Source organism: Dasypus novemcinctus, chromosome 3 (assembly GCF_030445035.2).
Source record: "Dasypus novemcinctus isolate mDasNov1 chromosome 3, mDasNov1.1.hap2, whole genome shotgun sequence".
Taxonomy (NCBI): Eukaryota; Metazoa; Chordata; class Mammalia; order Cingulata; family Dasypodidae; genus Dasypus; species Dasypus novemcinctus.
Window position 1 is genome coordinate 137,222,856 of NC_080675.1, and position 71,712 is coordinate 137,294,567.

At 44.5% G+C, this 71,712-nt stretch overlaps 1 protein-coding gene across 18 annotated transcripts; it reads left to right on the forward strand.

Annotated features, from left to right (window-relative positions):
• Positions 1-599: 599 nt before the first annotated feature.
• Positions 600-27,058, forward strand: TPM1 (tropomyosin 1). 18 transcript variants are annotated; one of them, XM_012529475.4, is made up of 10 exons: positions 633-922; positions 2,031-2,156; positions 13,345-13,478; positions 15,710-15,827; positions 17,007-17,077; positions 17,332-17,407; positions 18,382-18,444; positions 18,733-18,802; positions 20,175-20,253; positions 21,637-27,058. In XM_012529475.4, the coding sequence occupies exons 1-10, from the start codon at positions 809-811 to the stop codon at positions 21,638-21,640; spliced, it is 855 nt and encodes a 284-aa protein (XP_012384929.1). In that variant the 5' UTR covers positions 633-808; the 3' UTR covers positions 21,641-27,058. The 18 variants fall into 18 exon arrangements, with proteins under 18 accessions (XP_004469693.1, XP_004469683.1, XP_012384929.1 ...); XM_004469634.5 differs by lacking the exon at positions 17,332-17,407 and adding an exon at positions 17,855-17,930 and having other exon boundaries at positions 21,637-21,937; XM_012529477.4 differs by lacking the exons at positions 17,332-17,407; positions 20,175-20,253 and adding exons at positions 1,721-1,846; positions 17,855-17,930 and having other exon boundaries at positions 697-922; positions 26,200-27,058.
• The last annotated feature ends 44,654 nt before the right edge of the window (positions 27,059-71,712 follow it).

Below are 71,712 nucleotides of genomic sequence, written 5' to 3' on the forward strand. Positions count from 1 at the left end.
GTGTTATTGTGCCACACCCTGGTTTCAGACCCGCACCATCAAAGACAGTCGCAGGAACGGCTCCCAGACCTTCCTCCCAGGTCTCCCTTGCTCGGCTTCAGTAGAGTTTTGAGGATGCGAGCGCCCAGGATGACACTTGGTGGGTTGAGGGCCTCCTGGCAGGCGGTGGGCCCGGGCTCCTGTGTTCGGCAGCTGCCGAGGGCTCTGGGGGCCTTGGGCTAGGCCAGCGGAGGCGGAGAGAGTCAGGTGGGCGACGCGCGACGCGCACCCACTGCCCTCGCCTTCCCCGGCCAGCCGTGGCTCCGGGCGGGCTGGCCTAGGGACCCTAAAGGCTGGGGCTGGCCCGGGAGCGCCGGCTCGGGGAGGAGGGGGCGGCGAAGCAGAGGCCGCAGGTTCGTGCCTCGCCCCCGGCTCAGCCCCAGCGCCATCTCCCAGGCGCGCAAGTTTGGAAACTGGGCGGCCTCGGCCGGCCGCCGCCTCGGCGGCTCGGGTCCCCATATATAGTCATATCCACCGTCAACTGGGAGGCCGGGAGGCGGCAGCGAATGGGCGAGCGGCCCCCGCGGGAGGCGAGGGGAGGGGGCAGGGGCGGAGGGAGGCGAGGGGGAAAGGGGGCAGGAGAAAAAAGCTTTTCCAAAAAAGTATTGGCTGTCTTGAGGAATGCGGTCGCCCCCTTGGGAAAGTACATATCTGGAAGCAGCCGGCTGCTCGGCGCTTGCACTCCCGCTCGGCTGCCCGACCGCGCGCCCGTCTCGCCGCTCCGCGCCCGGTTCCCGCCGCAGCCTCGGCGCCCCTCAGCACCGCCACCATGGACGCCATCAAGAAGAAGATGCAGATGCTGAAGCTCGACAAGGAGAACGCCTTGGATCGGGCCGAGCAGGCGGAAGCCGACAAGAAGGCGGCGGAAGATCGGAGCAAGCAGGTTTGCGCCTCCCCGGCCCTGCGCGCGCCGGTCGCCCGCGCCCCGCCGGTCCGGGCCCCCGAGACCCTGGACCCGGCACCCCTTTCTGCCCCGCGGAGGAGACGGGGAGCCTCCACCCGCACCCAGAGCGGTCAGGGGCGCGCGTCTGGGAAGGGGGAGGGGAGGAACGAGACTCAGCCTTATTCTAACTTTTTAATTTCTTCTAAGGAAGCTCATGTCCCTTTCTCTAGTTGCCATAGCCCGCGAAGTAAATTCAAGTCCTCCGAGGCAGTAGATTCTCAGGATTGGGAACCAGCTTTGGATGGGGGTGGGAGGGTGGCCGGAGGAGTGACGGGTGCCGGGGTAGTTTGAAAGAAGGGCGGGGTGGGGGTGGGATAGGGGAGTCGAGTCCTGAAAGTGTTCGCTCTTCTGGGGAGGAGAGGACCTTAAACTGGGACGCAGACTTTGGGGGCGCGGGGGGAGTCACGGAGTCGTTTCCAAAGAACAAAGATGGGAGGATAGAGTGGAGGATAGAGTCTTAACGGCCAGCAAGGCTGGGGCGTTTTTCTGCTCCCCGCAAGTTGTGGACTGGAGCCCGCTGAGCCCTCGGCAGGAGTCCCACCCCGGGGAGGGGAAGGTATGGGGTGGGCCATGGTGCTGTTCCAGCTCCGGCGAGAGGAGGGTTCCTAGGGTCCCTTGAACCCCAACTCGGCGGCCCCCCCAGCCCGAGGGGCCTCAGCCAACCCTGCGCCCGTCTGTTGTGTGTCTAACACCCGGTCCGTGCCGGCCGCCCCGCGCCCGCCCGCCGCTGCCGCCCAGCTCGAGGAGGACATCGCGGCGAAGGAGAAGCTGCTGCGGGTGTCGGAGGACGAGCGGGACCGGGTGCTGGAGGAGCTGCACAAGGCGGAGGACAGCCTCCTGGCCGCCGACGAGGCCGCCGCCAAGGTACCCGGGGCGCGCGGCGCGGCGCACGAATGGCTAACTCTGTCTCTCTCTCTCCCCCTCCCTGTCTCTCCCTCTCTCTTTCCCGCTGTCCCTGTCCTTCTGGTTCTGTGCACCCACACCCCTCCCCTGCGGGATCACGCTGCCTGCTGCACCCCCCTCCCCGTCCCCCACGGCCAACTCCCAGCTGGAAGATGAACTGGTGTCGCTGCAAAAGAAACTCAAGGGCACCGAAGATGAACTGGACAAATACTCTGAGGCTCTCAAAGATGCCCAGGAGAAGCTGGAGCTGGCGGAGAAAAAAGCCACCGACGTAAGTGCACGCACACACTGCCTCCCTCACCTCCTGCCTGGCCACCCTGAGATCACCACAGGGGCCAGAGCGCCCTGGAGGAGGGTCACCTCCTCCTGCTGGACACCTGCCCACAGCCCTGCCATGGCCCAGAGCACTGGATGCCGCTTCCAACTGCTACTGCACACGTTCATTTATATTTCATCCATTCTATTCCTCTCTGTTTTTTTCTCCCTCTTCTTTTCCACCTTGGGGTTGGAGGCGGGTGGGAAGAGAAGCCAGAGTAGAGCAGCTGAAGTTGGACTCTGGAGGTGAACCTTGCCTCCTTGGTAGCAGAATAGTCCCTGACTCTTCATCACCAAGGTTCGTGCAAACAGAATGGCTTCCCTCTCTTTTTGCCATGGTGGGAGGGTGGGAAGTCCTAGGGTTGGTAGTGGGTTTAATCAGGGTATAGAGGCCCTGGCATCCAAATTGAAGGAAAGACATGGTGGTACTTTTACTTACAAGGCTGAGCTTGACGGTGAAGCCTCCTTTCTTACCAGGGAAACTTTAATCCAGCCCTTAAGATCTGCCCCGGGAAGATGATACTTGCTTGGGTCTGCAGTCTGAGGGCACTAGATCCAGAAAGCTGGAAGTTATATATAGCTCAGTGCTTTATATGGTATAGTGAGCTAACTGCCCCTACCCCTCCTGCTGGCCCCACCCCCACCTGTCAGGCCTCTGACAACCACCGCATAGTTTCAGGGGTGATGCACATACTACTAAAGCTCAGATAAGCTCGTTGTCCGCTGCCCTGGGAAATCTTTTTAACTGAAGAGCTATTCTCTTCTGCCACATAAACTCAAGCCAAGCATTTCCAAAGGGCAGACTTCTTTTCACAGCCCTGATTTCCATTTTGAGGAGCAAATTAAGCCTGGAGGAGCAAGTAGGAAAGAATTCCTTGGGAAGCTGGTAACAATCCCAAGAATTTATGAGCATCAGGATCAGGGAAAGCTATACCCCCCACCTGCACCGGCAGAATTTTTTTGTATGAGAGTAAAATGCAAATTAGCAGAAAGTCTTAAGTCTTGGAATCAGGAAAGGCTGTTTGTGGCATGCAAGCCTTGAAACTATCTCCAGGTGTGCTTTGTAAATGAGAAATCTAGACATAGGACATATCCAATCTAACAAAAAGAACTTTTCAGTGAAAATCAACATTCTTGGAAAGGGTTTTCAGGGAAGCACTGAATTAGCTAAAACATTTCCGTTCTCAACTACCTGACTTTAGAAGAACCAAAAGCCAGCTCTAACTCTGAGTCTATTTTGTATAATGTAGATCAGATGTCTGCTCTGTATATGGCTAAATGAAGGATGCTTGTCTCCCCCAAATTCTCCAGCAGGACGTTTATTTAGCTTTTTCAAAAGAGCCGCTGATAGATCAAGGAGAGATATTCCTTATAAGGAAAAGAATGCAGAGAATTTGAAAATAGCCCAGTGAGACTGAAGGCATGAGAAAGAGAAAAAAATGTTACTACAATTCTTAAGGAAAAAAAAAAGATAATTATTCTAACTATATAGTGTTACCATATCTTTATTGAGAAGTCTTGTTTAAGGGAGTGTTGGAAGGGGGTGGGGCAGAAGTGGAAAAAGAGGATAGTTACACCAGCTTGCGGGGGTGGGGGGAGGGAACAGAGCTAGTAGAGGAGGTAGTTTTTTGAAACTTGTTTTGGTTCTTTTTTCCATTGGAAAAATCCCTAAATATGATGCACTTTTTGTGTGTGTATAGTGTACAGATGCTCTTCCCCTTTAAGACACTTTAGGTTGTTTGGAACCTGTAGGGATGTTGAAGAAGTTTGTGGAGAAATACTATATTTAGAGTTATTCCTGAACTAGTAAAATTACTTAAGTCAGGAGGAAGGGTCACATGTCACTAAATAAAGGGGGAGGTAGTCAGCTTCCTGAGGTAGAATCCTAGTACATTTGCGATTAGGACATTTTGCTGTCTTTACCCACCAGTGTAAAAAAAACCATTTTTCTATAAATCTTGTTTTCTACTAATTTTAGTGTATTTTACAAACCCTGTACCAGAAGTGAGTTCTTCCTATCCAAAAAGGTTGTACTCATGGGGTAGCATACCTGATGGTTTTGTTTTGAATTTTTTGTTGTTGTTCCACCCAGATGAGGCTGAGGGGGGTCAAGAGCTCTCGTTTTCTTTTTGGCCCCAACCCCTCCTCCAATAACTGTGATATATTTGCTATGGCAGTATATGAGTCTTTACTCCATATAGGTCTTTACTTCAAAATCAGTGAGTCAACCTTATCGCTTATCAGAATCACCTGGATTCTGATAACCTTATCACCTTATCAGAATCACCTGGAGTCTTTAAACCCCAAAGCCCAGGCTCCTCCCAGACCAATCAAGTGAGAATCTCTGGGGGTGAAACCCAGGCATCAGTATTTTTTTTAAACACCCAACATGCAGCCAAGGCTGAGAACGACTGTCCTAACTCTTGTATAATGACATCAGCATGAAAATGAACTCACCTGAAACTGACCCAGGTGTTTGAAAAGCAGGACGTTAAGTCACTAGTTGGCTGACTTAGAGCATTTTCAAGTGTCCCTGGCTCCTCCTGGAGGCCCTAGACAACCCCTGCCCCCACCCTCAGTTTGGAGGCCCGCTGTCTCCTGCAGCCTCCAGGCCTACCCAGAGGAACTATGTGGAAACAAAGGAGGCTCCACCTACGGGGTGTAAGGGCCCACGCCGGGTTTATGAGTGTCCACAGAGACTGAGAAACTCCATAGAAAATGAGTTAGGAAGGCAAAGGAGGTTCCTTATCAGAGTTTTGTAGACGGAGGGAAATGTCTTTTTCTTCATTATTCCTCCATTTGAACCCCTCAGTAACTGACTTTAAGAGTTTCCTGTGAGAAAGGTAAGGAAAGAAAGCCCTGAGATTAAGGAAGCATTTAAAATCGCAGCCCAGGGGGAGAATCTGCCGAAGTCAGTTTCCTGAGATCCTGGTGCTTTTCCTCCAGCTGCAGCCAGAGGCTCTTACATTCTGTGGTCTTCCGTGCTGCGCCTTTTACAGGCATCCCCGGCCAGCCCAGAATCAGTGACCAGAGAAGGTGGTAACTAGAAGCGATCCTTGAGATGATTGTTTAACCTCCCCTTTTACAGAAAGGAAAGTGAGCCCCCGAGGGAGCTTGGCTTGCCCGAGATGGCACAGCCGGTTGTGGGTACCAGCCTGCTTCTTGAAACAGTCCCTGCACATTCATTAACTATAGCTATCAATAGAGTGCTAAGCACTTTATATTATTTCAAAATCCTTACAGAAACCCATGGGAAAGGTACTGTTATCCCCATTTGTACAGATGAAGCCCAAAGAAGGTAAGTCGTTTGCCCAACGTCACACAGCCAGCAAGGAACTAGGTGCCAAATTCAAACCAAGGAAGACTGCATTTAGAACAGGAGGTTTAACCATTATGCTGCATATGATAGTGGTTTTCACTTGAGCTTTGGACGGGATGTTGCTGTGCTCAGAATCTGTGTTCTGGGGCTCTTTACAACAGAGAACAGTCCTGAGGGCACAATCAATTCCGCAACCCCTTGTTCTGCTTTCCAAACCCCGGGACATGGGGAATCAGGAGCGGAGCGCTTCCGCGGCCAGCAGGCGGCGCTGTGGCCCTTAGCAGGGTCCGTCAGCCCGGAGAGGAGCGCCGGGTCCAGCTGAAAGCCAGGTTCCAGCCCACCTGGGGTCGGGGCAGCGCGCGCCGCGGGCCTCCGTCCCCGCGGCCGTGAGCATGCGCAGTGCCTGCTGCGCGCGGCAAATTCCCGGAGACCGCGGCGCGCGCCCCTCCCCGCCGCGCCGCGCCCGCCCCTGCGCTCGCACATTCGCCCGCGGCTCCTCCGCGCGGCCGCGGGGGCCGCGACTTCCGGGCTCCTTTTAGGCGGCGGGGGGAGCCGCCGGCGCGCGGAGCGGCTTGGGCGGGGCGGACCGGCGCCCGGGAGCTGCAGCCGCCGGCCTCGGGCACCGCAGGCCGCCGCCCGCCGCCGCCCCGCGCGATGGCCGGGAGCAGCTCGCTGGAGGCGGTGCGGAGGAAGATCCGCAGCTTGCAGGAGCAGGCGGACGCCGCGGAGGAGCGTGCGGGCAGCCTGCAGCGCGAGCTGGACTACGAGCGGAAGCTGCGGGAGAGCGTAAGGCAGCCCCTGCGCCCACCCGGGGACGCCCCCTCCCAGGCGGCCCGCGCCCGCGGGACGCCCCCTCCCAGGCGGCCCGCGCCCGCGGGACGCCCCGGGCCAGCTGGCGTCGGGCTTCGCATCTCCCTGATTCGCAAGTAAAAGCGCCGAGGAGAAGCAGGAATGGTGTTGAGAAGGTTCTGGAAGCCGTCCCTTCCCAGGAAGGGGCTCTGTTCCCAGGGTGGTGGCCTTCTGCCCCAGTAGGCTTAGCCTCTGGGCTCTCCGCGCCCCCGGGAGGAGCACTGTGCGCTCTTGGCATTCTTTACTCGGAGGTGGGAAGGGGCGCGCACGGCTCACGTCCGTGAGGCACTGCCGAAGTGTGGGGCCTGGAGATGTTAAACTCTGCCTACCCTCTCCGTTAACCTTCTGGTTTCCTGGAATCCTGTTTCTCTGGTGTCTGAGGCACTGACAGCGCCAGGCTCTGATGGAAGAACTTTAGTATGCAGCCCTTTTAGCCTTCTGTCTTGTCCATCCCCCTCCCAGGTTCTCTTACACAGGTGGATACTCCTTCCTTACCGAGTCTTAAAAAGTTGGCCGAGTGTCAACAATTATTGAGTATTCTCTTGCCGGCTTCCCCCTCCCCCTTGTTGAATGTAATACCTGGCTTCCTTTCTCCTAAGGCAAGGGTATCCAGCATCCAGGAACAGGATTTCAGGGGTAGTTTAGGTATTTGTTGATTTTGAGTGTGTTGTGTATGCGTATTTTAAGTCAGGATACTCAAGCTCCTTGGGGATTTTATGATAAGTGATGATGTGGTGACCAGCTGTGTTTAATACAATACTCTGAATTGAGTAAATCACTCTGGTTCAGTAATGTTTTTGGTGGCAGTATAGCTGGCCGCAGAAACTGTAAGACCTGTTTTGCATGAAATACATAGAAGCAAATGTGTCTTTTTAAGAGGACAATCTAACTAGAGCAAGTTTAAGATAATATAGAGACAGGGATAAGGAAATGGAGTAGCAAAAGATAATTCTCAGCATTTGCTTTAAAGGACAAGTCAGCAAAGATCCTGTGGCCATCTCTGAACTTGGCTGAATGAGAAGTTAACTCTGAGTACCTCTCTGGCCAGCAATCGTCTTTGAACATCATGGAACATGATGGATAAGAATAAGAACTCTGGACCCAGAGTGCCAGGATTTGAGTTCTGGCTCCACTGCTTACCTGCTGTGAGACCTTGGGCAAATAACCTAACCTCTCTGTGCCTGTTCCCTAATACAAAATGTATAAGTGTCAGCTGCACAACACTTGGCATAGTCACCCAGTGCTCCTTCACCTTCAGTTCATTACCACCTAATGAAAGGCATTGAAAATGATCTGCTCATCTCATTAATTCATTCACCCTAAAATGCTCCATTTAGATGCTTTTAATCAGCTCTTTTCCTTTTTTGAACTTGGAGAAAGTGGGCAGTCGGCAACAAATGTTTAGTGGGTTGCAGTGGTATTAGCGGTAGAACTCGGTGAGACGCCCCTCACCCAGCTGAGAAGGGAATGGGTGACCCTAACCAGGAGCACCTTTTTACTGACTCGTGGCGTAGTGATTGATGTTAGGCACAGGAGATACATTTTTTGAAATGCACCTTGTTAGTTTTATACTCCCCTTCTATTTTGTGCATTGTTTTTATAGCAGTATTCTTCCTGTGCCAGTGGGCTAAAGTCAATGGGTTCCTTCTTGTCAAAGCTGTATAGTTAACAATGGTTTAAATTGTTTCAAAACTATTAAAAGTTATTATGAAAATAGTCTATTTGGATGCTTGAACACAGAACCTTACAAGATAGCACCTGGAGGACTGAGTGGGACCACCGAAGAGAGGATTTCAGAGTTGTTCCTAACTTCTGAACCTGAACTTAGAGGTAGCTAACGTAAGGTTGTTTCTTGGTAGTTGTCAGATGTAGTTTGGGCTGTGAGTTAAGCTAGCAGTAACAGTTTCTTTTGGTAGCAAAAATAAAGGTTTAATGACAGTCATGAGCCACTGCAAAATAATATTTGGAGAATTGTCCTTAAATTCAGGTTCTCAAAGGTTCCAATCTTCTGTCGTTAATAGGCCCTGATAAACCAGTGCTTACCTTCAAAAAAGCAGTCATCCCTGTTTTCCTTGTGGTTTGTTTTTCCAAAGTGTGTGGGCTCTTCAAAATGTTGAAATGAGGCTACTTTGCTTGGTGTAATGGTTGACCCTAGGTCTTGTGACCCACTAGGATTTTGTTTGTTTTCTGTCATGATTAAAAAAAAAAAACTAGTAAGAAAGAGCCAATCCTCCTTCGTCCTTTCTGAATAGTACCCTGCAAACAAAGAGACATAAGTTTGCAGGCTTATTTATTAACTTTATTAAGGATCTTATTTGATAACGTTAGTGAAACAAGGGAAATAACCAATTAACAAACATTCCCAGCCGTTTCTCTCTTTAGAATTGGAAAGTATTTCTGGGCCTGGGAACCAGAGAGAGTGTTTTGTGCTTGCACTGGCACTCCCAGGCTGCCTGTAACTGGAATGTGTACTCTTGATTTCCGCTTCATATGTAGGCAAGGCACAGGCACTACAATGCCCTGTTCATGTGCATTCTCCCTCGTTATACAAGTGTGCCTCATAAATTATAGGCTTTGGCACAGGATGAGAAGGTTGTGTTTATCTGTTATCCATGGGAGTGCTCCTTAGCACTCATCAGTGTGGGGTTTGTTTTTTTTTTGCCATTCTTACCATATAAGGACAGAAGTTGAGCTCGGCTATAATCACTTGATCTAACATAGCAAGTTGGGTGAAACCTTCTTTAGACAACTGCAGTTTGCCTGAAATAAAAAGGCTTGACTTTTGCTCTTGCCATGCTCCAGTCTGGTTCAGGCAGGACTTTGAAAACATATTCCAGGGGATTCATTTTTAGGGTATAATATTCTCTTACCAGTCTTCCTTCTTAATAGTCCTAACTGGAATACTTTTAAGTGAAGGTCATTGCTATTTTAAATTTTGTATAGTTATATTGGCCCAAATATGTGGGCTTCATGACAATCTAGGCCTTGTGAAGAATTTTTTCAAATCTGCTTTGGAATAAGAGTTTGCTGGGGTGGGGCAGGCACACCCCTTGTTTACTGTCTAGGTGACCCAAGACCTTGGCGGGGCGGGGCATGGGCAGCTCTCTAAGGCATCTCACAGGTGTAGAGTCCTAGGTGGTAGCTTAAGAGAGCTGCAGGAAGACATTGGTAGCCTTTACTCATACAGCAGTCTCTTTTCTGAGTAGCTCATTACATGTTGGGACACAATAGCACTTTTGAAATAAAAAAAGCTAGCATCCCAAACTGAAAGACTTAACTGGCAGTGGCAACACATGGGCCGTTGTTACAAGAACACTGCCCTGCTACACTAAGGGTGATTTACGTGCCTGGAAGTAATTTGCATCTGGGGCCTCAACCCTTTCCGAATGCCTGTTTTGTATATACCTGCTCCTAAAGAACAGATGCTCATATGAACGTGGACTTTTCTCTGACAGTCAACAGCAGTACTGAAGACTGCCCGGGTGCTGTGATAGGATTCAAAAATACCTATATAGACCTCAGAGCTTAGAGAGGACCTATCAGAAATGAAAGCCAGGGAAGATGAGCGATATGGGCCTTTTGGACACTCAGCAAAATAAATGAGGGAGAAAAAAAAAGTGAAAAGAAGCACCCTTGATTAAATTATGGAATTAAACATATCGTTAGCAAAATTGAGATCCAGCCTGTATAATAGGGCCTGAGAAGCCAGAGCCCAGGGTTTTCCCAGGGGACGCTAACGTGGAGATAAGTGTACCTCAGCCCCTCCTCTCCATGCCAGTTTTTACCTGCAAAGCCCTGTGCCTGTCCTTCCCTGACACCTCTGGGGCAGCAGGCTTTGTCTTGTGGAGTAGAGCAAAGACTCCATGTCCTTGTATGAGCAGCCTATTGGTATAATTGTGTGCAGTTTTAAATTTTACACCCTGCATTGTTTCAAAAAAACCTTGAGGTGATTTGTTGAATACCATAGCCCTTCCTGCTTGTCATGGTTCGGGCTCTGTCCCTAGGGGCCTTGCTTTCTTTCTGAGGGGGGAAGGAGGAGCACAATAGAAAACCTCCCACTCTGACACCAGAAGAGAGGGGGACTCCAGGGCTTCTGTGAGGTTCCAGAAGTAAGTGACAAGAGCCAGCACACAGGGAGCCTGGAGACTTGGATTTTAGTCCTGCCTCCCACTGACCGGCCATGTGACCTGAGCATACTCCCTTCCTCTTCTGTTTTCTTTTTAATGAATAGATGATGTTAGATGAGTGGTTCCGACAGAATGTGCCAGCTTCTAGGGAGGAGGGGAGGTTATTTATTTATAGTCAGAGTCCTGCCCTCCCCTCAGACCTCCTGACTCAGAATCTCTGGGGATGGGGCCTGGAAGTTTATATTGTAAATAAGCATCTCTTAGTTAATTCTGATGCCTGGTAGTTGTGGGAACTACTGAGCTGGCCAATGCCTAGGGACACTTCCAGCTCTAAAACTGAGACCTGGCATGAAGAACCGGAGCAGCTCTTCCAGAAGAGCCAGCTGCCCACTGGTCTGCTCTCTCTTGTGTGCAGCAGGCCAGCCTGTGTTGCAAATTGGCCACTTCTAGAAACAGCTCTCCACTTGGAGTCATTGCCTGGGTGCTCGATGAGGCCCTGTTGGTTGGTGTTCCTGTAGGTCAGGACCCCCAACATCCAGCAGTCTCAGGGTCGACACAATGCTCCTATGGGGAAAAGCTTAGTGACTTTTATAAAATGGCATTCTGCCGAACTCAGTATCAAGAGCTAAGGGAAGGACAGAGTTAGAGCAAGTACAGTAAGAAAGAAGACCCAGATCATTGGGGTGGGAGGGGACTTTTCAGGTGAAAGATCTCAAGTGCTATTGTGTCCTTACTGTCTAGAAACTTGGGCTGCTGTGTCCCTTCTCTCTGGTGCCCTTGGCCCAGCAGTGAGGGGAGCTGGCCTGTCACCCGCAGGATTCTCTCCGCAAAGCATAAGCAGTCTTTCTGTGAGTACATAGTTCTCAAGGTTTGGGCCCAGATCTAAAGCAGGGCAGGGAGCTTAGAACTTGGTGGCTATAAAAATGTTTTGAGAAAGTTGTTGACCTTTTTCTGAATGACCACAGCACCTGTAACAAGAATATTTATCTTCCTGTTTAAAAGTAATAATAGTAAGGGGGGGAAAAATCAGTTTACTTTTTGGGTGCCTGACCCAGACACTCTAGGGGTTTTTTCCAGTCCATCTTTGTTTTAAGTTTTAGTGTTGCTTGTTTTCCCTCTTCTTGTAAAAGGAATAGAATTTTACTGGAAACAGAAAATACAGAAAAGTGAGGCAGTCTGACCCAAAATTAACCTTAATGTATGTCCTCCCAGTCATTTTGTTTTGCTTTTTTAACTGGGCAATGATTTCAAAAATAAGGTTTTCTGCCCTTAAGAAATGTGGTCTCCCTATGTCCCTCCCCCTCCTTGAAAAATTGTGCCAGTCAGACCTAGCTGGGCCCTGTTTCTGGCTATGCACTGTGGGCCAGTACAGTTATAAACTCTCGTCTTGGGATTCATTTTTCTTTTCCCCCTGTACCCTGCCCCCATCAACCAATTACATTTATCAAGATAAAAATATGCGTAAATGTTTTTATAAAGAGGCCCTTACCATGGTTGGAGATGCCCTAATCCCTAGTCCCCAATCTTTCCCAGATAAAACTTTATTCAAAATCTTGTAATCTAGACGAGCAAAGAGCTGGCTGCTTTCAACTTCTTTTGATTCAAGGATGTAACCACAGCCTCTCCCTAATTACATGTTCATTTCCACCCATGTGTCATGGATCCATGAGCCAGGAAAGTTGCTTTTGTTTAAATTACATTGGTTTCACTTGCTTTATTCAGTAGACATTTACTGAGCCCATGCTCTGCAGAGAACTGTGATTCCTACACTTAAGAGCTTACAGTTTAGCAAACAAGACTGGAGTGTGTGTAAACTAACATAGATCCCTAAGTATGCATTATAATTTTTAGAAAACTCCCAAATGCCTTGAAAAGTCCCATGGCACCTTAATAAGGATATGTGCAAAATGATAGGGATGAGGAGACAGTAACTGATTAGTAATTTCCATCTTTCCAATTCCATGCATAACATTTCAGCTGCCTCCAATCCACATTTGTATAATGGACCATCACACTCGTACAAGTGTTCTGAGGCTCATAGAAACAGGTGCTCATAGCCTTAGTTATTTAATCTTTGCATCCCCTACAAAGAAATATCTTATTTCAGAGACAGATACTAAGTAAAACAGTAAATGTATTCATTTTCTCCTTAAGAATTTGATACATTTCTCATAGCAACCTTGACTTGTAAGATATCAACAGCAGACTTATGTCAAAAACACTTGGGAAATTTATCTTGGCCTTGTTTCAGTGTGACCAGTTATTCTAAAGGAAAGGGGGGGGATGGGATGAAAACCTATTATTTTTTATGTCTTTCTATATACTGTGGATTTTAGAACTACCAAACTTTTAAATGTTTTAGTTCCTTTGTAAGGCCCCTTTGAGAAGGCAGCAAAGAGAAAGGAGAATTGAGATTCCCAAGTCCAGTTACTGGCTATACTGCTCTAGTCTTATGTGACCAAGCCCAGGTAAGTCTTGAGGTCACTGTGCACACCTCACATGCCAGTGAATGAGGTAGCTGTGGTGTGGCTCTCCTTTAACAGGCAGGTAACATCAGTGCATTGAAATCATGAAAGAAAGGAACCAAGTGAGAGCATTTGGTAACTAGCGAGGTCTGTTTGCCCAGTGAGCATTGTCTCTGTGGGTTTGTAGATACCAAGTATGGTCCTGCGCTGTAGAAACGGGCCTGCCAGCATGTGTGAGCATGCCACAGTTGATAGGGCCTGAAGGCCCAGGTAAAGGGAGGTCACCAGAAGGCCCAGCCTTCTTGTCTGATACCAGGATTTCGGTCTCAGCCACTTGCTGATGGCACCACCCAATCTGAAATGGCTTTCACTCTGTCCGCTTAGGCTGAAGCAGATGTAGCTTCTCTGAACAGGCGCATCCAGCTGGTTGAGGAAGAGTTGGATCGTGCCCAGGAGCGGCTAGCAACGGCCCTGCAGAAGCTGGAGGAGGCCGAGAAGGCAGCAGATGAGAGTGAGAGGTGAGACTGAGCCGTCCCACCCATCTCTTAGAGCAGGCTTTCTGCCCTGGTAGAAATGGGAGGGCTTCTCACATCTTGGGTTTGTTCTTTCATTCCTGCTGACCATAGAACAATTACACTTGTTTTGGTTTTGTTTTGTTTTGTTTTTGCTTTATTGTAAAATATACCAAGGAATCCGAGACCTAGATAAATGAAATATATAGAGACTGTCAATTGTTGAACTGCCTAACAAATAGGTGGGAGAAAAGGCACCATAAAAATGTGACCTGCAGAAGTAATTTTTAAACATTTACTTTTAATTTAATGCAGATAAGACACACCTGCGCACACGTACACACACAAATACAGTCAGACACTGATGTCTTCTGAGCCCACCTCCGCTCTAACCTGGCTCTACCTGACTTATTACTCTGAGATTGAGCTTTGTGGTAGTGAAGGGAGACTGTGATGCCTACAGACCAGCACAAGTGCAGAAGGCATTTTCTCTTTTGTTCAGCTGTCCAAGTTAATATATTTTTTCTGTTGCATAGAAACATTCCAAAAAAGATTTCATGAGTCTAGAGAATGTTTTGGTGCTTCGGGATGACACATCAGTGTGGTGGCTCAGAACACTGAAAAGGCATCACCGCCTGTGCTGTGACCTGGGCAGGTGAACAAAGTCAAGCCATTTTGTCCATTTCTCCATCTTTGAAGTGAACATCTGTTCCCTGCTACTATGTATAAAGAATGTTTCACACTTTAGGATTAAAGAACCTTTTTAGCTAAAGCTTTCATCTTATTCACTGCTGCTTAAACCAAGAGTTTGGGGATTCTTTAAAACGCCTAAAATAGGCGGTGGACTTGGCCCGTGGTTAGGGCATCCATCTACCACATGGGAGGTCCGGGGTTCAAACCCCGGGCCTCCTTGACCCGTGTGGAGCTGGCCCATGCACAGTGCTGATGCGCACAAGGAGTGCCGTGCCACGCAGGGGTGTCCCCGCGTAGGGGAGCCCCATGTGCAAGGAGTGCACCCCGTAAGGAGAGCCGCCCTGTGCGAAAGAAAGTGCAGCCTGCCCAGGAATGGTGCCGCACACACGGAGAGCTGACACAACAAGGTGATGCAACAAAAAGAAACACAAATTCCCGTGCTGCTGACAACAATAGAGGCGGACCAAGAAGACGCAGCAAATAGACACACATAGAACAGACAACCTGCGTGGGATGGGGCAGGGAAGGGGAGAGAAATAAATAAATAAATCTTTAATAAAATAAAATTAAAATGCCTAAAATAGGGGAACGATTGTGGCTCAAGTGGTTGAGCACCTGCTTCCCACATGGGAGGTCCCAGATTCTGTCCCTGGTGTCTCCTAAAAACACAACAACAAACAAACAAAAAAAAAAAACAAGCAAAAACAAAGACAAACCAACTCAGGGGAACCGTTATGACTCAGTGGTTGAGTACCTGCTTCCCTCTTATGAGGTGTGGGGTTCAATCCCTGGCCCCAGTACCTAAAAAAAAAAATCCTAATCATCTCAAACTGTGTGTACATAACAGAGGTTTGGTGGCAGGCTTCTTCCTGAAATATACTTGTTAAAGAACCTAAAAGGCAACCTGGAAATGCTAGACCTTTGGAGGAGGTCATTTAGTCCATTAAAGACAAAACTCATAATAGGCTCTTATCTAAAGCATAAGTTTGAAGTATATGAAATTGCCATTTTTGCATGTCTGAAATGGTCAAATATCAGCAGTTTTAAATGGGTCAACCTAATATTTTAGTTTATGTTTGATAGGATAAAAACAGCTACCTTCTTTTTTAAGAAGAGTTACATGCAGATAAATTTGCTTTTGTTTTAGCTTTAGTCCATTTTCAAGCTAAAGCTTCCCACCAGGAAAAGGAAGAACTCCCAGTGTTTATTTAGCAGGTAAAGCATGGCTTTTCCTATTTCCATGCCTCCCCAGATTCAGACAGGATCCTGACAGGTTGTTAACCTTTCATTTAACATTGTATGCCTGGACAGTTTCACCAGTACCCAAAACGTGAGCTTTAATTCACAGCGAACAAAGAGAAATGTATGTCTCTTTTCTGCCATTAGCACTGGAAATTCTTGCTTCACGGTTTGGAAATAAAAGTAACTTTGTGCTCTATTTTGGTCTTCCTGTTCAATGAAGCCTCACAAACCGCAGCAGTGCAGAGGGAGTTTGTGGAGGTCAACTCTGAGCCTCAGGTTTTCCTGCTTGTCTTTCTTTTCAGAGGCATGAAAGTCATCGAGAGTCGAGCCCAAAAGGATGAGGAAAAAATGGAAATTCAGGAGATCCAACTGAAAGAGGCCAAGCACATTGCTGAAGATGCTGACCGCAAGTATGAAGAGGTCAGTTCCTGGGGCCCAAAGCCTTATGGCCTTCCCAGCAGTGGCCTTGGGATGGCCAGGGAGCAGTGTACAGCCTTGCATTCCTGAATGGCATGATCTGCTTCTTGGCAGAAATGGGTGGTTTTGAGAAGCAGAATTTTTCTCCAGAAAATAGTTCTTATTCTGATCATGCTAGGGGATCTCAGGCTTTATCATGAAGCCCATCAAGAGGCAGATCAAAAGATTTTTGGCCAAGAGAAGGGAGAGTTGGGACTCTGGTGTCTTGTGGCAGGACTCTGTTGCAGTCACTCTTCCCAGTCTGATTCACTTAGTGGCAGTCCAGTTCAGGCTTAGAGACATGCAGTCGCTGGGTGGTCTTCTGAATGCCATTTTCAGTCTGTCCCCTCTCTCCTTCAAGGGTGGTAGAATCCCATTATCAGCTCAGGTTCACAGGTCAGTCTGTTCCCAATCACGTGCCCGTCAAAACAGCCTCTGGTAGCAAAACCAATGTGACTATTAGGATTTGACTTTTTCTTTTATTCTCTCAAGTCATGGCTAGGCTGAAACAGCACCGACACGCCTTTATTTAGTAGTAGTAGTAGTACCTCCAGGTTACAGAGTGCCTGCTAATTTTGACCTGCTTCAGAGCATTTCTTTTCTTTGATACTTCCTTCCACCGCATATATACTTGACTTCATTAGTCATACCAACTTATGTCAACTCCTCTCGCTGTTCTGTCCGCATTCTTAACCTCCTTCACAGAAAGGGGATTGACGTACAGAGCTCTGAATCAATGGTGTTCTTAGGAATATTTTCACCAGTTTCTTGGCAGCCCCCACATTTTCAGGGTAAAATGCATCGTGTCTCATCCTGATGCTGTTTTTGAGATGAATTTTTTCTCTCTCCAACCATGCTTTGTTCTGACTGCAGGGTAATTATACAGATTCACGTGAGTTGAACTTAATGTGGAGACTTCCCAGTCATAACCATTCTGGGTTGTGGTGAGCAGAGGCTTCTAGTCTCCTTTGTTTTGGCAGCTCCTGGGGGAGAGTTGCCTCTCTCCAGACTGTGGGAGAAGAGCATCGTCTAGTTTGTAGACAAAAACCACAAGGAGCTGATGAATCCAGTCCCCAGTCCCAACCCCCACTCCAGGCAAAGCTTGCAGGCCCCATGGCATGTGTGTTGTTTGTCCTGCTGCAGGTGGCCCGTAAGCTGGTCATCATTGAGAGTGACCTGGAACGTGCAGAGGAGCGGGCTGAGCTCTCAGAAAGGTACGCGGGCCCAGTGCAAGAGGCCGTGTGTGGGGTGCTGCAGAGCAGTGACTAAACAGCATGACCTTCTGGCAGCTGCACATTTACCTGTTTCAGCTCCGGCTCCTTACGTGCTCATTTGACTCGGTTGAGCCACGAGTATGGAGCACGAGGACTGTGTGGGGCGTCTGTGTATGAGTGCGTGTGCCACTGCATGCCTTACCTGCACACTGATTTTGTGAATGGCCTTGTGCATTTCCTGTGTCCACTAACAGCCAAGTTCGACAGCTGGAAGAACAATTAAGAATAATGGATCAGACCTTGAAAACATTAATGGCCGCAGAGGATAAGGTACTGATGGCTCATGTGTGGTTTCTAGGTTTAACTGCAATCCAGAAGTCTTTCAGCTTCCAATGCCTACTGGTTCATTTGGTAGAACGCCTGCACCTTCACTACGCCCTCTGTATCTTACATCTTGCTTTACGTGCTCTCTTTTGGTCCTGTATGCTCCTTTGGTTTTTCCTTCAAAAATGCTCTTTGGTGCCGCCAAAAAAGAAGCCAAATTATCGCACTTCAAAATTGTTGGATTTGTCACCCTGCCTTTCTGCTGCTGCAAGGTTGGGGGGCAGGGTCCGTGGTGAAAACGAGCATTTTAATACCTGATGGTTTGGCTACTTTCAGGCAGCCCTTCGTCTCTAGGACTCAGTTTTCATTTTTTCCCATCCCTCTCCTTTTTCTCTCCTCCTCCTTTCGGCTTGTCTCCCCCCTCCCCTTTCTGCCTCTGATCGAAAACGTTAGCAAATGTGCCGAGCTTGAAGAAGAGTTGAAAACTGTGACGAACAACCTGAAGTCGCTGGAGGCTCAGGCTGAGAAGGTAGGCCAGCAGCATGGTGCGGGCCAGGCATCATCTAGCCGCTCAGCAGGCGCCCACGTGCTCTCTTCTGAGACTCTGCCAACAAAAGTGACAGTCTGGTGGGCATTTTAGTAAAGGGCAACATTTTGAGGTGACTTCCTGATGGTTATTAGATAACCGATACTTTTTTTTTTTAATAAGGTATTTTATGCCGAGTATGTCTCCGTATGCTGAGACAATTTAATTTAAACCCAGTGCCAAACAGATAAGTTTATCTGGGTCTTATCCTATGTAAAACAATCGGCAGGAAAACAGAGAATGTATTATAGTATGCCATTTAATATCACAGATTCCGTTACCTCTTAAGAGAGCCTTAACATCTGCTGGCTGGGCTGGTACTTTCTTTGTATTAGAAGACATGACTACAGCGTGAGCTGCAGCCTGACATCTGGAATGCGCTTTCTAATTACAGTACTCGCAGAAGGAAGACAAGTATGAGGAAGAGATCAAGGTCCTTTCTGACAAGCTGAAGGAGGTAATGTCATGAGAGTTTTGGATGACGTCAACAAATTTGTTTTCATGGACATGGGCAGGGCTTTTTTCATTAAAAGTATGATGATCGGAGTCAGGAATATGCAAAGTAGTCTTGGAGTTAATGTGCTCTGCTATCTGCCTTCCCTCACTGTAGTGCCTGATACTCACAAGTAGTGTCAGACCCATTTCATGGGAGCTGTGCTTGATTTCCCTTCTCTGGTTTTCCGTATTTTTGTATCTACTGTACATTTAAAAGTTCCCAATTTTGACTCAAACTGAATCCTTACAGGCTGAGACTCGGGCTGAGTTTGCGGAGAGGTCAGTAACTAAATTGGAGAAAAGCATTGATGACTTAGAAGGTAAGAGCTTAAGTTTTGTTTTTAACTAATCCTTATGGTTAAATATCGACCTGGCTTAAAAAAAAAATTTTTTTTCCCAATCCAAGTGCATCTACCTTGATGTATTTCTTTGCTCTTGCGGATTCTCCCTGTTTCTCCGTGCTCTTAAATTCTTGGACCTGAGTCCTGCTCACGAGGCAACTGGTTAGCACCAGATGGGGCATGTCTCTTTGTAACAACAGATACCATCCAGCTTTACTGCTCTGCAGAGTAGCAGGTTTATTTTTCATTATGATCTGGTGGTTGTAGGTGAGAGTGACCCGAGTATGATTTGTATCTTTAATGATACCGCCTGGTCATCAGAATGGTATTGATTTGCTTTTAGACACAGCCCATCCTGTTTCCAGGTATCAATTCAATGTAAAGTTTGGGGGTTCTTTAAAGTCATTAATTGTCTTAGCAAAATGTTCTGTATACTGAAAGGGAAAGAAATCAGTAGGGTATTGGATTTTGAGGTTATGCATTTCATCCCTAAAATATTTTAGTAACACCCTATGTCACAGAGATCCTTAATGTTGAGCCCTGAGATTATGAAGGGTCAACTGTGAAAAAGAAAGAATACATATAGTATACCTATCATAGATCGAAGAGTCTAGAGAAGGAACTGGAAGTTGCGCAGATAGATAATAACCAAGATAGTGGAGAAGAGAGAATGACAAATGTTTATAGCAAAGTATGAAACCTTCATTGATGCAAAAACAAAATTGCAAGCTTACCACAACATCAACATAAAAAAATGGGACTCTCCTTGCATGTCGAGCCTCCTGGACCAGTAATAAGGCAGCTTGAGTGGGAAGGCCACAAGATAATTTAAGTGACACTCAGAAATCAATAGCCCAATAATCTAGTTTCAGGAAGTCAGTGGTTTGAAGGTGGAGCCAGCTAAGGATTAGAGTGTTCCTCCAAAACACTGCCCTCGGATACTTTTTCCACTGTTTATAGTAGCAGGTGGCTGGCTACTACGGTGCAATTAAAATATAGCCCTGTAAAAAAAAAAGATGTTCCATTACCCACCCAGGAACAGCCAGCTGTGGTCTTTGTTTAGGGTTTTAACGGGCTTACTGATATACTTTCCATGTTTATTATGATTTTCAGATTGAGTCTTTCTCATTTTATTTTCTAATGGGTTTTGTTCTTTTGTTTTTGTTTCAATTTATTTAAAAACAAAACGCACGCCTCCTGCATTGGCCACCTGCTGCGGCACCAATTCCTTCATGCATTGCCCTTTTCTTGCTGCTGTGTCGGGGTGGTGTCCGTGCCACCCTCACTCACCCTCCATCTCTTGATCACTCTCCATGTCCTTGCACCTCTGCCTTCCACTTCCTGGTCATAGACGAGCTGTATGCTCAGAAACTGAAGTACAAAGCCATCAGCGAGGAGCTGGACCACGCTCTCAACGATATGACTTCCATGTAATTGTTCATCCACCCTGCCTGCTCCCACCTGAGCCCTCGTGCTAATATGATAAACTCACCGCTGCTCCCTGCTTCACCTTCATAATCTCCATCTTTACACCCTGCCGTTAACTCTATCACATCATCTAGGATAGTCATTGATTTTTCAGTCTACTAATATAAGGGCCAAGTAGGTTAAGTCTGTCTGTACAAGTTATTTTCCATTCAGAATTAATTCATTTTGCAATCTCTGAGCTAGATGGTTAAGGAAATTCAACTAGGCTCAGATAAAAGTGGGAGGCCATGAGTTCTGCAGAAACTTCCCAAGAAACATCAAAATTGTTTCCTGAGAGTCAGTCAATTACATATCCTTTTTGTTAAAAAAAAATGTAAATATAAGGAAACCCTAAAGTGTCAGGTTACCAAGGATTTTAAGGGTAAGGAAATTGGCGTGCTCCAATAAAGCCTAAAAAATGGTGCTGACTTTTAAGAATTCTAGAGAGAACTGAGCCCTCTGCAGAGTAACAAGCCTTTGGTTTTCTGTGTTTGTATAAAAGGAATTAAAATGCTCACATAAACATTGACAACCTGTGTCAAAGAAATGTGAGATAAAACACAGATTGAACAGTGTAAGCTTTGGAGTTGCTGGCCCAGGTTTTACTATTGTGGGGCAGTAAGAGTAGGAGTAGATAGTCTTGTTCTCATGAGAAGCAGCTTGTGCACACACACCTAATTTATATATTACTAACCAAATTTAAGCATTAAAGTTATTTCGCTTCTTTAATTCTAACCTGGAAAGTTTCACAGGGGGGTTTTCATTCTAATTATATTGCCTTGAATTCCATTCAAGCTAAAAATTCATTTTCAGGCCTACTTGTCATTCCTTTACCCATGTGGAAAGAGGCAGCTTGAAGAGTGTGGCATGTGCCTGCTGGTTTAGAGGTTATAGAATCTCCATACTCCAACAGAAAAAAATTACCCTCAGAGACATGTCTGTCACATTAGAAACCATAGAGAAAATTCCATCTTCTCTTACTTCATTTGTAAAAAGGGATTGGATCAGATCATGTCATGAAGATCTTTTCCAGTGCTAAAAAGTGGTGATTCTGTGGGGGGCAGGGAACTAATAGCATTAAGTATAGTTAAATATTCTGAAAGGTGGGTTTGGCTGAAAATGGTTTTAAATTCTGTTCAAGGGTTTTCTTGCCATGGCCCTTTACCCAAAAGGGGCCTGTGGTAGCCTCTGGAGGGATAGACACCTCTCCCCAGGGGCTGCTGGCAGTGGTTTCTGCATGTCCGCTTCTTGCCTATTCCAAGTGCTGCTCTCATCTGTTAGTTTGGTTTTCATTTTTTCCATTGTGCCACTTTTTTCTTTTTCTCCCACCTTTTATCTTCACGCAGATAAGTTTCTTTGCTTCACTTCTCCCAAGACTCCTTCATCAAGCTGGATGTTCCACCTTTCTGAGCTCTGCAGTTTGTCTGTTCTCCAGCTGACCCTGGTTCTTTTCTTTTAGCATCCTGCCTTAGGGCCAGGCACTCACTGTGCTCTCTATTGTACAGAAGCTCTTCGTTTCAGTGTAAAATAAACACTGTATGTAAGCTATTTCTGTTTGCTATTCTTTATACTCCTTAGTATTTATTGACATTTTAGTTTCAACACTGAATAAAACTGCATATCTGCTTCATGCATATAAAAGGTTCATTTTTGGCTGCTGCTTTTTTTCTTCTTCGTTCTAAACACTGTGTTAATATCAAGAGTACAAAATCAAGAATTTCTAAATGTAGAACTTTCAAAAAATACTCGTGCTCTGATCCTCTCAAGAGTTCTGAGTTCCAAAGGTTAGCGTCAGCCTGGGCATCTGTATTTTTTTAAGATGACGGTGGTCTGGTACACAGCCCCGGTGGAGAACCACTGTACACGGGCATCGCTTGTTGGAGACTGAAGAGCCAAGTCGAGCTTTATTGTTGTACTCTTAAGTACATAATGTATTCTTTAGGAGGGATTTGTACGTATATAACCTTTGTATTTAATAGCTGTTTTCTTCAATTGTGGAAATTTTTTAAGTCTGGCCATTAAAGTTGATTTTTTTTTCCTGTAGTGTAATTGGTTGAAATTGTTCAGAATACAGTCATATTTTATTTGGGCTTCACAATTACTTCACAAAAATCATTTAATGATTCTTTTAAAAGTACACATTACAATATCAGGACCTTGAAATGATGTGGACTTCCGTTCCTTAATTTCCACCATTTCTCCAACCTCAACAATCTGGCTATATTTCTCCTGTATTATAAACGTGGGTGATTTTCATCTGTTTTGTTCTAGTTTGTGTTAATCCAAGAGAGTTGAACTACCACGATACTGAAATTTAGATCCTTTTTTTTTTTTTAAGATTTATTTTATTTTTATTTCTCCCCTGCCTCATTGTTTACACTCGCTGTCTACGCTCTGTGTCTGCTTGTCGTCTTTCAGGAGGCACCCGGAACCAAACCCACAGCCTGCCCTGTGGGAGGGAGGTGCCTAAGCACTTGAGCCACCTCCGCTCCCTAGACAGACTCTTAAAATAGTGTCAGTCAACCTACAGAGACTTCAGAACAGGGAGAAGATATTTTTTAAAGAGGCTGTGAATTAAAGTATTTCAGGAGTGGCAGAGTAGTTTTTTGTTTTTTTATTTATCCCCTAGACACTGTCTCCCTTGAGCATATAAGGACTTCTTTCGTTTCTTGTTTTTCCTTTTCTAAGGCTGTTGGGCCTGCTTTTGTCCATATTCTTTTTTAAATATGGAAGTGTGCTCTTTTCTGAATAATCCTGCTTCCTGCCATAGAAAAAATGACATGTCTGAAAGTCTGCTGAGCAGATGTTCAGTTAATTCTAGAGGCATTTGTTTTTGGAAAATCCTTCCTGAGACTTCCACAATTTCTACATATACATTCTGCCAGAGGGACTGGAAAGCAAATGGCTTGAGGAGGCATGCCTGGAGTAGCCCAAGAATGTGTGAGCACACAAGAGGATAAAAAAGCAAGCTGAGTTTACTGAGAAATTATCAGACCCCAGGCTTCTAGTGCAGAGGATCAAACTGTAGCTATAGCTGCTGCAAAAGCATCAGTTGGACCAAACCAGAAACTTTGCCGAGTGGCAGTAGAATTTGCAGAGATCTGGGAAGTAAAACACTCTTCCAAGTAGAAAATACTTCCAAATGGATCACTGTGCCTGGTCCTTGACCTCACGCCCAAGGCAACTGAAGCGGAACAGGTTCAATGAAGGCTGTGGTAGGGATAGCTGTCATTTAAGCTGAAGTCACATAGGCTCTCTAGAGTCTCTGGAATTTCTCCAAAGTTCTCCCATTCCAGCTTGTCCAAACATTGGCTCAGCAAACAAAGCCATCCTGCCTGCCCATGGCAATGGTTCCCAGAAGTATGTGAATATAGCGATGGAATTTTCATTTTGCAATCCCTAAGCATGTGCCATATGCAAGAGAAGACGCTGTGGGCAAGATGGTGGGGATGTGGTACAGAGATGAGCTGAAAATATTTTTGGCCCTCAGCGAGCTGACCGTCTTGTGGGAAAAATAGATGAGTGTAGTGAGACTGTAGAAGACGGTGTACAAGTAGAGCCAGAAAGGAAGAGGGGGTCATTCTGACTGGGAACTTCTGGAGGAGGTGTCATTTGAGCAGGGTTGTGAGTATTCAGAACATTTGGATGACAAGGCAGAGGATATTCCAAGCTAGAAATGAGCATCGCATCATCTCCATCTCCCACCATGAGGAAAAGTTAAGCTCAGAATTGCCTACCTTCCCAATAGAGCCGAGGGCTAAAGATGGGACGTCTTCCCCAGGCATAGGATTATCAGCCTTATCAAGATCATTAAGTAGAATTTCTGGGCCCAGGTTTTCACCATTGACTCTTCCATAATTCAAAGCAGTCATGCACCCTCCCAGCTCTTTTCCTTGGGGGTGCACGACCCTTGTCGTTGTTTGGGTATCCCCTGGATGGTAAGAAAGAGTCTGGCTTTCATTATGGTTGGTTTACTTGCCTTGTGCACAGCTTACATGTTAATATTTTAAAATTTGTCTCACTGATCTCCATGCATATATTCATAGATTCTCTCATTTTATACACATCCATCTAAAAAGCAAACATATATGCCATCCCCTTTAAGAAATATGTAGAAAAATTATAAATCGGTTTTGAGTGGAGATAAATGTTTATTGTTTTGCTATTTGAGTAATGCACACTATAAATCATTGCTGGGCAAGAGTCCAGAATTTGCACCCTATAGCACAAAGATTGCAGGAAGGCCAAGGAACTTAGTTCTGCATTTCCAAAAATGTTAATGCCGCAGCAATAGCTCTTGGTACTATCTGAACAGAAAGCTTACCCTGTGAGCAGAGATGAATAGGGTTCTGAGAAGAAATGGGGATTGCAGGAAGGGTGGAAAGGTCAAGTCAAGGTTTCATCATAAGATCTCTACCTTGCTCTAGCAAGGAGGGGATGATGGGCTGGGCTTGCTCCCAGCTCTGCCTCAGTTCTGAGGCTGTTGCCGGAAACTACATACGGTTCAATTTCCAAAGTTTAGTGAGATACAAGAGGAACAGCCACTCTTTCTCCTTCTTGTGTCCTCTTGCTCCCCTTTGCTTCTCTCCCAACCAAGAGAGATGCCCTTCCTAAGTCTGCTAGGCCTGTCACCTTTCCTTTCACCCTCCCAGGACCTGTGGCCACGGGGTCAGAGCCTCTGCCTTCTCTCTCTCAACTCCTTTTCACCACACCTGGCTAACCTCTGTTCCTTCTACCTCTTTCTTCCTGCTAACCTGCTTGCTGACCTGTGCAGACCAACTCTACCAGCAACTTGAGCAAAACCGCCGCCTAACTAATGAACTAAAGCTGGCCCTGAATGAGGATTAAACTTAAGTGTGAAAGAACTTGGGCTGAATTCTAGGAATGCAGCCCATGTACAGGAAATCTAAGACCATCATACCTTCAACTAAGAGGGTTGGAAACAGTTGCTTTCTGCAGAAATGCCAATGAAAGGGACTGGCCTTGCCTATATTTTCCTCTTTGTATCTGGACCAATTAAGTTCTCGTTTATCCCAAAACAGCTTTATGCTAAAATACATTTATGATGTGTATTGATACAAACTTATAAGAAGCTGTTCAGCATGCCTCTTTGCAATAGCAGGTCCTCTTGTTTTAACTGATTTTTAATGAGGACCGAAAAAAAACATTTTTCTTACTATCTGGTATACTGTTTGAAATATGATTAAATGTACCTATGCTTGGGCAAAATAGCTTTTGAAAACAGGAGCTCATGTCAGAAGTCCCTGGTTGTCTGAAGGTATGCTTTGTTCAGTCTGATGATGGTGTTGGGATCTATTTGGGAATGTCATGCTAATAATGAGTAGAATACTATAAAAATATTAAGAGAATGTCCTAATGAAGTGTGCATGAAACATTGATAATCTATTTTTTAATGAGCCTAGAATAATCATTTTAAAAGCTGTCAGAAAACCTATTTATGTTGTCTTTATTTTCTGTGAGATTGTGTTACAGCACAACTCCCAGAATCTGTAACTGCCTGTAACTCAGAAATGTCTGCTGTTCTTAACTGCTCCAGTTTGTTAACAGTACTGCAAGCTGTATTTGGTTTTTGCCTCTCGCTGTTCCCACGGCACACGATCAGTGAACCTTCACCAGAGCCCCCCTGCATTCCCTTCTCAGAGTAGACTGCTGGTGAAGGCGCACGTGACCGCCCTCAGCACCTGCTGTGCCTGTGGGTCCTTTGGGTCAGAGATGTCGTTCCCCTTCTTAGGTCCTTGTCTGGAAGTGAGCAATGTCTTATAAGCATGCCTAGTTCTAATCATCTCGTCCTGTGTTTGTGATTGATGTTTGCCTGCCTAAAGATACAAACCACCATTGTGTCCAAAGCACAGCTATATTCATGACTTAATTTTCTAATCCCACCACAGAGAAAGTGGCTCATGCCAAAGAAGAAAACCTTAGTATGCATCAGATGCTGGATCAGACTTTACTGGAGTTAAACAACATGTGAAAACATCCCTAGCTGCGACCATATTCTTTCATTTTGTTTTTGTTTTGTTTTGTTTTGTTTTTATAACACCTGCTTGCCATGAAACCCCTTAAATGCATTTCTTATTTACTTTTACCACTGTCACAGAAACATCCGCAAAATACCAACTAGGTCAGGGGGTGGGGAAAACACACAAAAAAGGCAAGCCCGTGTCGGGGCAATAATGATCTAAATGTGCCATTTCCCAGGTTGACGTTGCCACACTTTGTAGAGAGTTTAGCCGCACAGTATGCTTAGTCGGTCTAGGCGTCCTCACTGAAGCAGAAAGATTTCCACTCAAAGTGCCAACGATACATTCAACAGGAAGATTGATGTCGAAACACAATCAGGTGTGGATTGGTGCTACTTTAAACAAAAGGTCCCACTGTGATCTTTTATTCAATATTGTACAATTTAGAATTCTGTCCAACACTAATTTATTTTGTCTTGAGTTCTACTACGAGATGAGAATATGGATCCTATATGCCTGAATTCACTTAAGCCAAGGATTTGTAAGCCACGCTGCTCTTTCAAGACTTCAGTTTCTTTCGATTGGCACTCTTGCAGCTCATTACAATCTGTAGGATAGCATTCAATGTGGATTTCCACTCTTCAGTTCCCCATGTTAAAGTGAAAAATTTAGGCACTACATATACAATTGGTGAAGAAAGAAAAAACATTTTTTTAAGAGTTATATCTATATGTAAACGTTGTATGATGATATGGAATAAAATGCACATTGTAGGACATTTTCTAAATTCGCTGGTACTGTCATTTGTGTTTTTTGTGAACTTTGATTGCACTACCTTCTGTCACAAATGGTTTCTTAAAATAGAACATCCCAGGAGCAGATGTGGCTCAAGCAGTTGAGCACCCACCTCCCACATGGGAGGTCACAGGTTCGGTTCCTGGTGCCTCCTGAGAGGACAGAGACAGACAACAAGCAAAGCAAACAAACAAAAACAACTCAGGGAAGCCGATGTGGGGCTTGGGTCCTGGGTTCAGTCCCCAGCCCCCAGTACCTCAAGGAGTAGGGGGGAATCCCCAAGTCCAGGTGAAACTGAGTTTCAGGTGTTGTCATCCTAGAAGCCCTAAGGGCAGCGTTACTTTAGTCTGTTAGTTACAGCCAAGCAGGAAAGATACTTTCCAAAGGTCGTTTTTCGTGTTAACTGGTATATATATCTGCATGTATATCTAGGCCTTTTATAGTAGCTTTACTGGATAATATTTGGTATTTTTCCCCAAAATATTAGCTATGTCTTTAGTGGTGCATACACGTCAGTAAACCATGGGTTAATACACCAAATTTGCTCTTCTCCCCAGCAGTGTTAATTCTGCTGAAAAGTATTGCTTTAAAAGGTCAGTGTGACGTTCTGTTTTCTAATTCTCGTGGGTTCTAAATTCCAGTACATCTTCATTTTTTCATACTTGGAAACTGGAAATAGCATAGGTCATTTCTCCAGCTCCTGAAAACTGAGCAAACAAAAATTACAAACAACATTAGTTGGCTTAACTTGTGCTGGAGGTGGGGTGTGGGGGTTCTCCCAACAAGTGTAAGTGCCGTAGAATGGGAACAAGTGAAAACTTACTTGGATGCAGGTATAATATTTTCCTTCAAAAGCATTAAACATCTCTAACTGTTCTTCCATATAATCTATAACCACGTTAGTCTTGGCAGAAAGAGGAACGGGGCAAAGAACCGGAACAAGCCTGGACGCCTAGCTTCCCGATCCCACTTCTCCAAAGCTGTCCCCCTTCTCAAGGCAGATAAAGTTTAGGTTGTCAGCTTCCCACATCCTCACCAGCCCCTCGGTTCCCCCATGTTCATCCTCAGCTCGAGGATCGGCTCGGGTCACCAGCCCAGCCTCCCTGAGCCTGAGGAGACCTCCTAGTTCTACAGCTCCCAAAGGGTGGATTTCAGGTTTCAAACTCTGTCTGTGGGACTCCAGGGCTGTGCTTGAACGATTCTTGTTTCAGATGTTTTACAGCAGAAGTAAAGAATACTAGACATAAGAGGTAGAAACAAATGAGGCAGCAGGCGTAGAGAATGAGGCTGGGAAGATGCAGGCTGAGTCGACCACTTAGCCGCTGGCGTGGCAAGTAGGCGGTATAGCCCCTAACTTCCTCAGGCTCTGTTGGACAGGCATGATCCGTTAATGACAGAGTGTCACCCCAATTCAAAGAACTGTTATAACCTGAACTTTCAGGGAGAACAGCCCTGTCTCCACAAGGCGTGCACCTTGGATCTGACCTCGTGTGATAAGCTCCGTGAACATGCTGCCGGGTGAGGGCAGGGTAAGGAGATTAGGGCTCTTCAGCCTGGCAAGACCAAGGCTGGGAGCCAGTACGGTCACCACTTAGAAAACAGTGAAGTCTAGAGAACAAATTCAAGATTCGTACTCTAAATTCCAGTGCTGAAACTTAGCAGACCCAAATTTCAGAGTGAGCTGCTGGGAGAGTTGCCCTGTTCAGAATAAAACCATGGAATTCTATTCACAGAGGAAAGGATGTGGGGTAAAGATAAAAGCTTCAAAAATTTTAATTTGTGACAAGTTCTACAATCAGTTATTGGTGGGAAGGGGGGAAGTGCGTTGTGCCTAGTTCTGAACGTTTTGAGACTGGCATTGAAGAGAACAATTCTTGCCTTGCTCAGAGATATCGAGAAACAATACAATTTCTGTGTATGCTGGTATGTATCTCAGGAGTTCACGGCTTTTGACCCATTTCTCCCCCTTCTGGAAAAAAGAACATACACTTTTTACTTGAACAAATATTTGAGTCTGTTAACCATTTTTTCAACTCAAGCACTGTTTGTAGATGTAAAAAAAAAAAATTAACTCTGCAGTCAGATGTACATACAGAAAAAAAGTCTGAGTTCTCCAATCAAAGCAAAAAGCAGTGGGCTATTTGGGGAGCCATCATTTCCAGAATTGGAGACAGGGTTTTGGAAAGAACTAGAAATGTCAGGCAGTGCAAGAAGTGTTCCTTCCATTATATATACTTTCTGACATTGAGCGTTTTCAGAGCTACATTCCAGAGTCAGGTGTCATAAATTTTGTGTGTCAGATAATGAATGAAACTATGTTAAGGGCTCACAAATATGAATGCAAATTTTGCCAAGTTTTTGGCAAATGGGCATCAATCCAGAGGATAAGACTGGTTCCTGCTGCTTGTGAGAGCTTTATTTCAATTTATTACCAAGGCCACGGAGAACAAAGAGTAGAGTCAGTGCCTTATCAGGGCCTGCCAGGGCTGATGCCCTAAACCTAGATGCTGCCTCAGCTGGAAGAGGCTGTGATCATCAAGGCCAGAGCAAAGCGAGACCAAGAGAGAGACCCCGCGGCTTACTCAAAGTCATTCAGCTAGTCAAGTTCAACTCCCTCTCCCTGAGGGGCAGGCAGCGGTGCAGGGGAACCAGAGGGGCCAGGATTGAATCCTGCTCCACCACTCACTGTGTGACCCCAGGTTAATTTTGCCGTTTGAGCAGTAGTTGCTTGTCTTTAAGAGGGAGCTGTTTGGGTCTTTAGGGAAACTGAAAGTTAACTTTTTTCTTTTGAAATGAAAATCCTGAGCACCATTCCCGGAAGGACACAGGACTGCAGTGGTACCCCACACATTAGACATTCAAAATGCTTGTCAATTGGACAAATGAAATGGCCCAGAGACCGAAAAAGAAAAAAAAACACTCAATTCTGGAGTCATTAATCATCTGTGCACAGGCGAAAAATGTTTCAAAGTAATGGATTCAGATTTCATTTTTAAGCAAAACACTAGCTTTCCATTGCTCCATTCTCACGCTGCATTTGGATTTGGCGCAGTGTGGAAGCAGTACAGAGTACTCATGAGCTGGAGCAGAGGTAAAAGAAGGCAGCTCAGCTCTCATTCTTTCTTGAGCCTCTCGGCAAGACAGCCGTGGAATCGTCCACCTCCAGAGGAGAGCTGTGGGAGGGGGAAGCTTCTTCCTGTGTCTCCCAAGGGACCCGCTGTGGCTGAGCTGGAGGAACAGGAGAGCTGGCTTGTCTTGGCCCCGGGGGAGGGGGAACGCATTAATGTATAACACGGCAGTCCTCATCTGTTCCCAAAGGAGACATTCAGCCAAGGATTCGGAATACCTGCTTTCTAGTGGAACTCTTGTCACTTAGACTCATAAATCAAACATTCCACTCCTGGGTATCTGCACTGAAATCAGACAGCCTGTGGCCTCCAGTGAGCCGGGTTTTGATGAGCTGACCACATCCTGCATCAGCACCGCCATTCCAAGCCCAATTCCTCTCTGAAAACCACGTCACAATAAAACAACTGTCAAATACCTACTTGAATCGCGTTGTGGTCAAGGTCCCCATGCTCCGAAATGAGCCCTGTTACTATTCCCAAAAGGAATTAAGGGGAAGCAGATTTGGCCAACGGATAGGGCGTCCGCCTACCACATGGGAGGCCCAGGGTTTAAACCCAGGGCCTCCTGACCCATGTGATGAGCCGACCCACGCACAGTGCTGGTGCACGCAAGAAGTGCCGTGCCACACAGGGGTGTCCCCCACGTAGGGAGCCCCATGCGAAAGGAGTGCACCCCGTAAGGAGAGCCGCCCAGCCTGAAAGAATTTCAGTCTGCCCAGGGATGGTGCCGCACACACAGTTGACTCAGCAAGATGATGCAACAAAAAACAAGACGCTGGGTGCTGCTGACAAGAATCCACACGGACGCAGAGGAACACACAGCGAATGGACAGAGAGCAGACAACCGGGGGGGTGGGGGGGGGGGGGGGGGGGGGGGGGGGCGGGGCGGGGAAGGGGAGAGGGAAAAAAAAAAAAAAGGAATTAAGTATTGTTGCAAAAAGCCCAGCAAACTATTAGAAACGTGAACCAGCGTACAGGCAATAGGGTTTTTGTTTTCACTAGGGGTGCTGGCTTCATTGGGATGGCGAGCCTATCTGCAGCTTGTGGACCCAGCCAGGAAGTGATTAATTGCTGGCGATTATTCAGCTCGAAGATTGCCATTCCCATAATTTGTTTTCATGCCATGTTCACACAATGCACTCCCTTCCAGAACACTCTGGGGCTGTCTGCCTATCACCTTTGCAAGAAATTAAAAAGATACAAAAGCATAAAGACCAAAAAAAAAAAGATACAAAAGCAGAATAATTTGCCTAGAAATAGGAATGTAATGAGTGTAAAAAAAAATGTGCCTCCATGTAGTGTTTCTAGTTTCTGCTCCTGGCACAGCTGTTCCTCTCCAGTTGCTAACACTCACTTGAAAACTCCTCTCTGGAATGTTTCCTGTTTCTACCTTGCTTTCTTCTCCCTCCTGCTACAATTTTTTTTTGCTCTTATCTCTGGTTCTCCTGCTTGCTCGCTCTCCCAGACACAGAAAGGCCTTCCATATTGTGTCCTCTAACTAGAGAATATTTAGAAATTAAGATTACACAGGGAACAGAGGTGATTTAAGGGGTTAGGTGCCTCCCTCCTATATCGGAAATCCCAAGTTCGGTTCCCGGTGCTTCCTAAAAGAAACAAAAGACAGGCACAGCAAGTGCAAGCAACGAAGGGGTGGGAAGAGATAAATAAATCTTAAAAAAAAAAACTTAAGGAAGGGGATGTGGCTCAGGGGACTGGGCTCCTACCTACCGCGTGAGAGGTTGCTGGTTCCGATCCTGGTGCCTCCTAAAGAAGACACCGAGCTGATACAACAAGATGATGCAACAAGAGATGTGGGTAGAAAAACAGAATGAAAGAAACAACAAAGCAGAGAGCAAAGGTGGCTCAAGCAATTATGAGGCACCTCCCTCCACATCAGAAGTCCCAGGTTCGGCTCCTGGTGCCTCCTAAGGAAACAGAAGACGAATAGACACAGCAAGTGCAAAGCAACAAGGGAATGCGAAGAAATAAAACCTTTTTTAAAAAGAAGATGACACATAATTTGGCTTACGGGACTATGAATTAAATTCCATTTCTACTTAAGAATTATTTGCATTATTTTAAAGACTGGGTTGGAGGTTGGAGGACAACAGAGGAAAAGATAATGGACTTTTTACCTTTAATCTGGAGGTAACAACTGGATATAAGCACACATTAAATAATGCACACATTAAATAAACTAGGTAGGATATGATCACATAGCACACTGAGAGTAAATGTTAAGGAGTTCATGGAAAATAGGCATCATATCCCTTCCCGGAAGATTTTAAACCACCTAAAACCAGTGGAAAGGACTCTCTTGGGCATGCTGTATAATGTTCTCAGGGACATTCCAGCCACAGGCAGTTCACAGCTTAGGAGCCCTCACCTCTCAGATCTGACAAGAGCTTTGCTAGTTTACAGATGCTTTGTTTTTCCTGTTTACTCTGGCCACCAACCTTTTTGTTCATTATTGTAGCTTTCTTCTACCAGGCACAAAAATCCTCCCCCCTCCATTCTCACTCGCCATTCCTTGCCTCTTCCCATTTAACTTTTTTAATTTTTGGTCTTACCCTACCTTTGCTTTTATCTTAGAGCATCCCTTAATCTTTAGGGCAAAGAGTATAAATAATTACATACACTTACGGGAACTGTGAAGTCAGCTTTCTACTCCATTAGCGAGATCTGGAGGGCACATTTGATTTCTGGAAAGCAAGTGAAGAAGTCCACCAACATTCACTTCTCCCGCAGAAGGCATCCCCAGTGCTGGGTGGTGGTTGTTTTTTTTTTGGTTTTTTTTGTTTTGTTTTGTTTTGTTTTTATAGTCTAGGGAACACAACGGCCTGATCAGCTTGGGTTGTCAGACTTAGGAAAAGTCCAGGACCTTCCTGATGGGTTAGGAACCCTGGGATTGGGGGTTCCAGATAATCCATTTTTCTAGCCTTCCAAGAAAAGTGGGGCAGTGTGCAAGAAGAAATCAGGTTTCACAACTACATTGATGTGAATGGTTGGGGTTGGAGCTCAGCTTTTGCTTTTCTAGCTATGGTTCCCACCCAAGAGAGAGAAAGTATTACTGATAAACATGGAATAATTAGAATTTGGTCCAAAAAAACTCTAACCTGAAGAATTAATTCCAATCTGTATAACAACAATAAGGGTGTGGTATGTATTTAAAGGAAGATACAAATTTAATGCAGCAATTTGCAAATTCAAATGAAAAGCTATTTGTTATATTTGGATACAGGCCTGCAAAGTAAATAAGCCAAAATGTACACCTAAGGTAAAAGCCACCACGTAATTGTATGTATTTTCAGTCCTTTTATCATAAAACATTATTAAAAAATAGAGAAAAATCTATAAAGAATAAACATATCACCCATAATCCCACCACCATTAAAATATTATTTTCCATGAAGTTTGCCTGTGCATGTATGTGTGTAGGATTTTTTATTCAAAATTTTATTTCTTTAGTCAAAGAGTTTTGCATAAGCACCTTCCCATGTTGCTAACCTAGACTTCATGATGATATTCCATCTGGTTAATGCGCCATAATTAATTTTTCTCCTATATTTGATCATTTGGGCTGTTTCTTCTTGCTTTCATAACTAGGGTTGATGTGAGAGTCTTTGTAATTTGGATATTTTCTGATTTATAGGGAATGAATATGCATGGTTTTAAAACATTATGTTTAAAAAGCCATTGATTATACACTTTAAACAGATCTTATGGTATGTGAATGTATCTCAATAAAAATGCTTAATAAATAAATAAATAATTGTGCAAGAAAAGCCAGAAATAGCAGCTGTGTACAGCAGGGGAAACAGAGAGATTGAGAAGTGAAGAATTTTGTTTGTCTATTTTTTGTTTATTACTATTATTATTGAAATAACGAAAATGCTCTAATAATGATTAAAGTAATGAATGCACAACTATGTGACTATACTAAATACCATTGGTTATACACTTTGGATGAATTGTATGCTTTATGAATATATATCAATAAAATTGATTTGTTAAAAAACAAGTTATTTAAGCACAGACATAACTATGCTGTTCAGCTGATTTTTTTTTGAAGTATGTAGTGACTCCTGCAACCAGCCCGAACAGCCCTTTTTTGATTTCCAGACTTTTAGAACCTTTAAAAACAAATACACACAGACTTTTCCCGAACTGGTTGGGGTTAGAGGCCTTTAAGAAATCTAGCTCCATCGGTAATCTCCATTTCTCCCCAGCCGCCTCCCCAAAAACACACTGCTTGAACTTTAAAATATGCCTTTCCTTCCGGTACCCTGGGTCAGGACTCAGAATTGATAAAAGTAAAAAAGGAGTGTGTGTGATCAAAGGAACTGCCCACGGCTATTCCTGCCTCTGATGTGGGGAGACCTTTAACTACTGATAATGAACAGTGATAGAGGAAGACTGTGGTAAAGGAAAGGTAAAACTGCACTCATTGGATAAGGGTTAAAATCCCAGGCTTTTAAGTAAGATCAGAATTTGCAACTCACCTGTGCCATTTACTAGTTGTATGACTTTGAGTAAGCTACTTAACCTCTCTGTGTCCCCATCTGCAAAATGGGGTTGATGATAATAGTACCTGCCTCAGAAAGCTCAGGGCCTGGTTAAATAAGATACTGCATGTAAAGTTTATAAGTATGGTGCCTGACCCACAGTAAATACCTCAGCGATGGACAGCTTCTGTTGCGTGTTGTGCCCATGCATTCAGCTCTGGCTGCATCTCCTCTCTCCCATACTCACCTGGGAGGCTGCCATATTGTGCTGTCGTTTCTCCTCAAAACTGCCTCTAATGTTCATTTCATCAGGGTGATTCATGGGGATGAGTCAGGGCCAGTGGCCGGTTCCCCCTGAAATCACAAGGAGACAAAGCTTCACCGTCCTTCAGGTTTCTTCAAATCCAGCATTGGGGAACAGTAGTAATTACAGCCCCTCTGAGATGGGAGAGGAGGGGCCTGAGCGGACTCCAAAGACCAGCCGTCACCAGCTCTCCAGAGAGCCTCCTGCCCTGGAGGAGAAGAGAGGAGAGTGCCCAGGGCCTGTGTCTTCCAGGGCATGACGGGGGTTTACCTCCGGTCTGGTTTCTTGGGGATTTCTCGATGACACTCTGAAAACCTAGCTCGCCTGATCGTTGATCTTATTCTCAGACTCTGGAAGGTTCCCTAGGGTCCTTGAGAGTTGGCTGTAGACAGTAACAATACCCTCGTCCTCCTCTGATGAAATCCTTGGCTTCTAAGCTGTTGTCTCATGGTTTCCTCTGGTGGGCTCCTGCCTCTGAATCTTTAAACCAGGGGGCGGGCCAGGCAAAGTAGATGCTTCTCAGTATCCTGGATGAGCTTGAACTGCTTTTTTTTTTTTTTTAATTATTATTATTATTACTCTAGAGCTTGAGCTTCTTAGTTAGCTGTGGCGTTTGCCTGGAGAGGCTTTGGGCTGTGGGCCCGGGGCAGGAACCCAGCCAGCACGGGGGAACAAACACCCGGCCTCTGCTCTGCTTTGGGTCTGGCCAGCCAGGGTATCTGACACGAGGGAATATCTTTCCTTTCACACTCTATTGTCCTAGGGCTTCATTTACATCCCTGACTCAGAGCCCAGGAATGGGGATAGCGGCAGTCCAGAAATGCTAGCGCAGTGCCTCCCAGAAATGGGGCAGTCCACACGCCTCCCTGGTGACAGCGCACCCTCTGGCCTTCCAGGTGGAGGTGCCATCGCCACCTCTAAGTAGCTGGGTGAGCGTTCTTGGCCTTAGAGCTGGTGTTAAGGTAGTCGGGAGTCTGGATTACTCGACAGGGCAGGGTCCTGACTGCATCAGCCAAACAGCGCCCCCAAACTGAGAAAAGAATTGATAGAAAGGAACGTTTCACATTTTTTTAAAAAGCATTAACAAAAACCATCGCTGGAAAAATCTGAACTTCCTTGGTCTTACCTACACTTATTTTATAGTTAAGTGGTATTTTCTTTGAATTACCAGTGTCTTTGGAGTGAAGGGTTCCTTTCGCCAGCCGCTCTCTTCGGTGCTGTGGCTCACCACCCAGCCCCTCTGCAGGCGGCTCCTGACACCCACACCGCCTCCCCCCACAGCGCACACTCAAACACAGCTGAGAGGGATTTTTTTAAATTTTAAATGGTTACGGTAGAGGGGGAAACCTCAAGAGCAACACCTGATTTGTATGTGAAAATTATATACAAATTTCGGTGTCCATAAATAGTTATTGGAACACATTTACATCGATTTGTTTACATATGGTCTGTGGCTGCTTTTGTGCTAAATGGCAGAGTTGAGTATTGTGACAGACCGTATTTCCCACAAAGCTTAGTGCCTACAGAAAAAAGCTGTTGACCCCTGCTCTAAAGGGAGGCTGCTTATACTCATCATTATCCATCAGCTTCAGCCAGTATTTTTTTACAAAATAACTAGAGAAAGACGAATTTTAGTGTGGGAGCGATGCTTTAGGAGAGTCATAGATTCACAGAAAGTTATGAGTAAATAGTAATCTTATGAATATACTCATACTGAGGGAGCAGGTATAGTTCCTTGGCTGAGTGCCTGCTTTGCAGGAATGAGGTCCCAGTCCAATCCCTCGTGCTGACTTTTTTAGAAATTGTATTTAAATGTTTAAAAATGTTTCTATTTAAAACAAGTTTAGAGAAATGAAATGTTCTCTCTTCAAGTTTTGGGGGTCAGGTTTGTCTGCATCGAGATCTGCATTGTCCCAGAGGCACCCCCTCTTTATCTTTTCTTTGCTCATACTTTTCCAAGTTCAAGCCCGTGGGAGCTAACGGGCTCCATACTTAATCGCAAAGTCTCTGCTCACTGGAGGCAGACCGTTTGAATTATGAGCCAAGCAAGGGAGAGACCTTTTCCCCAGGGGCAGAGAAGGAAGTGATTTACTTTGGGTACTCCCAGCAGTATGCCTGGGAAACCATCAGTCTGCAGCTAAGTAGTTCCATACTGCCAGGACTAGACAAGGATAGGAATTCCCGAACTGGCTTTTCTCCCATCCTCCCCACCCCACCCCCAAATTTATTGGTAAATGTTGGATCGTGCTTTTTGGCACCCATTATCCCCATGTGTACTCTCTCTCCAAACCTCTGGTTTTGCAGCTGGTCACCTTGAGGGAAGTAAATTTGGGCGAAGTTGCCAGCACAGGGATTTTCAAGTCAATTTTCCCAATAGGGAAAATTGATGAAGTCTGATCCCGTGTGATTTCCCCTGGCTCTCTGGAATTCCGGATTCTCCTGCATTTGCTAGAGGGGTTTTGTTGGGTTCAGTGATATGGGCCCTGAAGTTTCACGTTCCCTTCTTAGAGTAGTCAAAATCAAAATCGAGGGACAAGAGTCACAACAGGTTAAGGTATGAGAATTGCCCCTGGCATTAGCAGCTTGTGAGCCTTCTGGGAGTTCTGGATTGCTGGTGAGCAATTTAAATGTCAGCTCCACTTTCAGGATGCATTGCAAACTGAGGGGAACGCAGCAGGCTTTCCCTCTGCCTCCCCCCACCGCTTCCCCCCCCCCCCCCCCCCCCCCCCCGCCTGTAGTGAAGTTTTCCATCTCCTTGTTTTCATAGTGTAATGGGGTATATGTTATGAAATACCTTTTAAACAAAGAACCCCCCAATCTTTCTCTAATGTGAAGAAACTATGAATTTGCCCAAAGTAATCAAATCAAAGATGTTAGAACTGGGAGAGAGATGTGATTCTTCCTCTGGAAGTCCTGCAGCTATGGGCAGCAGGGCACACTTTGTAGGGTCCCTGACATGTCTTCAGAGCCTTTCCTATCCCACACCGCCTTCCCATGGCTGCTGGGGTGGGGTTGCAGGTAGACCCATGAAGACAAATTATTGATGGGACCAGATCATTAAAAAGAAAAGAACTACTGTATGCCTGATGAGGTGCCAAGTGTTATCCACCCTCATCTTAATAAAAACTACTGATATTTCCTTTATATTAGTGTGCTGTGAAAACACAGCTTCACGTGCCCTAGACCCTACTTTCACACTGCCACTCTCGATTCCTAGGCTGCTGGAACTAATCCCCACAAACTTGATGACCTAAAACAACAGAAATTTATTCTCTCACAGTGCTGGAGGCTAGAAGTCACAATGAGTGTGTCAGCAGGGCTGTGCTCTCTCGTGGCTCCAGGAAGACTCTGTCCTTGTCCCTTCCTTGCCTCTGGTGGTGGCCGGCAGTCCTCCGCGTGGGGTGGTTTGTGGTTACACATCTCCACTGTGTGCTGCCAGCTGCCTTCTCTCCTCCATGTCTCGGACTCCTGGTCTCTTCTTTTCAATTGGGCTCCTACCCTACTCCTGTATGACCTCATCTTAACTAATTCCACCTGCAATGACCCTATTTCTAAATAAGGTTATATTCTGAGATAAAAATGGTTAGGACTTCAATATATCATTTTGGGGAACACAATGCAACCTATAACATGCCCCAAGGCATGGTTCTGTGAACTTTGTATAGCTTATCATATTTAATACAGCAACTGCACAAATAGGTAATATTATCCCCATTCTAACTGATGACAAAATTGAAAGGACACAGAGCTGGAAAGCGGTAGTGCTTGTCCGGAAGTCAGGACTGGCTAGCTTCAAAGCTCACATCCTTTTTCCCAATTGATGCTCCTTCCCTGCTGAGAATGCTGATGAGTTGCAGAGAGGGGGACCCAGCGGTGGTGACCAGTTTGAGGCCAAGTCAGGCAAGGCGCCAAGGGTCTTCTGGTGGATTGCCGGTCTGTCCTGCAGGGCGGCCCTGGGTTGAGACGGAACTGGGTAGAAGTCCAAGGGAAAAATAGACTGCCCCAGCCAGAGAGCTTATCCCGGTTCCGCTGGGCACAGTCCATGGCCGCACTTCTCCCTCTCCCCCGTGATGATTAGGCAGAGCAATGGAGCAAGCCGCACTAAGCCGATGAGATAAAGAAGCAATGAGCCTAAGCCTGGGCTGAGTTTTATGCCATTTTCCTTTTTTCAGGAACAAAACAACTCCATGCTCTGTATACAGGTCTCCTCTTATGGAAAATTCTCCGAAAGGACTGGGCAGTTGGATCAACGCAGGCTGGCCGTGATGACAGAACCAGCCTTACTTAGTCCATCTCGTTCACCTGGTGGGGGTGATGGTAGCTCCTGGGACAGGAGGGCACCTGCCAGCTCTCTGTCCCCACGTAGCACAATTATCCTGTTAAACCGAACTCCCATTTAAAGTTCAGTGAGGAGGCCCCTGCCTACCAAAATACACACACACATGTGTGTATTTTAATTTTACATCAGCATTGGTATGAAGATGGACATATTAATATTATATATTAGAACATTTTCTTTGACAGAAATGTTCCCCTTTTTCTTAGGATTCTGAAAGAAAATAAAACATGTTTATGGATGCCTCAATTTTGTGGGCCCTGGGCACTATACCCACTGTGCCTAAGGGGGAAGGTGGCTGCTGCCCACCTTTGCATCCCCCACTGCACCCCCATGGTGCTGTATAATTAAAGTAGCAAAGTCTGTATTTGCTGCTGGAAATGCACAGTGCAGTACTTCTATTTCTTCCCTGAAGAAAGCCCAATAATAAAAGACAGCCAGGAAATGAAAGTGAAACTGAGAAAGCCTAGGATTGTGCCTCAGCTGGGACTTGACCACTTGACTCCTCCATTGCCCCAGGGAGATACAATTTTGCATCTGGGTATGTGGCAGGTAAAAGCAGCCCGGAAGCAGTTCCAGGAGCTGAAGTGAGTGTTCAAGGAAGCCGGAAGAAAGATTTAATCTCTTCATTTTCTAGTTGAGACAGGCCTGAAGGTCCCACCCCAAAGCGCCTCCTGTCCAGGAAGCTCTCAAGGGGGTCAGTACTGAGTGCATCAGGTAATGCCTGTTTTGGGAGATAGAAAAAATGTTGACTGGGCAGAATTGAAAGGGGCTGGAGAGTGCAAGCGATCCTGGCATGTTTGCTGGTTAAGAGAGAAGCAGCCATGTGTGTGCTTAGAGGTGGAGTGGGCATCACCATGCCAGAATCCTCAGGACTGGGGAATGAAATATGGACTAGAGTGGATTTACTGGTTCTAGCAATGGAAAAAATTACATCATTGATGTAGAGACAATGGCCACTGGAGGTGCCAAAGGCAGGGAGAGGGAAATTATCTGGGCATTTTGGGGACTTGGAATTATCCTGAATGACATTGCAATGTCTGGTACAGGCCATTATATATCCTGCCATAACCTACAGAATTGAGTGGGAGAGAGTGTAAACTACAATGTAAACTATAATCCATGCTTAGTGGCAATGCTCCAAATGAGGTCATCAATTGCAATGAATGTACCACACTAATGAAAGAAGTTGTTAATGTGGGGAAGGGTGGGAGGTGTGGGCAGTGGGGCATATGGGAATCCCTTGTATTTTTTTTGTGTAACATTTTGTGTAATCTAAATATCTTTTAAAAATATATATTTTAAAAAGAGCAAAGCAACCAGAAAAGGGAAGTGGACACCATGACGTCAGCTCCCTGAAGAGCTGTCCATGGCTGGGTGGCCATGCTGCTGGCACAGGCAGGTCAGAGGGTGTGAACTGAGGGGGGTGGGCCAGGGTGGGGTCCGCCAAGTGGTGGAAGGTTGACAGGTACGTATGTGGTCCCTCTGCATGACCCTCAGAATTTATTAAGTCACCAACCTCCTGAAACTCCAGAATGGTAGATATTTTGTAGGAAACAATGAAGTGGTTGAGCTTTGTGATCAGTTTTGATCCTAGCTGAAACCAAAACAGCTCAGACAGATAGGCAGGAAACTGGAAGTGAGACAAAAGACAAACCAGCATTTTGGGGAGAGCTTTCAGCACCACAAGCAGGACCATCCGTCAACAGGAGGAACTTTCTATCACAGGCCTGATGTGAAAACACATCAGCAGAGTCAAGGCTAGACGCAACAGAAACCAGGAACTGAGGTGGCGCAAGTGACTGGGAATCTCTCTCCACATTGGAGGTCCGCAGGATCAAATCCCAGTGAATCCTAGAGGAGAAGACAAAAAGAGAAATAGACACAGAAGATCACACAGCGAATGGACACAGCAAAAACAGCAGGGTGGAGGGGTGAGGGGGAGAAAAAAAAGCACATCAGATCTGAAAAGAAATTTGTTGGCTCTAAAACACAAGAAGAAAGTTATAAAATTGAAAGTAACACATTTTAATTAAATATCTAAGAAACATATAATTATTTCAACCTCATTCATTCTTCAATTTAGTACTTATAAATGTATATAAGTTCTTTATATTTGAAAATAATTTTGAGGTTTCATTTTCCCTATAAAATTTCCATGCATGCATGATGACAACTCAGAAATCTTAACCAAATAGCAAATGAATCACTGGTAGCTAAATACTTTCAAGAGCAAGTTTAATAAAATTCGTTCATTTTTTTTCACAGCAAAAGTTTTCTGTTTAATGTGAAATATGGGTTTATTTTAATGTGTTTGATATGGTGCAGACTCGACAATTTAAAGGTTCTGGGTCCCTGTAAAGATATTCGACCAACCCTGGAATTGGAATTTAGATCAAGTGGAATGATTTCTTTGAGGGTAAGAATGGGAGTAGGTAAGCCTCAGAATCCTTCCAGTTCAGACTGTGTGTGTACACAAATGTATGGACTTCTGGGTGGCGGATGTGAAGTTCTCTAGAAAGAAGCAGCACCTTCCAAATGCAATGCGCTATTATATTGTCCCCACTAGGACCAAGGTAGCTCATGGAAGAGAAGGTGAACCAGGAAGAGTGGGTGGTAAAAAGCTGCTTGACTGGCAGCTGGCCCGCCCGGGGCAGGTGGTATGGGTCTGAGGCTGGGGACTGGGGGCCTCGGGCCATAACAATTGGCTTGCACCTTCCCTTAGCCGTGCTAGGTCTTCTGGTGACAACCAGCTACCTTGTCACCTACCCAAGTTCTAAAAGCCAACCTGACTGCAATTTTACTTTTGAAGGATGTCTTTTTAGGTTTTCTTCCTTAATTTTTCACTCTTATAAATTCAATTGAGCAAAAGGAAGAGAAAAAAACTGCTCCCTTGGGAAGCGGCTGTAGCTCAAGCAATTTCACATTTACCATGTAGAGGACCCAGGTTCGATTTTCAGGAGCTCCTGGTAAAAAAAATAAAAAAGGTGCCCCAGACCTGCACGGTGAGGTGTGGAGGGTGCACAGCATGGAGAGGTACCAAAAAGAGGACATAACGAGATAGGAAACAAAAAAATAGTGCTCTCCAGACAGCTCTCTTCTCCCCTCATCCTTTGATCCCGCTCTCAGTTATGACCACTACTCTCCTTTCCTGTCACAGGGGCTGCTCCCCCTCTCCCCACCGCCTTCCCCAGCCTGGTCGGCTGCCTGCAGGTTTCTTTCTGTGAGGCAGCAAGGCTGGGCCCCCCCCCCATCCCCTCAGGGCCCTCTCAGGCTGGTTCAGGGCCGTGGGTGGTAGATAGAGAGGCTTCCTCTCCTCACCCCAGCCCAGGGCTCCGCGCTGGTGAACTCTGTGCCCTGGCCAGTGAGGGGCGTTGCTGGGCCATGCCTGCCTGCTCCTCTTGGCAAGTGACCTGGGGAGGCAATTTAACAGGTCCGCGTGCCTCTCTTCCCTGGGTGTCAGTGACCAGAAAGGCAGAGACCGAAGCGCGAACGGAAGAGAGACTCTGCCAGAGCAGGCCTGGCCCTCCCACCCCTGGCCCCGAGGCCTAGTGGCCTTCAGCGGCACTTTCCTGCTCCCGGAGAACTTTCACCTATTTTATTTGATCCTGACAGTGATGCTAGGCACAAGATAATCCCCATTTTATAAATGAGAAAACTATTCAAGGGTCAACTGACTTGGTCAGGGAGTGGATGAGTCCAGGGAGATTTGAATCTGGTTTTTCTGCCCAAGCCCCTTATTGCACAGGTTACAACCCTGAAATCCAACAGAGAAGCACCAGCTCCAAGAACCCACCAGCTAAGCCAGTGCTGCCCTGGAGGAAACCAAGAGTGTAGGAGGGTGGGAATCCACACATTGGGATACTCTCGAGTGCTCTAGGGAGCCTAGAGCCAGAATTTCTGTCTCAGGAAACTTAAAATGCCAACATCATGTAAATCATTGATTTCTAGAGGGAGCAATCATTTAGTTTATGGCAAGATCCAATTATTCATTCTTTTATCCATTCATGTGTGTTTTGATTCACAAATAGACATATTAAGGATTACTCCATGTCCAATAGACACAAGTCAGTTTGCAAAAATCAATGTGCCCAGAGACACAATCTGCTGAATAATTAATTCACTCAGTTGGTCAATTTGATCAGTTCATCAAATGACTAATTAGCTAATTTTACCCAATTTACCATTACAGTAGTGAGAGCTTGAACAGCAATGTAATTTTAACAATGAAAATGTTGGTTAAACAGAAATTTGTAGAAACTAAAATTTTTTTCTATATTAAACACTGCTTTTCTGGGCAAAATTCTAGCCGTTACTATATGATAGGATTGTTTTGGTGACTTCTGTTTTTTTTACATGCTTTTGAACGGAAGTATGTCTCTTCACACTTGAAACATTTTAAATATTTTCTCACTGTTTTTCAAAAGTCATTTATGTCTTAATTTCAGAGAAGTGGTGGAGCCAGGACCTGGAGACAGCCTGCCGGGCTTGCCAGCCCAGCTCTACCATTCTCTTAGCTACAGGACCTTGGTCAAATTACTTGAACACACATGGTATTATCTCAATTATATTACCTACACCACAATAATAACCAGGTTATTTCTGGGTGGTGCGATTGTGAGTACCTTTACTTGCATTCCTTATTCTTTTCAAGGTATTTTATTTATTGATTTATTTAAAGATTTATTTTTTATTTATTTCTCTACTTCCCCCCCACCCCACCCCATGTTGTCTGCTCTCTGTGTCCATTCACTGTGTGTTCTTCTGTGTCCACTTGCATTCTTGTCAGTGGCACCGGGAATCTGTCTCTTTTTATTGCATCATCGTGCTGCATCACCTCTCCGTGTGTGCAGCGCCACTCCTGGGCGGGCTGCCCTTTTTTCATGAGGGGTGGCTCTCCTTGCAGGGACGCACTCCTTGCACATGGAGCTCCCTTACTCAGGGTACACCCCTGCGTGGCATGGTACTCCTTGTGCACATTAGCTCTGCGCATGGGCCAGCTCCATACAGGTCAGGATGCCTTGGGTTTGGACCCTGAACCTCCCACATGGTAGGCAGATACTCTTATCAGCTGAGCCAACTCTGCTTCCCAAGGTATTTTATTTATATGCAATGTTTTAACAATTTTAAGTGTTTGCTTTATAAGAAGAACTATACCAGATGGCTTCATTTATGTTCTTTAATTTAATCTTCATAATAAACCCACAAGGTAGGTAATATTATCACCATTTTACAGATAAGGAAACTGAGGCCCTGGGGGCATTAAGTGACTTCACTAGGTCCCACATCTCAGAGAAGTCTGACTCCATTTATCTAACTTCATTGCTCATGCTTCTGTGGCTCAACCTAAATATCCTCCTCTATTAAATGGGTATAATATCTGCATCTCAAAATAAGGTGGGAGTATGCCCAAATAAACAATTATTTTATTGAAAAAAAATACGGTGGGAAGATGAAATGGGATGATAGGTATGAAAGCCTCCTGCAGATGATAAAGCTCTCTACAGAGAGAATAACAATGAGTGACATGTACTGTGTGCACAGTGTGGACGAGGCAGTGCACTCTTCTAAGTGCCTTGCCTCTATCGTATCCCTTTGATATTCATAAGATTAAAAGGAAATCCACGAATAGAGAGGGCAACATGCCAAAGTTGCATAACTATACATTATCATCATTATCTAGATGGGAGCCTTTCCATTGTAAATGACTTCTGGGGATTCATTGCTCATCTTTTTTTCCCAATCCTCTCCCTGATATGTTCCTTGGGAAAGATGCTGCAGAGAATGGGAAATATCTTCCTTGACGGCCAATAGTCTACCTGGCCGCCAACAGTCTACCTGGCCATAGGTGGGTGAGGGGTAGGAGCCAGGTCAGAGATCAGAGGTCAGGCAGTAGCTGCAGGGCTTCTGTGGTAGGCATTGACCCTCCTTTCCAAGGACACTGCTGCCACCTGCTGTTCAGACATTCTCCAGCCAACAGCCTCTCTCCAATGCCTTCATTCCTGACCCTCTCAAGATCTTCATTAGTCTTTCCCAGACCCATTCTACGGGCAGGGTAAAAGAATTTCAACCTTTCCTCAATTTCAGATGCAGGAAGGGTAAACCCTTAGCAGAAGTATATAATAGATGTGCTGGGATAAAAGAGTCAAGATACACTTTTGAGCCTTGGGACCTCAGAGCAAGACCCTTAGCCTCTTGGAATCTGTTTCCTCATCATAATGGAGACAACAATAGTAATATTTGTTCATACAAATGTTGTTAAGATGAAATAAGATCATATGACTAACTGGACTCTGTCAGTTGTTCAAGTTCTGCATGACTTTTTCCCCATCTACAATCTACCTTCCTACCAGAAAAATGTTAGCTATTAATATATAAAGGGCAAACTAGGATGAGGAACAATTAAATGTTCCTAAATACCTAAAATCACCTCTGCTTACATTCACATATTAGATTTTTAAAAAACATTTTTCTTAGTAAAGCATTTCCCTTTGTATTTCGCTACAGATTTCAAAACTTATCAAAATTAAATCTGAAGCATTTTCTTTGTATTTTATCGAGTATCTGAACCAGAATATGAAAGAGTAAAAAAAGGATCTGATTTTTAAATGGAAAAGCTTTCATAATTAAAATTATATCTACCAAGATCATCAGAGCATTTCCAAATGCTGGTCCACAAGTTTCATATCACTTCTTTCAGGCAACACATTTAGCAAATAAGAAACCCCAAAGTGAGGAAGCTGAAATGGGATTTTTTCCCCCTAATGTTCCCTTAAGAACTGATGCAAATAGCAAAGTGAAGAGGCTGTCCTCCTCTAAGAAGCTACAAAAATCGCAGCAGATTCTGTTTGCCTGAAAATTCCTGCTGACTGGGACTGGGTACCAGTAGCTGAATGATGATCAACTTGTGTGTTGCCAAACTAACGTTCCTTCCTGGATATATTATATTGGTGGTTTAGAAGTTCAGCAAAATAAAACTACCGCACGAATGAAAGAATTTGTTGATGTGGAAAAGTGGGGGGTATGGGGAGTGGGGCATATGGGAACCGCCTATATTTTCTAATGTAACATTTTGTGTGATCTATGTATCTTTTAAAAATAAATAAAAAATACATTATAATTTTTAAAAATACAGGGGAAAAAAAATGAAACTCTCTATTTAGCAAGTTCCAGGAAGCAGAGGGGCAAATCCAGCTGTTCTCATCCTCTAAAAAGGAGGTTGTAGGCCAACCTCGTCTCCCACCTCCTTGACATGGATAAAGTGCCTAAATGAAGATACTGTGCCACTTGGATTTCTCTTTTTTGTGCCTAAGGTTTTTCCTCTGAAAAATATCCTTTGAAAATTTTCTTTACATTATGGAAATAAAAATAAAGCAACTCTGAGAGCAGGGAGAGGGAGGAAGAGGTGTAATATGGGGCGTTTTCAGGACTTGGAGTTGTCCTGAATCATATTGCAGGGACAGATGCAGGACATTGTTTATCCTGCTGTAACACACTGGATGAACTGGGGGGAAGTGTGAACTACAACGTAAACTATGATCCATGAGGTGTGGCAGTGCTCCAGGGTGTATTCACCAAATGCAATGAGTGTGCCTCACTGATGAAAGGGTATGTGGATGTGGGAGGAGTGAGGAGGGGTATATGTTAACCTCTTACGTTTTTAATGTAACGTTTTGTGTGATCATGATCTATTCATCTTTTTTAAAAAAAGACAAAAAGTTTTAAAAATAAAGCAACTCTAAGATAGCATTTTGTTTGCCTAGTAATCTTGTCTTGTGCCCTAATTTGATGTTTTATTTATTAAATATGGGATTTTGTCCCTAGGCTGTCTGTTCCTTAAGTCTGTATCCAACTAGTGATATGACAGGGATTTCCTTGAGTGTTAGGAGCCAACAAAAACAAAGCAAAACAAACAACACCTTTCACAGTCTTTGCAAATTGGCTCTGCATTGGCTTGTGCTCTCCTTTGGCATTTAGCCCTCTTATCAAGAAGATCAACCCAGGGTGAATGCAAAGTGCAAGATCCTCTCCATCTTTTCTGAGCCCGCTCTTGTCCTGGGTTTGTGCTCACTGGTGGCATCAGGAATTCCCCTGATTACAGGAATTTGAATGTCCCCTCTCCCTATGAAACAGACTTTTTCCCCTCCCTGGTGCTCCATTACCATTACCATTAAAGTAGGTAATCCTTTGCCCCAGCCACTTTGGACTAATTGTTTCTTAAGCTACTTTAGCTGTCGGAAAGCTGTTTCTGCCTGCAGGGCAAGTTCAAGGGGAGTGAGGGGAGCCTGGTATCCTGGTTCAGTTTTTCAGACTTCTACCTGTTAGACTGGCACCAATATCCGGGCACCCAGGATGTGTAAAGGGGCTACTCTGCTCCCTCTGGAATAGGGCCAGGGAACCACAATATAAGTTCAGGCTGGTGCCACGCCACTCAGGGAGCAGGGTGAGGGAGGGGCCAGCAAGTGTGCCACAAACTTCTCCCACCATTTTTAAGCTGCATTTTTAAATTCATCACTCACCCAGTTACTGCAATCCTTTAACTGTTTTCCTGAGTTTTGAGGACGATGATTCTGCCAGTTTCTGCTAGTTGTTAAAACTTCTGTGGGGACCAGAACCTATAGCATCTTAGGCCACCATCTTTGTCAACTGGAAGTGCTAAGATAGCTCTCTTTACACAACTTTTCTTTCTTTTTTTTTCTTTGCCCCCCTGAGATGGCTCCTTCATCTGTTTGTTCATTGTCTTTGCTCATTGGCTGCTCTTTGGTTTTGTTTTTTTGGTTGTTTTTGTTTTTGTTTTTGTTTTTGTTTTTGTTTTTTGGCTTGTCTATTCAGGATTGTTTTTGGTTTTGGTTTTGGTTTTGAGTTTTTTTTGCTATAATAGTTGTTTACTCATTATTTTGCTTGTTGTTTTTTCTCCTTGTTTTTGCTCATTATTTTTGCTCAATGTCTGCTCATTGTTTGTCTTTTTTAGGAGGCACTGGGAACCAAACCTGGGGCCTCCCATGTGGGAGGTGGACACTGGACTGCTTGAGCCACATCCGCTCCTCAGCTTTTCTTTTTATTCCCCAGTATTTGTTACCACCTTTTTAAGCAGAACAGGACTTGGCTACTGCCTTTTTACTCACAAGGCCAGCGAGTCTTTTCACTGCTTTACAATCGCTTAGGAAAATTTGTAATTGGGCTATTCTAAAGACTTTTCTTTGGAAAACAAACCCTGTGGAACTTTGCTTCTACTGAGTTGGTTGTTTAACATACTAATTTCTAGTGGCCTATGAAATGCAAAGTTACCTACAGGGGATGGAAGTTTTAAAAGGTAGATCCTCTAAGATGAAACTCAGGTCATCAAAGATTTCTCTTTTAAACATCAAAGTATATACCTCAGAATACATACTTCAATGATAGAAGATTTGGTGTACTAAGGAATCCATTTGCTAGCTAAGTACTTGCAGCCACAAAGTTAACATTAGGTTACATACATCTTACAACAAATGTTATCTCAATCAGTAAAAATATGCCAACATGAAATGAGAAAAGAACTACTAGTTCTATCTTAGTGCCTAAAGTATCACAGTATCATACTTCAAAGTAGAAAGAGATCTTATCTTCCCCCCTTAAGTAGTTGTCACGCCATACAGATTTTTTTAATGTTAACAAAAACAAAAGAAAAAAATCCGTGAAAATATAAGATAACATTTTATACATATCAAACTAGTAAAAATGTATAAAACAGTAAATGGCCTCAATGAGGAAATGTTTGCAATGAAACTGATAAATTAAAAGATGCTTATAGCATTGCAATTTGTGAAATTCTTTTGAAAATAAGGAAGCATTTACAAGAATCAAAAATTTTTCATACCTTTTGAACTGATAATTCTATTCTTGAAATTTTTTTTCAACCAAGGTTAAAAGTTATGTTTAAGAATCTGTCCGTTGCAACATTATTAATAATAGCAAAAGAAAAATCCTGGAGACAATCTAAATCCTGACCCAAAAGGGATCAAGATAATTAAGTTCTTGAGTGCCACCAGACCTTTGGGGTGTGTGGTGTGTTGCAGCTTGCTTTGTCTGCAATCGTTACCTGGGCAGTGAGAGCTAAAAGAGCAGAGCACGTGGGCCAGTTGTACTAGGCAGTGCACAGGAGAGACCAAGGTGTACGTTGGTAACTTGGGAACTGGTGCTGGTAAAGGAGAGTTAGAAAGGGCTTCCAATTACTGTGGTCCCTTGTGAACTGTGTGGATTGTGAGAAATCCTCCAGGATTTGCATTTATGGAAGGTGATCTGTGGTTCACAAGTGAGAACTGAACTATCAACAGGAATGCCTCAGAGGTCTCGTTTTGATAGACCACCTGCCCAACAGTATTTTTACCATCTAATCAAAATGGATGCAGACTATTATGCTCTGTAAATTCACAGCAGTAAGGTAATTTTTTATTGAAGGTATTAACATCCTATGATCTGAAAACATGGGTTGTTGTTTGGCACCTTTAAATAAAATGTTTTTATTTAAAACATAAACAGAAATCAATACTTTTCAACTTGGTAAACTTCAGGAGTCAAACTCCTGAATCGTTGCTAACCATATTCCTAAAGAAATACAAAGTTAATGGTGTTGGTTAAGTCTTGAACATCATTAACTCTTCTTTACATACACTTGGCCACCGGCTTAGGGAAATTTGAAAGTTTCATTTTACCTTTACTGGTTTGGGTAAGATGATCTGTCTGATCTTGAGTCCCCCATAATAGCATGAATGCATCATGACAAGTCCTAAATTAAGAGCTATTTGAAGTTGATATTAATAGATGTTGTCATGTCGTCGTTCTCTTTCCCTAGAGGGACCACAGAGTTGCCTGACAGGAGCTTAAGCAAAGAGCTTATTAAAGTAAACATGTAAGACATAGTAGAACCTGATGCTAGCGGAACAGTTTGACTCCTGAAGTCTATTGCATAGTAACTAATTGAGGTTTTCTGGTTCTTAGGTAGGACAGTGTCAAAACTCTCCATTTTGGGGAGTTCTTAATGTGCTTTTATTTCTTTCAACATCAGTCAACCAATTGGAGTACATGTTGAGAGGATTTGTCTGAATTTGGGACAAAACATCTTCATGTAAATCAGCTTGGCAAAATTTTCTAACCCAATTATTCTAATTTCTTCAAGTGGATTGCCTTACTTTGAGCAGAGATTTGTTAATTTCCAAGAGAAGTTTTCAGTTTCTGATCACCAACATAATTTCTCTTATTTTGCCAGGCTGGTGCAAAGTAAAGATGTTAATCAAAAATGTTAATGTGAGGGAAGCAGACTTGGCTGAACTGATAGAGCATCTACCTACCACATAGGAGGTCCAGGGTTCAAACCCAGAGCCTCTTGACCCATGGGGTAAGCTGGCTCATACACAGTGCTGATGTGTGCAAGGAGTGCCCTGCCATGCAGGGGTGTCCCCCATGTAGGGGAACCCCATACGCAAGGAGTGTGCCCCACAAGGAGAGCTGCCCTGCGCATAAAAAAGTGCAGCCTGCCCAGGAGTGGCACCGCGTACACAAAGAGCTGATGCAGCAAGATGATGCAACAAAAAAGAAATGCAGCTTCCCAGTGCCACCGGATAATACAAACAGACACAGAAGAACACATAGTGAATGGACACAGAGAGCAGACAATGGCAGGGAGGGGGAAGGGGAGAGAAATAAATTTTTTTTTTTAATTTTTTTAATCTTGAAAAAAGAAAAAAGAGAGGAGACAGAGGTCTGGAAGAGAGTATAGAAGAAAGAATAGCAGAAAGAGTAGCCAAAAGAGTAAAAAGACAGACAAAAATGTGATATGACATATGAAAACCAAAGAATAAAATGGTGGAAGTAAATAATGCATTTACAATAATATCACTGAATGAATGGATTAAACTCCCCAATCAAAAGATACAGGCTGACAGAATGGATTTTAAAAATGTGAGCCGGGAAACGGACTTGGCCCAGTGGTTAGGGCATCCGTCTACCACATGGGAGGTCCGCGGTTCAAACCCCGGGCCTCCTTGACCCGTGTGGAGCTGGCCCATGCATAGTGCTGATGCACGCAAGGAATGCCCTGCCACGCAGGGGTGTCCCCCGCGTAGGGGAGCCCCACGCGTAAGTAGTGCGCCTCGCAAGGAGAGCCACCCAGCGTGAAAGAAAGTGCAGCTTGCCCAGGAATGGCACCGCCCACACTTCCGGTGCCGCTGGTGACAACAGAAGTGGACAAAGAAACAAGACGCAGCAAATAGACACAGAGAACAGACAACCGGGGGGGGGGGGATTAAATAAAATAAATAAATCTTTAAAAAATAAAAAAATAAAATAAAAAATAAAAAATGTGAGCCATCTGTATGCTGCTTACAAGAAACTCACCTTACACCCAGAGATAAAAACTGGCTGAAAGTGAAAGGTTGGAAAAAGATACTCCATGCAAATAGTAATCAAAAAAGAACAGGAGTAGCTATACTAATATGAGACAAAACAGACTTTAATAGAAAAAAGTTATAAGAGATACAGAAAGCAATTATATATTAATAAAAGGGACAATCCACCAGGAAGATATAACAGTCATAAATATCTATGCATCTAACCAAGGTACCCCAAAATACATGAGACAAACTCTGGCAAAACTGAAGGGAGAAATAGACATCTTTACGATAATCATTGGAGACTTCAACATCCCACTTATATCATTAGATAGAACAGCTAGAAAGAAGATCAACAAAGAAACAGAATTTGAACAATATGATAAATGGGTTAGACCTAACTGACTCATACAAAACATTGCATCTAAACTCAGCAGGTTATACATTCTTCTCAAGTGCCCATGGACCTTTCTCCAGGATAGACCACGTATTAGGGCACAATGCAGCTCTCCATAAATATAAAAAGATTGAAATTAAACAAAGCACCTTCTCAGATCATAATGGTATGAAACTGGAAATTAATAATAGAAAAAAAATAACTTTGCAAATGTGTGGAGGCTGAACAACACACTCCTAATTTCAAAGAAGAAATCGCAAGTGAAATCAGTAAATATATTTACATAATGAGAACACAACTTATCAAAACTTATGGGGCAAGCGAATGTGGCTCAAGTGACTGGGCTTCTGCCTACCATATAGGATGACCTGGGTTTGATCTCTGGGGCCTCCTGGTAAAAAAAAAGCATGCCTGCACAGCAAGCTGAGTGCCTGTGCAAGTGCCCATGTGGCAAGCCAGTGCCTGCCCAAGTGAGTCACACAGCAAGATGATAACGCAACAAAAGAGAGACCAAGGGGAGAGTCAAGACGAGGTGCAACCAGGAACTGAGGTAGCATAAGTGACAGGAAACCTCTCTCCACATCAGAGGTCCCCAGGAGTGAATCCCAGTGAATCCTAGAAGAGAAAAATGAGAAGAAAAGACAAAAAGAGAAATAGATACAGAAGATCCTACAGCGAATGGACACAGACAACAAAAAATAGCAAGGCATGGATCACAGAGTGGTTCAACAATGGCAGCGGAGGAATACTGGTATGGGATGTTACTGACAGACGATATATGGTTGACGGAGTTATACAGGGCATATGTCCAGGGTGCATGGTAATGTTTGGATATACTCATAGTGGAAACAATTAAAAACAACAGCTGGGGGGGTACTGGGTTCCTGGCCGGGGGTGCTCTGTCGTGGTCCCTAGGGGAGCAGCGGCAGTCCCCCAGGTGCAACGGTAAGAACCAGGAAGGAATGAGGGTCCAACAGTGAGCCCCTGATACTAATGACTATGCTTGTGAGCCTATTCGCCTGAAATAAGAACAAGGCCTAGAGCAGCACTGTGCCTGGGAGTTTACTCCTGACAGCCTTCATGTTACTCAAATGTGGCCAGTCTCGAAGCCAAACTCAGCATGTAGATGCAGTACATTCCCCCCAGTGTGGGACATGACACCCAGGGATGAGCCTCCCTGGCACCAAGGGATCACTACCAAATACCAGCTGATGATGCAACTAGAAAATGACCTTGAATTAAAGGTTCAATGCGGACCAGCAGAATATCCCTGTCTACATATAATAACAGGACTTTAAAATGCTGTTTGACCTAATGTAAGGGGGAAATGGAAAGGAGAAATGAGTTTATATGGCTATGAGTCTCTAAAAAAGAGTCTGGAGGTTGTCAGCAGGATTGTCCTTATGCACACCTGAGCAGAGTCTCAGAGACAGATAAAGTAGATACAACCCCAGGTATTGGTTCTTTTGAGGGCTAAAGAGACCCACGGGTTCTATGGTCATGGCAGATGGGGTTCACTGCCATGTCGGTTGGCCCTTTTTTGGAGCTGGTGTTTCTGCGTGATGGAACTGGACTCAGATGGGATCTCTTTTCACAAGACCTTCATGCTACTTTACTGGAATTATAGTTGGTGCTGGGGTTTAAGATATATCTAGGGGATTTGAATCTCTGGACTGACAATATGATAGCCACACCCTGAACCTCAACAGATTTCAACTCCTACACTCTGATTTATTGGACTTACTCCACTCAGCTAACATGGAGTTGAAGAATGTCAACCACCACACCATGGAGCCTAGAGTGCCTACAACTGAAAGCAGAAGGATTGCATCCAGTATCCATGTGGAATCTAAGCCCCTTCTTGACATAGAAGTGCAATGGACACAACCAATCCAATGTCCACAGAGAAAATGTGGCATTGGTGTGGGAAAAGTGGCCATGGTGGCTGCTGGGTGCGGGGAATGGGAGGAAGAGATGAGATGTGGAGGCGTTTTCGGGACTTGGAGTTGTCCTGGGTGGTGCTTCATGGACAATTATGGGACATTGTAGATCCCCCCAGGGCCCACTGGATGGAACGTGGGAGAGTATGGGCTATGATGTGGACCATTGACCATGAGGTGCAGCGATGCCCAGAGATGTACTTACCAAATGCAATGGATGTGTCATGATGATAGGAGAGAGTGTTGCTGTGGGGGGAGTGGGGGGTGGGGGCGGTGGGGTTGAATGGGACTTCATATTTTTTTAATGTAATATTTTTAAAAAAATGAATAAAAAAAAATAGCAAGGCAGGGGGAAGGGGGACACATTTATGGAATACAGCAAAGGCAGTCTTGAGAGGGAAATCCATAGCCCTAAATGCCTATATTAAAAAAGAAGAAAGAGCTAACATTAAAGATCAAACTGAACAACTGGAGAAACTAGAAAAAGAACAACAAACCAATCTGAAAGCAAGTAGAAAGAAATAACAAAAATTAGAGCAGAAATAAATGAAATTGAGAATAATGACCAAAAAAATTAGAGAAAATCAATAAAACCCAAAGCTGGTTCTTTGAGACCAATAAAATTTACAAACTCCTAGCTAGACTAACAAAGAAAAAGAGAGAAGACGCAAATAAATACAATCAGAAATGAAAGGGGAAGTAACAATTGACCCCTCAGAAATAAAAAGGATCATAGAAAGTTATAATGAGAGACTGTATGCCAACAAACTGAACAACCTAAATGAAATGGACAAATTCCTAGAAATGCACAATCTACCTGATATACAAGAAATACAAAAACTTAACAAACCAATCACATTTAAAGAGATTGAATCTATCATCAAAAATCTCCCAGCAAAGAAAAGTCCAGGACCAGATGGTTTCACAGGTGAATTCTACCAAGTATTTCAGAAAGAATTAACACAAATCTTGCTTAAACTCTTCCAAAAAATTGAAGAGGAGGGAAAATCACCTAACACATTTTATGAAGCCTTCATCACCCTAATACCAAAGTTAGATAAAGATACTACAAGAAAAGAAAATTCAGACCAATCTCTAATAAACATAGATGCAGAAATCCTCAACGAAATACTTGTAAATTGAATCCAACAGCATATGAAAAGACTTATATCACGACATAGTGGGATTTATTCCTGGTATGCAAGGCTGGTTCAACATAAGAAAATCAATCAACATAATATACCACATTAAAAAATCGAAGGAAAAAACTCCATTTGATCATCTCAATCAATGCAGGAAAGGTGTTCAACAAAATTCGGCATCCTTTTTTGATTTAAAACACTACAAAAGATAGGAATAGAAGGAAAATTCCTCAACATGTTAAAAGGCAAATATGAAAAAAACCCACAGCCAACATCCTCTTCAACAGGGAAGGGTTAAAAACATTCCCTCAGGAACAGACAAGGATGCCCACTGTCACCACTGTTATTCAATATTGTACTAGAAGTTCTAGCTAGGACAATTAGACAAGAAAAAAATATTAAAGGCATCCAAATAAGAAAAGAGGAAATAAAACTCTCACTGTTTGTGGATGACATAATCATGTACTTAGAAAATCCTAAAGAATCCACTACAAAGCTACTAGAGCCAATAAATGAGTTCAGCAAAGTGACAGAATACAAGATCAACATGCAAAAATCAGTAATGTTTTGTACACTAGTACTGAATCATCTGAGAAGGAAATCGGGGGGAAATTCTGTTTACAATAGCAACAAAAAGACTCAAACACCTAAGAATTAATTTAACCAAAGAAGCACAGGACCTATATGCAGAAAACTACAAAACAATGCTAAAAGAAATTTTTTAAAAACTAAACAAATGGAAAGATATTCTGTGTTCATGGGTTGGAAGAATAAATATCATGAAGATGTCAATCTTACCCATACTGATTTATAGATTCAATGCAATATCAATCAAAATTCCAACAGCCCACTTCACAGAATTAGAAAAGGCAATTACCAAATTCATTTGTAAGGGAAAATGTACTCAAATAGCCAAAAGCATTCTAAAAAAGAGCAACACAGGAGTAATTTCACTGCCTGATCTTGAAACATATTACAAAGTTACAGGGGTCAAAACAGCATGATACTGGCATAAAGATAGACACATCAGTCAGTGGAATAGAATTGAGAATCCAGAAATAAACCCTCACCTATACAGTCAATTGGTTGACACACTTACCAAGTCCATGTTAATGGGACAAAACAGTTTCTTTAACAAATGGTGCTTGGAAAACTGGATATCTATAATCAAAAGAATGAAAGAGGACTCTATCTCACTCCCTATACAAGAATCAACTTAAAATGGATCAAAGACCTAAATATAAAACCAGGACCATAAAACCACTAGAAGAAAATGACAGGAAACATCTTCAAGACTTTACAGTAGTTGGTGGTTTCTTGGACTTTACACCCAAAGCACGAGCAACAAAAGAAAAAAATAGATAAATGGGACCTCCTTAAAATTAAACACTTTTGCTCCTCACGGGACTTTGTCAAAAGGGTGAAAAGGAAGCTGACTCAATGGGAGAAAATATTTGGAAATCACATACCCAATAAGAGTTTAATATCCAGGATATATAAAGAGATGTTACAACTCACCAATGAAAAAACACACGACCCAGTGAAAAAATGGGCTAAAGACTTGAATAGACATTTGTCCAAAGAAGAAATAAAAATGTCAAAAAAGCACACAAAGAAATGCTCAACATCACCAATGATTAGGAAAATGTGAGTCAAAACTACAATGAGATATCATTTCATATCTATCAGAATGAACACTATTAAAAAGACAGAAAACTCAAGTGTTGGAGAGGATGTGGAGAGATAAGAACTTATTCACTGTTGGTGGGAATGTGGAATGGTACAGCCACTGTGGAGGTATGTTTGGCATTTCCTAAGGAAGTTGAATATAGACTTGCCACGTGACCCTGCAATACCACTACTTGGTATTTACCCAGCAGAACTGAGAGCAGTGACAAGAACAGACATCTGCTCACCAATGTTCATAGCAGCGTTATTCATGATTGCTAAAAGTTGGAAACAATCCAGGTGTCCATCAGCAGATGAATGGATAAACTGTGGTATATTCACACAATGGAATATTATATAGCCATAAGAAGAAATAAAGTTGTAAAGCATATGGCAACATGGATGAACCTGGAGGACATTATGTTGAGCAAAGCAAGCCAGACACAAAAGGACAAATACTGTATGTTTCCATTACAATGAACCAAATATATTGTGTAACATATTGCATGATTTAAAAAAAAATTTATGTGTATCCAATACATTTAACTGAGAAATGCGTGTTTTTATTCAACTGTTTTCTTTTTTTAAATTATTGCTTATTTTTCAAGTATTAAATGTATGAAATAAAGTTAAAAATAAATCTGTAGAGACTGAAAAAAAGAAGAGATAATTTTTTGGCCATTAAAATGATAATTATGCAGACTATGTAGAAATGTGGGGAAATGTTTTCCATAATTTTAAGTGAAAAAAGACAATACCAAATGGTCTCTACATCACAACTGCAGCCTTTTTTTTCCTAAGTTAGGTCAGTAATTTATTCAGGTAGGGAAGGAAGAGAAATAGGAGAAAATAACAGAGCATAAAAAGGTGCTGACAAGTGATGAAGTGGACTAATTTACAGACTACAGTTCCCCATTATGGATTATAAATGTTCAGGTTTTACTTGCGTGGCTACCATGGCAGGGGGAAAACAGTGAGAGCAGGGTGCAGAAGGCAGGAACTGGCACTAGGACAGGGCGAAGGCAAGAGAGCAAAAGATCTTGGCGCTTGCTTTTTTTTTTTTAAAGATTTATATTTTATTTATTTTTCTACCCTCTCCACCCCCCAGTTGTCTGCTTTCTGTGTCCGTTCACTGTGTGTTCTTCTGTGTCTGCTTATATTCCTGTCAGCAGCATGGGGAATCTGTGTCTCTTTTTGTTGTGTCATCTTGCTGCATCAGCTCTCTGTGTGTGTGGCGCCATTCCTGGGCAGGCTGTGCTTTTTTTGTGCTGGGCGGCTCTCCTTACAGGGTGCACTCCTTTTGCCCGGGGCTCCCCTACACAGGGGACACCCCTGCGTGGCACAGCACTCCTTGCGCGCAGCAGCACTGCATGTGGGCCGGCTCATCACATGGGTCAGGAGGCCCGGGGTTTGAACTCTGGACCTCCCATGTGGTAGGGGAACACTCTACCTGTTGAGCCAAATCCGCTTCCCAGCACTTGCTTTTTAAACTACTAATTATTTAGCCCCTTTGCTAATGGCAGGCGGGGAGTTGCAACTGTTTGCCGTTTTGATTGATTACCCCATCCATCAATCGCCCACGAGGGCCCATTGATAAAGTCCTTGGGGAATAGCTGGGGCTTCTCCTGGCTTCTGGAGGAAATCTTGTTCTGGATGGCAAAATTGGGGGGGGGGGTGTCTTCCAGCAGCCATCTTGGGGTTATTGATGTCCACGTGGACTTATTGCCAGGTTCCAGATCCATCTATTGCTTCCCTATCTCACTAGCCGACTTTATCCCCCACTCAGGGAGTTTACACTGTTATTCTTAAAGGGGTGATGAAGGGCAATGATCATTCTTCTGTAGCTACTTCCTGCTGGTTAGGGGCAGTAGGCTCTACCTGACAAGGTATAAAACCCTCCTGCTGTTCTATCTCAGTTGGAGGAAGATGGATCTGGCATCCTGGGCGAAGCTGGATGAAGTCCCCATACGGCTAAGATATTGATTCTGGAAGAAATAGACTTGATTAGAATTTTGAGAATATACGGTCCCACTAAGAGGATACTGGACCACAAAAGTAGAAAAAGTCATTTGCCTGCAAAGGCTGCACTTTCCCGAAGCTGGTGGGAAACGGTATTCTCCCTGAGTTAACTGCAGCCGTCTTCAGCTACCTGTACGTGTGGACAACAACTAGGCAGTAATGAGCAAATACACAAGGAGTTGTGTTTGGATAGTAGGACTCTGGATGATTTTTATTCTTCTTTTTCCCCAAATTCTCTTTAATGTGGTGTTTTTGTTTTCTTGACTGGTAAAGATGCAGAAAACATTTGTCCAGAAGAAAAGAAGACTGCAAAGGTTATAATTTATTGCCTTACAGGCCCTTATCTAGTTCTTTATCTAACCTAGTAATCATATTCTAACATTGCTTTTTTAAGTTGCTTACAAATACCTAGCTCCTCCATACTCTTTAAATTGGTGTTTACATCTTCCTGTTTCTCTCATTAATTCATGGGTTGAATAAAACATTTGACACATGCTCATTTTATGTTTGCATGAGCATCATGATTTTAGCTTTTTCAGAATCAATTGTCCTTCTGCAACCTGTAGTTTTACCATTAGCATCATTATCTCATTCACATTGCTAGTAGCAACTCAGTTTCAGCAAAACATCTTTCAATTAATGTTGTAATTTGAATTATTCTGTGTTTGTAGTTATTCACTTTTAAAGGGAAATATTTCTCATGGACTTCAAGGCTTATGAAAATTAATTTTACTAAAATGCTACTTAAATATATACTAATGTGGAATTATATATAAACTCCTTATGCTTGTTTTCACACTGTTAAAAGCAAGATGTATTAAATATGTATTGAACCACAAAACAAAAGTAATGCCTGCCTGAAATGGGGCACCATGAAGAATTCCTGACCCCAAAAAAAACAAGTGTAATCAGAGAATAAGCTCTTGATTGGTGTTTGCAAGTCAAGCATAGACTCTGATGATACCATTAATCTCAGTTAAAAACTCACACAAGCAGGGAAAAAACAAAAAACACACAGGCACAGGTGACCACTGCTGGGCAATTTGAGATGATCCTAGACAAGAAAGCTCATCACGGGAAACGGACTTTGGCCCAGTGGTTAGGGCGTCCGTCTACCATATGGGAGGTCCGCGGTTCAAACCCCGGGCCTCCTTGACCCGTGTGGAGCTGGCCATGCGCAGTGCTGATGCGCGCAAGGAGTGCCCTGCCATGCAGGGGTGTCCCCCGTGTAGGGGAGCCCCACCCGCAAGGAGTGCGCCCGTGAGGAAAGCCGCCCAGCGTGAAAAGAAAGTGCAGCCTGCCCAGGAATGGCGCCGCCCACACTTCCCGTGCCGCTGACGACAACAGAAGCGGACAAAGAAACAAGACGCAGCAAATAGACACCAAGAACAGACAACCGGGGGGGAATTAAATAAATAAATAAATCTTTAAAAAAAAAAAAGATGTGTCTCTTGTAAAAAGCATATACTTGAGCCATACATTTAAAAAAAAAGAAAGCTCATCACTGTGAGCCCCTTTGTAAAATAAGGGTCTGCCTACCTCCCAGGCTTATCATAAAGACTCACTTGGAAGAGGGAGGTAAAAGTGCACAATGGTTCTTGGCGAAGAAATTTTAAAAAGCATTTCCTCTTTTATTCTCCCCTCTCCCCTTTCAGGACCTGTCCTGTGTCCTAAGTTTGTTTCTTAGGGCTGGCTCTGAAACCAAACTGCTGGTTTTATCCTTCACTGCCTGTGTGATTTGAAATAAATTATTTAATCTCTCACCTCAGGTTCCCCAACTGTACATTGGTGGTGGTAACTATACGTTTGTCACAAACTGGTGAGTAGATATTTAGAAGACCGTATATAAAGCACGCAATACATAAAACGCAATGAGTGATCATTAGCACAGTGGTCAGCATGTGAGAGCTAAATACATGGTAGCTATCATTATTCAAATTTCAGGTGATAACTGAGGATATAATTCCTTCCAAAATAATACTTTCAGGAGGGGAAGAAAAAAAAACTAACCTTTATTGAACGTGTACTGTGTGCCAGGCTCTTCCGTATATATTATGTCATTTAATCCCCACAGATCCCTGTGAGGTAGATATTGTTATGCAGGGTGAGAAGAGTAAGGTACCTAGCTTACAAATTTTAAGGAGGCCTTCTCTCAAAGGGTTGTGCTGAGGAACCTGAAGCTCAAAAAGAATAATTTGGCAACAAAGTGGTAAGCAACATAGATGGAAATCACCCTCTGGTCTGTTTGCTGAAGCCAAAGCTGACTCCCTAAAGTGGAAGGGACGTGGAGCTTCCTTCCTCAGGGTTCTGACCCCTTCACCCAGTCCAGATGGTGCAGTTCTCTGAAGAACTGCCTAACCCATTCTAGAAAGTTCTCAAATTGTTTTCCTAACTGTGATTCAAGCTAAACTAAAACTAAATGTTCTACACTAAAATGTTCTAACGTTTTGAAGGAGTGGGCTAGTAACCAGACTGTGACCCCTAGGCAGAGGCAGGAAGAGCCAACCAGTAGAATGAGATTTTCAAGCCATTACCCGAATTAATAATCAACCAATCTGGGAAGTGGATTTGGCTCAACTGATAGAGCATCAGTCAACCATATGAACGGTCCAGGGTTCAAACCCAGGGTCTCCTGGTCCATGTGATGAGCTGGCCCACATGCAGTTCTGATGTGCACAAGGAGTGCCATGCCACGCAGAGGTGTCCCCCGCGTAGGGGAGCCCCACGCACAAGAAGTGCACCCCACAAGGAGAGCTGCCCCACACGAAAAAAAGCACAGCCTGTCCAGGAGTGGTGCCGCACACATGGAGAGCTGACGCAGCAAGATGCCACAACGAAAAGAGACACAGATTCCCAGTTCCACTGACAAGAATGCAAGGAGACACTGAAGAACACACAGCAAATGGACACAGAGAGGAGACAGTGGTTGGGGGGAGGGAAGGGGAGAGAAATAAATAAAAAGAAACTTTTAAAAAAAAAAAATCCATGCCTCCCAGTTAGCATACCCCATTAACATAAAATGCCAATTTAGCCTCTAAACCTCAGCCAATGCTCTCACGCGGAAACCAATGATTAACCAATGAGAGCATGGCAACATAAGGCTCCACCTCCAGGGCAGCTGCACAGTGACCCTATACAGCACAGCCCCAAAGGCTGGAGCATGTCTTCCACCCTCACCCTGGCCAGACTAACACCTGAGTTGTAGCACTAAGCCAAGCTGTAGCACTGAGACATGGGCCTCCATCTTTGCCCCGGATGTGCTTCTATCATCACCTCCGCCAAGCTTGAGCCACAATACTGAGGATGCTTCCACTGTCGCCCCGACCAAGCTTGAGTCACAACACTGAGGGCACTTTCATCATCACCCCAACCAGGCTCGCACTGCAACACTGAGCTGTAACCAAATAAACGTCTGGTCACTGTACTGAGGTCGTGTTTCTTCATTCTGAAGTCCGTGGGAACCGAGGAGCAAAAGGGGCAATAACACGTTTCCTTTCCAGGACTGCCCTGCTGATGCAGCCGCACTAGTAAGGGACGCTTAGAACTTTCTCAAAAAGCCCACTTTCAACAACCTAATAAGAAAAAGCCTCTTAAAACTGGGAAGTTATGATCCTTCAGAGAGAAGCGAAACCTTTGGCCACACACCTTGGAGGATACTTTCGGCCGTTGTTGTTGTCACTGAAGAGTCCTCTAGGCCTGCACGTGGGATTATTTTCCAACATTCTTTACTCCCAGAGTATAAAATGACTCTGGGAATAAGAAAATCTGCGCTGCAATTTGCAGTTTTTCTCTTTCTTTGTGATGGTGGAAAGATTGGCTGAGTGAACTACTCAAGAGGGCGTGAATCCAGGGTGGAAGCCAGCTTCTTAGGATTTAGGAGTCTCCTTCTGGGAATTCCTGAATCTTCTGTATGAATAACTACCCAAGGGCAGGAAAGGCCTCTGAAAGTCTATTTGGACAAACTTTCCTGGAGCCAAGGGTAGAATCTGGACAGAAACGTGCTCCCTCACATCCCCAGGGTGGAGAGAAATTAGTTATTGGAAAGGAATAAAAAGATGGTCATCATACCCTTTTCCACCTCTGAGATTTAATGATTTCTGTAGCAACATTTGGAGGGATGTTTTTAATGCCCACTATTTATTCAAATGATTCCCAAAGACCCAGGTTTATTTATGCTAATCTCATTAGATATCTATCTACAGCTCTTTTAAGCCTCACAACCCAGCTAAAACTAGAATAATGGATTCTTTGGATTACAGAATTGAAAGCAATAAATTCCAGAGCTGGGTGTCTCATATGAATCAATTAACCTTTTTTTTTTTTGTCATGATTGTATATCAAATTATTTCATAATTTTTTTCATTTTAGAAACAATTCCTTGAAGTATACGTTCATACATGAACATACATAAAAATAAGTGTATAGTAAATGTTGTGAACTTACAAAACAAATGTAAGTAATATTATTCAGTACTCCCATACATCATCCCACCACAAATACCTTGCATTTTTGTGAAACATTTGTAACAAATTATGAAAGAACATCGTCAGACTATTACTACTAACTACAGTCTGTATTTCACATTTGATGTATTTTCCCCCAACCCACCAGATTATATATTTTTTATTCATAAACTATATAATTTATCTAAAGTATACATTGACATTTGGTATAATCAGCAAGTTGCACATTCATCACTTCAATCAATATTAGAGCATTTTCATGAATCTAAAAAAAAAAACAACAAAAAACAAACCGCTGTCATACCCTTATGTTAGAGTTACTAAATACAAATCCTGCAATGTGCTTTGACCATTTCTATTCATTTACAAACAACTTTTTTACCAATCCTGCACAAAATAAACTTCAGCTTTCCATTCTCTAACCACATTCTTTTCTCTGGTGACTTACATGCCAGCTATTAACTCCATGAATTTGCTCATTGTATTTAGTTCATAATAGCAAAGCCAAACAATATTTGTCCCTTTTTGCCTGGCTTGCTTCACTCAACATACTATCTTCCAGGTTCATCTATGTTGTCATATGCTTCACAACTTCACTTCTTCTTACAGCTAAATAGTATTTCATTGTGTATATATTCCAGTTTATTTATCCATTCATCAGTTGATGGATCTCTAGGTTTTTTCCATCTTTTGGCAATTGTGAATAATGTTGCTATGAACATCAGTGTACAGATGTCCATTCGTGTCGCTGCTCTCAGTTCTTCTGCATATATACCTAGGACGGATATGTTGGGTGACATGGTAGACTTATATCTAACTTCTTTAGGAACTGCCAAACAGACTTCCACAGTGGCTGTACCATTCTACATCCCCACCAACAGTGAATAAACATTCCTACCTCTCCACATCCTCTCCAACACTTATAGTTTTCTGTTTTGTTAATAGTGGCCATTCTAGTAGTTGTGAAATTATATCTCACTATAGCTTTGATTTGCATTTCCCTAATAACCAGTGCATTTAACCTTTCTGAGCTTCAGTTTCCTCAACTGTAAATGGGAATATTAGTTTCTAGTTTGTTGTGGGAAACTGGCTTACCTGTTCCTTATTGTAAATGTTGCACCTGTTCTATTGTAGATGTTGCAGTTGTTCCCTATTATTGTAGATGATGTTGCAGATCAGATAGCAAACAGCTGCTCAGTAGTTCCTAAATAAATACGATGTGGAAACTAGAGTCGAAGCTTTCAGTTCCAGGAGCTGTGAGTCCCCTGGTCCCATGTTATCTCCTCTCTTATGTCTTTCTGTCCTTTATTTCATAAAGTTCTGCATTGCCTTCCCTTCTAGCCATCCTATCGCTGAGGAGATCCAGCAACTGGTGCCCAACATGGGGCCCAAAAAGAAGCTCAGCAACTGGTGCCTGAACAGAGACCTGAAGGGAAGAAGGATCGCCTCGAGCAAAACTAAAGTTGGTGTAATGGCGCAGAGCCCCGAGTGGTTTGGAAAGCCTTTGAAGTCCTCGAGGGTTTGCTTGCATTTCCCCAGGAGACGGAGAATGTCCTGTGTGGGTGCCAACTCGATGGATGGAGCCATACCATGAATGCCAAGAGATGACAAAAGTTCCTGTGAAACTCAGAACCTCCAGTCATGCAGATGGAGAAACGGATGCTGGAAACTGCACGGCTGGGTCTCATTCGAAGACTAGAAAGGCTTTACAGCAAAGTATTGAAACAACAGAACTTGTTCGTAAAGCAAGTATGACTTGGGGACAGAAAGAGATTAGAAAGAAATTGAGAGAAGGAAAACTGGAAAAGAAATGTTGAGTTATAAAATGAAGCAATGAAGAAATTCTAAATTAATAAATTTGGAACTGCTTTTGTGTTTGTTCAATGTCAGTGTGTGTGAAAGAAAAAAAAATAGAAAGAAAAAGAGCAGGGTGGGTACCCAGAAAGAAAAAGGAAGAGAAAGGAAGGGAAAAAGAAAAAGAGGTAGAGAAACAAAGAAAGGAAAAGAGAGAGAAAAAGAAAGGAAAAGAGGATAAGAGATAGAAAAGGAAGGAAAAAAGAAAAGAGAGAGGAAAAAAATGGAAAAAGAAAGTGAGGGGGGAAAGAAAGGAAAAAAGAAAGTGAGAGGAGAAGGAAGGAAAAAAGAAAGTGAGAGTGGGGAAAAGAAAGTGAGAGAGGGGAAAAGACAGGGGAAAAGAGGGAGGGAAAGAGAGCAAGAGAGGGGAAAAGAAAGGAAAAAAGAGGGAAGCAGACTTGGCCCAATGGATAGGGCATCTGTCTACCACATGGGAGGTCCAAGGTTCAAAGCCTGGGCCTCCTTGACCCGTGTGGAGCTGGCCCATGTGCAGTACTGATGCGCGCAAGGAGTGCCCTGCCACGCAGGGGTGTCCCCCACGTAGGGGAACCCCACGTGCAAGGAGTGCACCCCGAAAGAAGAGCTGCCCAGCAGGAAAGAAAGAGCAGCCTGCCCAGGAATGGCACCGCACACACGGAGAGCTGACACAACAAGATGATGCAACAAAAAGAAATACAGATTCCCGTGCCGCTGACAACAACAGAAGCAGACAAAAGCACATGCAATGAATGAACACAGAACAGAAGCATTCTTCTACATCTTTTTTTTTTTAAAGATTTATTTATATTTATTTCTCTCCTCTTCCCCCCGGTTATTTTTTATGTATTTAATTCCCCTCCCCTCCCCCGGTTGTCTGTTTTCTGTGTCTTTTTACTGCGTCCTGTTTCTTTGTCCGCTTCTGTTGTCGTCAGCGGCACGGGAAGTGTGGGCGGCGCCATTCCTCGGCAGGCTGCTCCCTCCTTCGCGCTGGGTGGCTCTCCTTACGGGTGCACTCCTTGCGCGTGGGGCTCCCCTACGCGGGGGACACCCCTGCGTGGCAGGGCACTCCTGGCGCGCATCAGCACTGCGCGTGGGCCAGCTCCACACGGGTCAAGGAGGCCCGGGGCTTGAACCGCGGACCTCCCATGTGGTAGACGGACGCCCTAACCACTGGGCCAAAGTCCGTTTCCCTAGATGTGCTTCTTATACAACTGTTATTAAGCAGTAATTTGCTTTCCTCAATGATTCTCCTTCCTAGAATGTATAATTGTGTTTTTTTACACTTTATTAAAATCAATAGATCACAAAGAATGTTACATTAAAAAACATAAGAGGTTCCCATGTTACCCGCTCCCCACCCCCTAGGATGTATAATTGAATAAAAATAATGACCCAGTTCAGAGCCACTGGCCAGGATCTCTTTCTGGAAGCCTTCAGGGCTCATCCCAGGGTGCACACTCCTCTCCCCAACCACCCCTCTGCTGAGCTGGGAGGCAGGTCTCTGACCCTTGGGTGGCAGAATCTGATTGTTCCCAAAGGACCCCCTCACTTTAACAAGTGATGCCCCCAGGACTGGACACTCAGATTTGGAGTCTTGGAAATTCTCTCCCAATGAAGCAACCAAATGCCCTTCTATAGAAAAGCATGTTGAGAAAAAATGTCCATGCAGATTTTCATTATGCCAGAGAATTCATTCTAACTGAAAAGGGAAAAGGGCAAGGATTCTCAGGCATGCCCTTTAAGGACACCTAGTCTGAAACAAAGAGGCAGAAATTGTTCTGAACTCCTTTGGTTTGACTGCCAAACCCAAGAGTTCAAAAGACAGTCACAAGTGGGGACAGAGGCCAGCATTCTTGGGGTTGGTTTCCCAGAATTCTCCAATTTATTGTAAGCCTCCCACTCCAAGGTCAGGCTCCTCTTGCTGGTGGTTTGGTTTTACGGATAGTTCTCCAACCACTACAAAGAATGTCAGGGGGAGTCTGACAGTAAAAGCATCAACCATTGCAGCCACTCAAGGACTTGAACTTCAATGTGTAAACTTCTCCAAAAAGTCATCACCATGTTTATGTCTGAGGTTCACAAGGATGCCTTACACTGAAGGCAGCTGTTCTCAGTAGGTGTGTCATAAAATATACAGGAGCTTGGAAAGCAGATTTGGCTCAACTGATAGAGCATCCATCTACCATATGGGAGTTCCAGGGTTCAAACCCAGGGCCACCTAGCCCATGCGGGGAGCTGGCCCGCGTGCAGTGCTGATGCGTGCAAAGAGTGTACCCGGCCACGCAGCGGTGTCCCCTGCATAAGGGAACCCCATGCACAAGGAGTCTGCTCTGCAAGGAGACCCAACCCACACACAAAAAAAGCGCAGCCTGCACAGGAGTGGCACTGCACACACGGAGAGCTGACGCAGCAAGATGATGGAACCAAAAAGAAACACAGATTCCCAGTGCCACTGACAGGAATACAAGTGGACACAGAAGAACACACAGCAAATGGACACAAGAGAGCAGACAATGGGGGTGAGGGGGAAAGGGAGAGATAAATGAAATAAATCTTTAAAAAAAAAATATATATATATATATATATACAGGAGCTGGCATTACATCTTATTAAAAATGTTTCATTGCAATTGAATGTAAACATCAGTCCAGTTAATTGTAACTTATGTAAGTCATTAAACTGGAGTTGATCTTTAAAACCTTCCACTCCCCTGTCCCCTATATTCAAACTTTCAACAAGTCCCATTGCTTTTCTTTTAAGATTTATTTTTTAAATTTATTTCTCCCCACCCCCTCATTGTTTACACTTGCTGTACCTGTTTGTCTTCCTTGTTTTTTAGGAGGCCCGGGGAACTGAACCACAGACCTCCCATGTGGTAGGCAGGAGCTCAGTCACTTGAGCCACATCCGCTTCCCAAGTCCGATTGCTTTTTACTTTTAAATTACCCCCAAGAAATCAACTCCTTGTTTCCTTCTCCATTGCCGCCACCCCGGCCAAGTCACCTTTGTCTTGCCTCTGTTACTGTGAGAGCTTCCTAACTGCTCCCTCTGCACCTACCCTGCCCTCTCCCCCCACACCTACATCTGTTCTCCATGCTGCAACCAGAGTGATGGTTTCGACACACACATGTGATTATGTCACCACCCTGCCCTTGCTTAAAACCTTTGCTCTTAGCCTAAAACTCAACACCCTTCACTTGACCCCTGCCTGCCTCTGCAGCTTCATCCCTCTCTGCCCTTGCTCCCATCCCTCTCGCCTACAGCCACATTAACCTTCTAGCGGCCCCCACCTCCCCCCTGCACCCAACCAGTCCCAGTTCAAATGGCACTTCCTTAGGAAAGTTTCCCTTGAGGACTCTCAATCTAGAGTAGGTCACTTTGTTTGAAGATTTAATTAACCATATTCCTTTCCTTAAGAGCAATTATCTCCATTTATAATTACATACTCATGAGTGTGATTATTTAAGAAAGACCCATCTTCCCTATGGGTCTCTAGGTTCCATGAGACCAGGGGCAAGGCTGCTCGTCATTGTATCCCTAGGGATTTCCCTGGTGCCTGGCACATAAGTAGAGTCTCATGGAGCATTTATTGAATGAATTCCAGAGGTAAGCACCGAGTGGGAAACACAGGCAACAGAGAAGCAAAGTTTTTTTTAAAGAAGCCAGTACACATGGTTAAGGTATTCCCAAAACTTCAAGACAAGTTTACTCACCAAGATCAACACGTAATGGATGAGATTACCTACACACACAATCTAGAGGGGGAGAAGATCCTAATAGGTTGTCAAAACCATAGAGGAAGGCCAGAGCGGATTTGGAAACCCAGAGTGTGTGACCAAAACGGGCAGGGGAAGAAGGGCAGGGAGCGGTGAGGTCCTGGGCAAACCTGGGCTGCCAAGGGCTGGTTTTTAACATGGTTCCTTAGAAAGGTAAGTTGATGGGCCCAATTCACCATAAAAGATGATTTGTGAATATGCCAGGGCTGGGGAGTTGGGAGCCACACCAAACCTGTAAGTAGAGACAGCTGAAACCTGAGGACTGTTACTGTAAGTCTGTTTGAGGACAGTGCATGGTGACTCAAGGAAGGAAGCCCGACTGCCACAAGGTTTCACTCCCTGCTTGCTGGATGAGGACTGGTGCCCGCAGGCGCCACTGGCTGATGGCTCTGTCAGGGGACATCATCCACACCCCTGGATTCTGGTTTCAGGCTCCCCAGGCAGCTTCTGATCAGAAACTGACTTGGCAAGTAGCCTTCCCTGCTGCAGAAGAGAGAAAGAGCTGATAACTGTGCTAGGCTGAATAATGGCCCCCAAAGAGGTCCATGTTCTAATGCCCCAAACCTGTGAATTCCTTACATGTATCACCTTACAGGACAAAAAGGGCTTAGCAGGTGTGCTTAAGTTAATGATTTTGTGATGGTGAGTGCCTCCTGGACTACCCAGGTGGGCCCAATGTAATCACAAGGGTCCTTAGAAACGGGAGGCAGGTGTCTCAGTGTCAGAGCACTTGGAAGATGGCTAAAGGGGTCACAAAATGAGGACAGTCTCTAGAAGCTGGAAAAGACAAGGAAATGGATTCTCTGCTGGGGTCTCCAAAAGAACAGCCCTGTCCGCACCTTGGTGTTAGGAATTCTGACTTCCCGAACTGTAAGGTAATAATCTGGGGGTTCCTTTAAGCCACTAACCTTATGGTGGTCTCTGACAGCAGCAGTAGAAAGCTAATACACCAATGAACATGCGTATGTGGTCAACAGATTCGTACCCGGAGCATACACAAGTCTCTAGAGTTCAGTTGGTGCCATTCAGTCTCCCCCAAGCCAGACCACCACTGGGGACATCGACAAATCAACGTTCTGGACCTCTTAAGCCTAGAACCAGTGTGGCTGACTTTCCCACTTCTCTAAGTTCCTTCCTGGGAAGCTCATCTTGGTCTGAGAAGCTTCTGGCTCTTCTTCTAAGACCACACGGACAGGTTAGTGACAGGTACTCATTCCACGTAGTCTGTTAGGTGAACTCTTGGGAATAGGTTGTAAATTTTGGTACCAGGCAGGCCTGAGTTCAAATCCCTTCTCTACCCCACTCACTAGTGTGATCGTGAGTTGCTTAGCACCTTTCAGTCATAGCTTCCTAACCTGTAAAATGAAGATGGCTTTTTCCTAGCTTATGGGGTGGATGTGAGAGTTGGTTAAGACACTGTGTGTCTTACACCAAACGCAAGGGCAGGCCTGGTTGGAGGCATCCAGTCAAGCTTAGTGCCCCCTGCCTGCCCCACTGGGTTCCCTTTTTATGCTGGACCCCTCAGTTACTTCCTCCTCAGCTGTGTATGAGCCTTGGTGGTCCTCAGTCTCCTGTTAGCTGCTGATCACATCCTGGTGGCCTGAGACAGTTGAGATTCCCCCAGAAGCAGAGCCTGAGAGGATTCAAGGACAGAGAGTTTGCTTAGGAGAGAATCCAGGAGACACCAATGGGGAGTGAGATGGGGAAGGAAGAAGACCCCAGAAGGACGTGTGACTAAGCAAGTTACCACTGGCCAACTGGAGCTGAATCCCGCGGGGGACACAGAAAGACAGTATCCCACCAAGGGGAAGGGAGCTGAGGCATTTTTACACCCACTCCCTTCAGCCTCTGGGTAGGGGCCCCTCCTGGGGGTAATAATTCCCAACGCTTTCTGCCCTGCACTCATGGGCAGGTCGGCCCTGACGCCACGACGTCCTCAGGCACAGAGCCGGCAGGTGGACGTGGGCAGGACTCCCCAGCTCGCCCCGCCCAGGAGCGTCCCTCTGGCTACGCAGCTCCTAAAAGTGCGGTCCCCCTTATCACAGCCACTCTGGGCTTGCCCATACCCTAAGCCTCAAGTACTTCCTGCATTGCTCCAGCCTAACTGCATCCCAGGCTGAGGTTCCTCTAATGTGCAAACTGATCAAAGAAAGGGAATGTGGGAAACGGACTTTGGCCCAGTGGTTAGGGCATCCATCTACCACATGGGAGGTCTGCGGTTCAAGCCCCGGGCCTCCTTGACCCGTGTGGAGCTGGCCCATGCGCAGTGCTAATGCGCGCAAGGAGTGCCGCGCCCCGCAGGGTGTCCCCCGCGTAGGGGAGCCCCACGCGCAAGGAGTGCGCCCATAAGGAGAGCCGCCCAGCACGAAGGAGGGAGCAGCCTGCCCAGGAATGGCGCCGCCCACACTTCCCGTGCCGCTGACGACAACAGAAGCGGACAAAGAAACAAGAAACAAGACGCAGCAAAAAGACACAGAAAACAGACAACCGGGGGAGGGGAGGGGAATTAAATAAATAAAAATAAATCTTTAAAAAAAAAAAAAAAAAGGAAAGGGAATGTATAACTGTCTTTTGAGTTTGGCAAGGCTCAAAGTTCTGGCCTTGCCTTTATCAAAGAGTATTCAAGTTTAAGAAATTTCTCATCACCTCTAAAATCTCTAATCCTCCCCCCCTCCCCCAACACACACACACTCAGTCGTATACAGGTTACCACCGTAGGGTTATCATTTTGGTCTTGTTATCATTGCCTAAGGATATTTGAAAATATCCAG

Coding starts and splice junctions, on each gene's coding strand:
- TPM1 (XM_012529477.4), top strand. CDS start 809: ATGGACGCCATCAAGAAGAAGATGCAGATGCTGAAGCTCGACAAGGAG. Junction 2,157..13,344: donor CGGAGAAAAAAGCCACCGAC/GTAAGTGCACGC, acceptor CTGTCCGCTTAG/GCTGAAGCAGATGTAGCTTC. Junction 17,078..17,854: donor CGGGCTGAGCTCTCAGAAAG/GTACGCGGGCCC, acceptor CGAAAACGTTAG/CAAATGTGCCGAGCTTGAAG.